The 72089-nt window shown below is 33.3% G+C and overlaps 4 protein-coding genes, 3 long non-coding RNA genes and 2 pseudogenes across 11 annotated transcripts; 6 read left to right on the top strand and 3 right to left on the bottom strand.

Moving 5' to 3' along the window:
* Positions 1 to 14177: 14177 nt before the first annotated feature.
* Positions 14178 to 14895, bottom strand: LOC121173434 (DEAD-box ATP-dependent RNA helicase 1-like). Its single transcript, XM_041009028.1, has 3 exons — positions 14780 to 14895; positions 14550 to 14709; positions 14178 to 14471 (listed from the first exon to the last, which is right to left on the bottom strand). The coding sequence occupies exons 1-3, from the start codon at positions 14893 to 14895 to the stop codon at positions 14178 to 14180; spliced, it is 570 nt and encodes a 189-aa protein (XP_040864962.1).
* A 439-nt stretch (positions 14896 to 15334) lies between these two features.
* Positions 15335 to 16693, bottom strand: LOC100775696 (DEAD-box ATP-dependent RNA helicase 1-like; annotated as a pseudogene).
* A 1210-nt stretch (positions 16694 to 17903) lies between these two features.
* LOC121172726 (homeobox protein knotted-1-like LET12) lies at positions 17904 to 24925 on the top strand. Of its 4 annotated transcripts, none has more exons than XM_041008820.1 (13): positions 17904 to 18285; positions 18359 to 18512; positions 18585 to 18677; positions 19320 to 19374; positions 19503 to 19696; positions 19809 to 19940; positions 20848 to 21119; positions 21459 to 21616; positions 21824 to 22102; positions 23168 to 23286; positions 24053 to 24099; positions 24230 to 24325; positions 24858 to 24925. In XM_041008820.1, exons 1-6 carry the CDS (start codon positions 18083 to 18085, stop codon positions 19860 to 19862), a joined length of 753 nt encoding a protein of 250 aa, XP_040864754.1. In that variant the 5' UTR covers positions 17904 to 18082; the 3' UTR covers positions 19863 to 19940; positions 20848 to 21119; positions 21459 to 21616; positions 21824 to 22102; positions 23168 to 23286; positions 24053 to 24099; positions 24230 to 24325; positions 24858 to 24925. The 4 variants fall into 4 exon arrangements, with proteins under 4 accessions (XP_040864754.1, XP_040864755.1, XP_040864756.1 ...); XM_041008821.1 differs by having other exon boundaries at positions 21468 to 21616; XM_041008822.1 differs by having other exon boundaries at positions 20848 to 21002; positions 21468 to 21616.
* LOC100776775 (uncharacterized) lies at positions 24924 to 31166 on the top strand. 2 transcript variants are annotated; one of them, XR_005888182.1, is made up of 6 exons: positions 24924 to 25064; positions 25269 to 28127; positions 28209 to 28398; positions 30378 to 30484; positions 30845 to 30892; positions 30983 to 31166. It is a non-coding gene; the product is annotated as an uncharacterized lncRNA (long non-coding RNA). The 2 variants fall into 2 exon arrangements; XR_005888183.1 differs by having other exon boundaries at positions 24980 to 25064; positions 25562 to 28127.
* Positions 31167 to 34917: 3751 nt separating this feature from the next.
* On the top strand, positions 34918 to 37625 carry LOC102664331 (uncharacterized). The gene is made up of 10 exons (XR_001384582.2): positions 34918 to 34976; positions 35087 to 35218; positions 35515 to 35604; positions 35754 to 35846; positions 35935 to 36090; positions 36688 to 36807; positions 36923 to 36982; positions 37072 to 37150; positions 37242 to 37320; positions 37459 to 37625. It is a non-coding gene; the product is annotated as an uncharacterized lncRNA (long non-coding RNA).
* A 1632-nt stretch (positions 37626 to 39257) lies between these two features.
* On the top strand, positions 39258 to 40427 carry LOC106795934 (zinc finger CCCH domain-containing protein 25-like; annotated as a pseudogene).
* Positions 40428 to 40466: 39 nt separating this feature from the next.
* On the top strand, positions 40467 to 42331 carry LOC100777841 (DEAD-box ATP-dependent RNA helicase 1). The gene is given in 4 exon segments (XM_026125355.2): positions 40467 to 40601; positions 40603 to 41142; positions 41350 to 41537; positions 41809 to 42331. Coding segments are annotated over 4 exon segments (1074 nt in total). The 3' UTR covers positions 42020 to 42331.
* A 1160-nt stretch (positions 42332 to 43491) lies between these two features.
* Positions 43492 to 46896, top strand: LOC121173435 (protein MAIN-LIKE 1-like). Its single transcript, XM_041009029.1, has 4 exons — positions 43492 to 43558; positions 44750 to 44784; positions 46004 to 46366; positions 46498 to 46896. Exons 1-4 carry the CDS (start codon positions 43492 to 43494, stop codon positions 46894 to 46896), a joined length of 864 nt encoding a protein of 287 aa, XP_040864963.1.
* A 10116-nt stretch (positions 46897 to 57012) lies between these two features.
* Positions 57013 to 60173, bottom strand: LOC102663940 (uncharacterized). The gene is made up of 4 exons (XR_417986.3): positions 60019 to 60173; positions 58514 to 58764; positions 57573 to 57664; positions 57013 to 57498 (listed from the first exon to the last, which is right to left on the bottom strand). It is a non-coding gene; the product is annotated as an uncharacterized lncRNA (long non-coding RNA).
* Between the last annotated feature and the right edge of the window lie 11916 nt (positions 60174 to 72089).

Here is a 72089-nt window from a genome sequence, read left to right on the forward strand (position 1 = left end):
AAATTATTATATTTAAATTAAAATAATTTTATTTAATATATTAATCTTTAATACTTGTACGACTAGTAATGAGTAGTAAATAAGGATATATTTAAAAAAGGTACATTAATTAAACTTTATAACTTAAAAAAAATAAAAAAAAGTTAAAACATTAAAAGAGTTTAAGTACAACAATAATTTAAATATACACATAAGTACATTAATTTTACATAACTTTTAATATAATAAGTTAAAACATTGATTTTATTATTATTATTATTATTATTATTATTATTATTATTATTATTATTATTATTATTATTATTATTATTACGCATTAAGGGGTGAGAGCCCAAAACTAGAAGTTGCGAAGGAATAATGAAAGTTATATCAGCTTGCAAGGAGAAATTAAAAGAAGGAGTTGTTTTAGCTCTCCAAAACATCAACTGCCACCGATATCATGTTCGTAAAGCTTAATTGATCACATATAAAAATAGCATGAGATGTGTGATTTTATATTCCATCCTCGAGCACTTATGTCCATGGTGCTTAAGTTTAATTTCTAAGAATTTGGAGGTATAAGAATAGGTGAGTTGTTGAGAAAAAGTAAAGGGAGGAAGGAGAAGGAAGAGATTAGTGGTTCATTTTTTTTTAACTGACATTCATAACAAAAATTAATATTTATCGATAAACGAAAATCTAAATTTAACAATGTACTTCAGATTAGGAGCAATAGAACTAACAAGATTTTCTAGTTAAACCCATAACTCAGATGAAAAATAATGGAGCAAGATAGAAATATTGTGGGAGACAATTAATTCTAAAAAACTTTAAATTATAGAGTGCATCGATTAAAAGTTGGTTTTCGGAAATCTAATTAATAAACATGGTAGTGCAAGCTTTAAAAAAATATTTTAAGATATTATTAATTTCTAAGAATGTTACAAACTTCCAATTTTATCATATTTTACTATACTTTTTCCCTAAAATACCATTAAATTCATTTTTTTATTTAAATTATTTTAAATTTTAAAAGATATTTTCAATAATATTAAAATATAACCGTAGAAGCACATGTAATTTGAAGTTTTGATAATGTCAAAGATGAAAGTTATTCAAGTTTGATTTAAGTCAAGAATCAAGAAATTCAAGAGGAACGATGAAATTAGTCCATATGATGTTAAAAGAATTCCTTAAATGAGATTGTATGGGTTTGGCCTGAGGATGAACTTCTCAAAACATCTTACAAAGCTTTAAAGTGAAACTCTGTTTTCAAAATAAATGTTTTTCTCTCTGGTAACAGAAGCCAAATGAGTTTTAAAACAATTTACAAATATTTGAATTTCAATTTTAAACTGTGTAATTGATTACAGAGAAGATGTAATCGATTACTAGAAGATAAAATTGTTTTAAACAGCTTTTAGAAATTTTGAATTTAAATTTTAAAACTTGTAATCGATTACAACAGTTGTGTAATCGATTACCAGACACGAAATTTTTGAATTTCAAGTCTGAAGAGTCATATCTCTTTAGAACTAACTGTATAATCGATTATCACATTTATGTAATCGATTATCAATGAGGAAATTTTAAAAATAACTCCCAAAAATCATAATTGTTCAAAAGATTTTGAATGGCCACCATAGGCTTATAAATAGGTGACTTGAGTTTGAATTTCCTAAGAGTTTTTCAGAACCAAAATTGTTTTATCCTCTCAAAAAGAAAGCCTTGACCAAACACTTGCAAAATTTATAAGGATTTTTGTGTGATCTTTATCTTGAAATATTCTTCTTTTCAAGAGAGAAATTATCTTCTTACTCAAAAGATTATTGTTCAAGAGACTGTGGGTCTCTTAAGTTGTAAAAATTTATGAACACAAGGGAAGGGTATCCCTGTGCGGTTTAGACTTTGTAAAAGGATTTTACAAGATAGTGGAAATCTCAAGCGGGTTGCTTGGGAACTGAACGTAGGCACAAGGTGTAGCCGAACTAGTATAAAAGCTGAGTTTGCATTTTCTCTTCCCTTAAACTTCTTTAATTTATTGCAGTTTATTTTTGCTTTGAAGAAGTTTAATTTGAATTGTTCTTTAATTAATTCGTATTAAGGGTGCATATTCTAATTCAAGAAAGAGTTAAAATTTTATTTGGGGAAAGTTTTTATCTTAATTCAACCCCTATTCTTAAGATACTGAGGCCACTTGTCTAACAAGTGGTATCAAAACTTCATTCTTGTACAACGTTTAGAAACTTCAAGAATATGGCCTCATCAAACTATTTATTTCCCGAAGGAAACTCTATGAATAGGTCTCCTATTTTCAATGGCGTGGCTTACCATTATTGGAAAACCCGGATGCAAATTTTTATAGAGGCTATAGATCTAAATATTTGGGAAGCCATAGAAATTGGACCTTACATTCCCACTATGGTGGCAGGAAATGTGGAAGCAATGACTTCCAAGATTATTTTGATGATACCAAAGAATCAAGAGTTAAGCAAGTTTCAAAGAATCAGGAGTCAAAAAGCTTCAAGAATCAAGTTTCAAAGAATCAAGATTCAAGAACAATCAAGTTTCAAGATTCAATCAAGTTTCAAGAATCAAGATTCAAGAACAATCAAGATCAAGATTTAAGACTCAAAATCCAAGAATCAAGAAAAGATTCAATCAAGATAAGTACTAAAAAAGTTTTTCAAAACATTGAGTAACACAAGAATTTTTCACAAAATCTTTTACCAAAGAGTTTTACTCTCTGATAATCGATTACCAGAAGGTAGTAATCGATTACCATTAGCCAGCATTGTTTTCAAAACTGATTTACAAAGCTATAATCAATTACCATGAGCATGTGATCAATTACCAATGTTTTAAAATGTTAGATTTCAAATTTCAAGAGTCACAACTAGTGATAAAAAAATTTCAAATCATTTTAAACTTGTGTAATCGATTACACAATACTTGTAATCGATTACCAGAATTTCTAAACATTTTGATTTTCAAATTTAAACATGAAGAGCCACATCTATTGATGTGTAATCGATTACACCTTGATGGTAATCAATAACCCGTGACTGATTTCGAAAAATAAATTACCAAAAGTCACAATTCTTAAAGTGACTAGTTTTCTGAAGATTTTCTCAAAAGAGTCACAACTTTTAAAGTGACTAGTTTTCAAAAGAGTCACAACTTTTTAAAGTGATTAGTTTTAAAGAAATTGCCAAGAGTTACAAACTTTAACTTGAGTCATCAAATGACTATAAATATGTGACCATGGCATGAATTTCAACAACTGCTTTTACAGAACTTTCTGATTCATTTCTCTTCATCTTTCTAAAAGTTTTTGTTCAATACTTTCTCTTTCAAGAAAAGTTCATTGACCAAAAACTTGTACTACTCTTCTTCTTCATTCACTTCTTTCTCTTGTCAAAATATTCAAAGGACTAACCGCCTGAGAATTCTTTTGTTTCTTCCCTTCTCCCTCTTAACAAAAGATTTCAAAGGACTAACCGCCTGAGATATCTTCTGTTTCTTACAAAAGATTTCAAATGACTAACTGCTTGAGATATCTTTTTCCCTTTCCCTTTATACAAATGATTTCAAAGGACTAACCGCCTGAGATATCTTTTGTATCCCCCTCACAGAGAATTCAAGGGACTAACCGCCTAAGAATTCTTTGTCCTAACACATTGGAGGGTACATTATTTGTGGTACAAGTAGAGGGTACATCTACTTGGGTTGTTATACTGAGAACAAGAGAGGGTACATCTCTTGTGGATCAGTTCAAGTGAAGGGTACATCCACTTGGTTGTTCAAAGAAAACAAGGGAGGGTACATCCCTTGTGGATCTTTGGCTTGTAAAGGATTTTACAAGGTTGAAAGAAATCTCAAGAATCGTTGGTTGCTTGGGGACTGGATGTAGGCACAGGTTGGTGCCGAACTAGTATAAATCTTGTGTTTGTCTTCTTCTTCCCTACACTCTTTAATTTCCGCTGTGTACTTTTAATTGCCGCTTTTACTTTTGGTTAAGTTATTGTTTCAGTTCTTTACTTTCTTAACTTAGTAGTAAAAGCCTAGTTGAATCTAGTAACATTAAGAAGGATAAATTTTTTAATTAGTCAAGACACATTAATAATTAATTCAACCCCCCCTTCTTAATTATTCCGAGGCCACTTGATCCAATAGGAAATACAATCATAGAAAAACCTAGGGAACAATGGAGTGAGGAGGAAAAGAAGTTAACTCAATATAATTTAAAAGCCAAAAATATAATTACATCTACATTAGGAATGGATGAATACTTTAGGGTGTCAAACTGCAAAAATGCAAATGATATGTGGGATACCTTACAATTAACCCATGAAGGAACAACAGATGTGAAAAGGTCTAGAATAAATATTTTAACTCATGAATATGAATTATTTAGAATGAATCCTAATGAAACCATATAGGACATGCAAAATAGATTCACTCACATAGTTAATCATCTTGCATCCTTAGGAAAAATATTTCCAAATGAAGAACTTATTAATAAAGTTTTGAGATGCTTAAGCAGGGAATGGCAACCAAGGGTAACGGCCATTACTGAATCAAGGGATCTTTCTAACATGTCTCTTGCTATTTTTTTTGGAAAGTTATAGGAACATGAAATGGAATTAATGAGATTGAATCAGCATGAGGAGAATGATAAGAAAAAGAAAGGACTTGCTCTTAAAGTTTCATCTTCAATCCAAGAAGGAAGTGATAAAGAGGATTCAAATGAAGTAGACGAAGATGATGATTTCAGTCTTTTTGTGAAAAGATTCAACAAATTTATAAGAGTCAGAGGAAAACAAAGAAGATTAAATTTCAAATCAAAGAAAAGGGCAGAAGATTCATCCTCTACTCCAAAATGTTTGAATGCAATCAACTAGGACATCTGAGGGTTGATAGTCCAATTTTCAAGAAAAGAATGGAGAAATTTGAAAAGAAAGCTTTTAATGATAAGAAAGCTAAGAAGGCCTACATTACATGGGATGACAATGATATGGACTCATCTGAAGATTCAGAAAACGAAGTTGTAAACCTGAGTCTAATGGCCAAGAATTATAAAAGCGATGAAGAGGTAACATCTTCTGACAACAACATATCTATTTCATTTGATGAATTACAAGATGCATTCACTGATTTACATAAAGAATTAGTTAACCTTGCAAAACTGGTTTCATCTTCTAAGAAAACTATTTCAAACTTAGAAAAATAAGTTTTTAATTAAATGAAGAATTAGAAAATCTTAAGACTGAAGTTATAACTTTAAGATCAAATGACACAAATCATTCTTCCACCATAAAAATAATGCATGATAATATAGAAGTATCTAATTCATGTAATTATTATAAAAAGTACATAGAAAAAATCAAGGATTTAAAAATTTCTCTTACCAAATTTTCTATTGGCAAAAATAATCTTGATATTATATTAGGAAAACAAAGACATGTTTTTGATAAAGTAGGGTTAGGATATAAAACTAATAAGCAACAAAAATTTTATAAAAATTTCTTTGCATCCACACAAAAATATAGTTTTCCTTTCTTAACTTATTTTTATTGTGGAAAGAAAGGACATGGTACATCTACATGTTATTTTAAGAAAAATAGCAATAATATTAAAATGATATGGATCCCAAAAGGATCTTTTATTAAAACTAACACACAAGGACCCAAGAAAGTTTGGGTACCTAAGTCATAAACATGCTCATATAGGATTCCTTGAAGAAGAGTTGGTACATAGATAGCAGATGCTCTAAACACATGACAGGAGATGCATCAAAATTTACTCATATTTCTCCCAAGAAAAATGGACATGTGACTTATGGCAACAACAATAAAGGTAGAATTCTTGGAATCGGAAAAGTAAGTACGAATTCATCTACTTCCATTGAAAATGTTCTACTTGTTGAAGGTCTTAAGCACAATTTGCTAAGTATCAGTCAATTATGTGATAAAGGCTATCTAGTATCATTTGACTCTCATAACTATGTCATTGAAAACAAACATGATAGAAATATAAAGCATATAGACTACAGAACAAATAATGTTTACATGATAAATTTAGATCAAAAACAAAATCATGATCAATGTTTTCTTAGTAAAGATGATGATCATTGGTTATGGCACAAAAGAATTGCCCATATAAACATGGAACATTTAAATAAACTGATTTCTAAAGATTTAGTTATTGGTTTGCCAAAACTTAAATTTGAAAAAGATAGATTATGTGATGCTTGTCAGAAAGGAAAACAAGTAAGGGTTTCTTTTAAATCAAAGAATATTTTGTCTACAACTCAACCCTTACAACTTTTGCATATGGATCTTTTTGGTCCCTCTAGAACTATGAGTTTTGGAGGAAACTATTATGCTCTTGTTATTGTTGATGATTACTCTAGATATACATGGACATTATTTCTTACTCATAAAAGATATGTTTTTCATGCTTTCAAGAAACTTGCTAAAATTATTCAAAATAAGAAGAATCTCAAAATTGCATCTATTAGGAGTGATCATGGAGGAGAATTTGAAAATAAAGATTTTGAATTATTTTGTGATGAACATGACATTGGGCATAATTTTTCTGCACCTAGAATCCCTTAACAAAAAGGAGTTGTTGAGAGGAAAAATAGATCCTTTGAAGAAATTGATAGAACTTTACTAAATGATACATTTCTTCCAAAATATTTCTAGGCTGAAGCTGTAAATACTGCATGTTACATCATGAATAGAGCTTTAATTAGACCTATCTTGAAGAAAACTCCATATGAATTATATAATGGAAGAAAACCTAACATCTCACATCTTCATGTGTTTGGATGTGAATGTTTTGTGCTAAACAATGACAAATATAATTTAGGAAAGTTTGATGCTAAATCTGATGAAGGTATTTTTCTTGACTATTCATTACACAGTAAAACATTTAGAATATATAACAAAAGAACTATGATTATTAAAGAATCTATTCATGTTGCTTTTGATGAAACTAATGCAATTTTGCCAAGAAAAGATATACTAGATGATATTACTGAATCTTTAGAAGAAATTCATATTCATGGAAATGATCATAAAGGCAAAAGAGAAGAAAATGATGAAAATTTTCACATTGATGAAATAAAAACAAATGTTGATCTTCCAAGAGAGTGGAGAGCTTTTAGATACCATCCTCTTGACAATATTATTGGTGATATATCAAAAGGGATAACCACTAGACACTCTCTCAAAGATATTTGCAATAATATGGCCTTTGTTTCTATGATTGAACCTAAAAATTTGAAAGAAGTCATAATAGATGAACATTGGATAATAGCTATGCAAGAAGAGTTGAATCAATTTGAAAGAAATAATGTTTGGGAATTAGTTGAGAAGCCTAATAATTACCCAGTTATAGGAACAAAATGGGTATTTAGGAACAAGTTAGATGAAAATGGAATAGTCATTAGAAATAAATATAGGTTAGTAGTCAAAGGATATAATCAGGAAGAAGGGATAGATTATGAGGAAACATATGCTCCAGTTGCTAGATTAGAAGCCATTAGAATATTATTAGCCTTTGCATCCATAATGGATTTTAAACTTTACCAAATGGATGTGAAAAGTGCCTTTTTGAATGGTTTTATCCAAGAGGAAGTATATGTAGATCAACCCCCTGGTTTTGAAAACTCAGATAAGCTTAATCATGTTTTTAAATTGAAAAAGGTTTTATATGGCTTAAAACAAGCCCTTAGGGCTTGGTATGAACATCTGAGTAAATTCCTTTTAGAAAAGGATTTTTCAAGAGGTAAAGTTGATACTACTCTTTTCATTAAAAGGAAGTTGAATGATATAGTATTAGTACAAATCTATGTTAATGATATTATTTTTGGATCCACTAATGATTCTCTATGCAAAGAATTCTCTCAAGACATGCAAAGTGAATTTGAAATGTCAATGATAGGTGAGTTGAATTTCTTTCTTGGGTTGCAAATCAAGCAAACCACAAATGGAATATTTATCTATCAATCAATCAAAGTATTGCAAAGAATTGATTCACAGATTTGGGATGGAAAATGCTAAACATATAGCTACTCCAATGAGCACTGCTTGCTACTTGGATAAAGATGAAACCGGTCAGTCAATAGATATTAAGAAATATCGAGGTATGATCGGATCTCTTCTTTATTTATCTGCTAGTAGACCTGATATCATGTTTAGTGTTTGCATGTGTGCTAGATTTCATGCAAATCCCAAAGAATCACATCTTAGTGCAGTTAAAAGAATTATGAGATATCTATTAGGCACTATTAATATAGGATTATGGTATCCTAAAAATTCCACTTGCAATCTAATAGGATACTCTAATTCTGATTTTGTCGGTTCTAAAACTGATAAAAATAGCACTAGTAGAACTTGTCATTTCATTGGATCTGCTCTAGTTTCTTGGCATAGTAAGAAACATAATAGTGTTGCTTTATCCACTGCTTAGGCGAAATACATTTATGCTGGCAGTTGTTGTGCCCAAATTCTTTGGATGAAACAACAACTTTCTGATTATGAAATATTTCTTGATAATATTCCCATAAGATGTGATAACACGAGTGCTATAAATCTATCTAAGAATCCTATTCAGCACTCAAGAACCAAGCATATAGAGATAAGACACCATTTCTTGAGAGATCATGTTCAAAAGAGAGATTGTGTACTAGAATTCGTTGATACAAATAATCAGTTAGCTTATATCTTTACGAAACCTCTCCCTAAAGAAACCTTCTTTGCAATTAGGAGAGAATTAGGAGAGAATTCGGAGACCCACCAACACCAATTCCTCCTTCTCTTTCATCTCCCCGGTCATCCACCATGTTTTCCTCCGATGATTAGCGTCAGAGGTACTACTCTCAATTTTGTAATGGCGTTATTCTTGACCCTAAGTACCTAGACCTTTAATTCTTTGATGGTGAAACATTTGATTGTTACCAAGTGTTTCAAAACTCTGAATTGGTTTAATTCATGTCTCTTAAATTACCCTATTTTCCTGAATTAGTTAGAGTCTTCTATAACAATTTAAAAATTCAGGATGGTGTTCTTTATTATAAGGTGCATAAAATTCCTATCATTCTTGATTAGTCCTTGTTTTATTCATTGACTAAACTGCCCAATCAAGGTGTTCTTTTCGAGGGCACTCTTGTTGATGACTGGAAACTTAATTATTCAAGTCTTGATGCTCGCAGAATGGTCTGTAGTGACCATGCTGACATGACCAACAGATTGCTTGTTGGGTCATTTACTTTTGATTGTTACATCATGTACTACATTATTTTTCGGATTTTAATTCCTAGGTCCACTAACCTTGCCCAAGCCTCTGAGGAGGATTTGATTCTATTGTGGGCCCTTCAAACTGGTCATCAGCTCGACTGGGCCCATCTTGTTCGGTACCAGATGCATAAGGCATTACGGGCCAATGCACCTTTGCCATATCCCCATCTTGTTACCATCTTTCTTCATCATTTCAATGTACCCTTGGATGATGAACCTTTTGTCAAGGTTAAATGGTCTTTTTCCATTGGTGTCGGTGCTATTACATCCTTTGGTTATTGGAAAGACGTGGATGGTCAGTGGGTCCGCAAGCAAGATCTACCATATTCTATTCCCAACGAGCATACACCATCTCCTCCACCACAATGGGACGCTTCCTCCTCTCTACTGACTGAAGTCCTCACTGAGCTTCACGCATTTTTTAGTGATCATTTTGATGCAATGGATACTCATATCACTCGGCTTGAAGACTATATGAGTTTCATCAGGTGTTGCTTCGATCCACCGGTAGATTCTTAGTTATGTTTCTCATATTTTAAGTCATTAGTTTTATGGTTATTTTTAGCCTTGTAATTGGGTTTTAGCTACTTGGTACTTTGGTTATTTTTGGATATTTTGTTTTGTTTACTTTGTGCCTTAGCTATTTCGTTTATGGTTTGCTTTGTTTGGATTTTTTAGCCTTTGCTTGGCTTTGGTTTTGGATTATTAGATTTGTTTGACTTATGCTATGGATTGATTTAGTTTGTGGTTGATTTATAATTTTCTTCGATCGTTTTTAACTTTTTGATGTTGCCAAAGGGGGAGAGAACCTAAGGGTAGAATTTATCATCAAGATAGGCATATAATTTATCATCAAGCTAGGCATAAATTCCAATCTTAAGGGGGAGTAAGGATGAGAGCACACATTACAAATTGTGTATCGTTTTTCTTGATTTCAGATTATTGTCATCATCAAAAAGGGGGAGATTGTAGAAGCATATGTAATATGAAGTTTTGATGATGCCAAAGATGAAAGTTATTCAAGTTTGATCCAAGTCAAGAATCAAGAAATTCAAGAGGAATGATGAAATTAGTCCATAGGATGTTAAAAGAATTCCTTAAATGAGGTTGCACAGGTTTGGCCTGAGGATGAACTTCTCAAAACATCTTAAAAAGCTTTAAAGTGAAACTATATTTTCAAAATAAATGTTTTTCTCTCTAGTAATCGATTACCAGAAGCCAAATGAGTTTTAAAACAGTTTACAAATATTTGAATTTCAATTTTAAACTGTGTAATCGATTGCACAGAAGATGTAATCGATTACCAGAAGATAGAACTATTTTAAATAGCTTTTAGAAATTATGAATTTAAATTTTAAAACTTGTAATTGATTACAACAGTTATATAATCGATTACCATACATGAAATTTTAGAATTTCAAGTCTGAAGAGTCATATCTCTTCAGAACTAACTATGTAATCGATTACCATATTTATATAATCGATTACTAGTGAGGAAATTTTAAAAATAACTCCCAAAAGTCACAACTGTTCAAAAGATTTTGAATAGCCACCAAAGGCCTATAAATAGGTGACTTGGGTTCGAATTTCCTAAGAGTTTTTTAGAACCAAAATTGTCTTATCCTCTTAAAAAGAAAGCCTTGACCAAACACTTTCAAAATCTATAAGGATTCTTGTGTGATCTTCATCTTGTAATATTCTTATCTTCAAGAGAGAAATTATCTTCTTACTCAAAAGATTATTGTTCAAGAGACCGTAGGTCTCTTAAGTTGTAAAGATTTCTAAACATAAGGGAAGGGTATCCCTGTGTGGTTTAGTCTTTGTAAAAGAATTTTACAAGATAGTGAAAATCTCAAGTGGGTTGCTTGGAGACTAGACGTAGGCACAGAGTGTGGCCAAACCAATATAAAATTGAGTATGCATTCTCTCTTTCCTTAAACTTCTTTAATTTATTGCAATTTATTTTTGCTTTGAAGAAGTTTAATTTGAATTGTTCTTTAATTAATTCATATTAAGGGTGCATATTCTAATTCAAGAGAGAGTTAAAATTTCATTTGGGAAAAGTTTTTATCTTAATTCAACCTCTCTTCTTAAGATACTGAGACCACTTGTCTAACAATAACCAAATACATTTACAAATACTCTTGGCATTCGTTTTTATTTTTCTTTTAAAGTAAAATGCAGAAAAAATACAATACACTTTTTTTTATCTTAATAACATAATTATGAGGTTTTCTATTTTATTTTTTCACTTTTATTTTATAATAAATACATTCTTTTGTCATGAGTAAGAGACTATATTATCTTTCAACTTACTAAATTAAACAAAGATTCTTCGAGTAAATAGATTGTTTCCTAATATAAATGCAAGTAAAAAATGAGTTCTTTTCCTTTTTTTCAATCTTGCTATTTTGCTATTGTTTTTCTTTACAATAAGATTCATTTTTTTTTTTGGATTTCCTCTTCTAAGAATATGGAAATTTTTAAAGTCATTATTTTTCCTTTTAAAAAATAAATGATTTTAAAATTATAAAAATCCATTCTTAAAAATAGGTTTATAATTATGTTGTGTTTCAAAAGTTCTTTTTCTACTTTAATTTTCTAAAATTTATTTAAAAATTAAAAACAAATCAAATTTTTTTAAAAAATAATTCTGCTTTTGTTTTTCTAAATTTCATTAAATATTTTTTTAAAAAATCAATAGTTTAAATTTAATTTTTCTTTTAAAAATATTTTTCATTTAACAAAAATTGTGGATTACTCACTTCCAGAATTATCAGTATGCAATTTTAAAATTTATTTAATTAAAAAAATGAAATTTAAAACTAGAAAATTGGATCAGATAAAGAATTGAATTATCAATATGTTGTTTTGGATGTTTTTGAAGAGAGATAAACTAGTGGCAAACCAGAAGAAATGTTACTTCGGTCAAACAACCGTAGACTACTTGGGTCATATCATTTTGAAAGATGCATCGACCATGGATCCCAACATAGTCAAAAGTGTGATTGAGTGGCCGGTTCCAAGAAATGTGAATGGGGTGCACGGTTTCTTAGTACTAACCGGCTACTACCTCTAATTCATTAAGGACTAAGGGAAAATAGCTTGCCCTCTCACTGACTTGACTAAGAAAGATGGGTTTAAATGGGGAGACTCGGAACAAACAAATTTTGAATTTTTGAAGTAAAAAATGACTATAGGGCCGATCTTAGTGCTACCTAACTTCAGTTAGGAATTCGTCATAGAGAGCAATGCTTTAGGCCACGATTTAGGGGCTATTTTAATTCAGCATGGACGACTAGTGGCATATTTTAGCAAGGCACTCAAGGACATAAATTTAACCAAGTCAGCCTATGAAAAAGAACTTATGGTAGTGGCGTTGGCAATTAAACATTGACGACATTATTTGTTGGGACGCAAATTCACTATGTGTACTGATCAGAAGAGTTTACATCAATTTCTTCAATAGTGGATAACTACTATGGATCAACAAAATTGGGTTGCTAAGTTGTTGGGTTATCGTTTTGACATCATCTATAAGTCAGGCCTAGAAAATAGAGGGGCTGACGCATTGTCTCAAATGTATGAAGAAGGGGAATTGAAAGCTATGGCACACCACCCCATATGACCAGAGGGCAAGGCAGTTATTGAAGAAGTCCACCATGATGACATCCTTCGCAACATCATTGAGGCCTTGCAACAGAACAAAGACACCAAACCTGGTTACTCTTATAGGGGTGGTGTGCTTCTCTACAAAGGAAGGTTGGTCATTTCAACCTACATTGCTCAAGGAATATCACTCCACTCCTTAGGGTGGCCATTTTGGGTTCTATCGCACGTATAGGAGACTCGGAGAAAATTTATTCTGGATGGGCATCAAGAAAGATGTCCAAGACTTTGTTAAGAAATGTGATGTTTGTCAACGTCAAAAGTATTTAGTGGTGGCTCTTGGGGCTTACTACAACCTCTAAACATTCCCAACCAGATTTGGGAAGAATTTTCTATGGATTTCATTACTAGGCTCCCCAAATCCAAAGGATACACTGCAATTCTTGTGGTTGTGGATTGTCTGTTAAAATACAGTAACTTCATCCCATTAAAGCATCACTACATAGCAAAGACGCTGGCTGAGATTTTCACTATGGAGGTGATCTGTTTACATGGAGTTATGGCATCCATTTTGAGTGACAAAGATCCCATCTTTGCTAGTGGTTTCTAGAAGGAACTGTTCAAGTTGTGATAAATGCTAATTATGAGTATTCGGGGCTAAATTATAGAGGAATTTATAATTTTTCTCTTCTAATTTTTCATTTTTGAGCAAATAATTGTTAAACTAATTTAGAAGTCCACTAATCTGCACCTATAAAAGAAGAAGAGAGAAGAAGGAAACTAAAATTCCAACATAATACAATTTCTTATAGAAGGTTAGAAGAAAGAGAAACAAGCAATGAAAGTCATTCCTTCCCTCTATTCCCTTTCTTATCTTTTCCCCCCTTTATTAAATATTTCCCTCTTGCAATTGTAAAGCCTTCATGACAATGAGAGGTTAAACCCTCTTTGTTGGGAACTTGGCAACCAACTACTCTTGATGTAATTTCTCTTCCTATCTATTTATAATATTACATTTGCATTATCCTTTTTGGTGCTTAATATTATTGCTTGTGGCTTGATCACCCATTTGCATGGTAAGTTTTAGGAATAGCGCTGAAAAATGTTATTTTCTAATAGAACTGGAAAATGGTATCTAAATAAAGTTATCACTAGAGATATGTTGATATTTGTTTAGCTAGTTATACATCTTTATTCTTAATGCAATTTACTATTTTAGCTCTATAAAGGGATTTGGGAGAGAAAATAAATAAATTAGGCTTTTTCATGTGGGGGCCAAAGTTATAGTATATTAGTAGATGCAGGTTTAAATCGATCTGCTTCGTCAACCACGACATAACAAAGATGCTTCAACGACAACTTGTTGACATGGTCCACTAGCCTTTCAGGGGTCGCTACCAATATGTCGACCTTGCTTTGGAACCACAACGGAGACAAAAATCCAGGATTTGGACCGTCGTCTTCTCCAGGTAGATAAATGAGGCTAGAAAGCTCGTGGCGAAGCAAAGATTGACCAGTAGCCAAGCAAATATGGAGACCCAACAGTGATGCAAAGGCGTCGAAGACGAGCTTAACCTGCAAAGCAAGGTCGCGGGTGGGAACTACAACCAAAGCACAGAGGTGGCCACCGGTGTCGGTGGACAAGTTTTAAACGATGGGAAGAGCATAGGCCAAAGTTTTGCCACTTCCGATGGGTGATTTTATGCAAAGGTCTTGCTCAAAGTCACCCGGTCCAATCGTTTCTTGCCAAAGTGTGACCTGAACCGGGAACAGCTTCGAGATTCCCATGTTCTCCTCCAGTACCGACTGTAACCTAGTTGTGAAGTGGAATTAATCAATTTGAGATGAGATAGCAAAATTGAAATTAATGGGTGGAGGAGTACCTGCGTTTCATCAAAGGAACACTACAAACAGGGAGTTCTTGACAGCGAGTGATGTCGACAGGGTGGCGCATCCATGGCACAACCGCCACACTTGGCTGCTGCTTTTCTTCCTCCATTCTTTCCAAAAACCCTAAACCTTTCGTTGCATGCACCTTATTTGATGTTGGGTCGGACATAAATCATCTCTTCTTTTTTTATTCATACAATCACATTATAGAAGCCAAAGCCAATCAGTTACTCCTATTGCAAAATTGGTATGACAATAACAAAATAAATACAAGTGTATCACCTAATGCTTAACTATAAAATATAAGAACTTTAATAACGAGAAATACTTGAAAATGTAGAAATATAAAATTTGGGATTTCAATAACTTTTTTTGTCAAAACCCCAGCATATATAGTTTTCAATAAATTTGGGATACCAGTCATTTTTATTTCAAAGTTTTTTAATACAAGTTTTTTTAAACATAAAATAAGCTAATCTAGTCTAAACTTTAAACACGCTACTCATCCAAAGATGAAAAAGTTCTTTCAGAACAAGTTTTCCATAATGTCAAGTCTAAAAGGAGAGAACATTTAGCACAAAGTTTGAAACATTTACTATTTGTTCAGAGTGAATCAAAATGTACCTTCTTACCCGTTGATGTTTTAGACTAGAAAACTCCTTGATACCAATTTTCAGATCACCAAAACAATTTAACAATTTGCAGAGATGATGTGTTGATTCTACAGATCTTGTAAAAACTATGCAATTTTCTTCTCCTAGGGATTTCAAAAGGGCAACCAAATACAAGGGTTTGACCTTTCTTTCACAAATCTACAAAACAATAAAATTATAAATAGAACAACATAAGGGGACTTTTTTGGTAGAAACTATAAAATTTCAAATTAATGAAGAATTAAATAAAACTAGCTAGCTATATAATAGCATGACATATTTATGGTGAAAAAGGCTAAAAATCATATCCCAATCACACCCTCTGTAAATTAAAAGAAACAAAAACCCTATGCAGTGTCATATACCAGTTTGTAACATTCCAAATATTCTGGGAGTCGATAACGCATTTTCCCAGTACTCAGGAATAAAGGGTGATGCAAATTAAGTTGAGCAAGCCTTCCTGGGTCTCGAGTTAATGTAGCAGATAAAACTATCTTTGTCAGCCTAGATTGAGTTAATTTAAGCACAGTAGGTAACCAGGACTGGTAGTCCTCGCGTAGCAATCGATCTGCTTCGTCAACCATGAGATAACGAAGATGCTTCAACGACAACTTGTTGACATGGTCCACTAGCCTTCCAGGGGTCACTACCAATATGTCGACCTTGCTTTGGAACCACAACGAAGACAAAAACCCAGGATCTTGACCATCGTCTTCTCCAGGTAGATAAATGAGGCTAGAAAGCTTGTGGCGAAGCGAAGATTGATCAGTAGCCAAGCAAATACGGAGACCCAACAATGATGCAAGGGCGTCGAAGACACGCTTAACCTGCAAAGAAAGGTCGCGGGTGGGAACTACAACCAAAGCACGGAGGCGGCCACCGGTGTCGGTGGACAAGTTTTGAACGATGGGAAAAGCATAGGCCAAAGTTTTGCCACTTTCGATGGGTAATTTTATGCAAAGGTCTCGCTCAAAGTCACCCGGTCCAACCGTTTCTTACCAGAGTGTGACCTGAACCGGGAACAACTTCGAGATTCCCATGTTCTTCTCTAGTACCGACTGTAACCTAGTTGTGAAGTGGAATTACTCAATTTGAGATGAGATAGCGAAATTGAAATTAATGGGTGGAGGAGTACCTGCGTTTCATCAAAGGAACACTACATATAGGGAGTTCTTGATAGCGAGTGATGTCGACAGGGTGGCGCATCCATGGTAGAACCACCACACTTGGCTGCTGCTTTTCTTCCTCCATTTTTTCCAAAAGCCCTAAACCCTTTCGTTGCAGGCACCTTATTTGATGTTGGATCGGGCATAAATCATCTCTTCTTTTTTTATTCATACAATCACATTATAGAAGCCGAAGCCAATCAGTTACTCCTATTGCAAAATTGGTATGACAATAACAAAATAAATACAAGTGTATCATCTAATGCTTAACTTTAAAATATAAGAACTTTAATAATGAGAAATACTTGAAAATGTAGAAATATAAAATTAAAATATATGATAAACACTACTTCACAATAGACAAAAGACTATTTATTAGAAGTATCATCTTTGAATGTTTGAGTCACTAAATTGATAATTTCACTTGTAATATTAGTCTTATCATTTGTTCTTATCCTAAGCTTAAAAAGATGGTATGGACATTTTTTTTTTACAAAGATATTAATATGAAATAACACATGCTATTAGAATGAAATAACACCTAAAAATATGATGAATCTTTATCGTAAATCGTGAATGTCCCTTGTAAGTAAATACTTGCAGGAATTAAGCTTACTCTTGTCTCTAACACATGCATGCATTCAAATTTCAAAATAATAACATTACTTGCCACTTAGCCATTATACTTGTCAATGTTAATTTCTAGGAATAATAATAATAATCTTTCTTATTATGCATGTCAGATGAGTATTACTAGTAAGGATGCAAAGGTCACCTTTCTATCGCCATTATTCAGGTGAAGATTTAATTACTAACGAGGGATGTTTCTACTTTCTAAGTAATGCAGAACCTTTAGATACAATCACAAATGGTTAGTTAGTTAGTTTTGCAAGTTATGGTGCTTTAAGTGACACGAAGAGGATATTTGTAATTTAACAAAATGGATTTGTTGGTAGTATGTTGTTTTGAACCTTATGCATGTTAAGTAATAATGCTTTCTTTTCTTAGTTTCTCTATTATGTTCTTCAATTCTAACTATTTTCCTACACTTAATTTCAATAATTAATTATTTTTATTAAAAAAAGTCAATAAAATATATAAGACACCATAAACATTATTACAAATTCATCATTCAACATCATCAAATTTATATCGATTATTGAAAAATCGATATAGTAAGACATACGGTGGTATTTTTGTAATTTAAATCAACTTTTAAACGTGTGAATGGTGATTTTTTATCAAACTGCCTTTTGATTTAAATATTATTAAGGCAGTTTTATAAGAATGTCTTTGTTTGTAAGCTAACTACTAACGTTTTAGCTAGCACTTTCTTTGAATTCATTATATTTTAATTCTTCATTTTCTAAGCTGATATACACTTCTCGCATTCACTTTCAGTTTCACTCCTTAGCCTGGTTATAGGAGCTAGGGTTTATCGAGGCTTTCGATTCGTTCCTTCCTCGCTGTTACAACAATGGCGAAACCTGGGCGAGGTCGTCGCTCTCCCTCCGGTTCCGTTTCCGGCTCCTCTTCCCCCTCCGACTCCGGTTCCTCCTCTCGCTCGCGCTCCCTTTCTCGGTCCCGTTCTCCCTCGCGCTCCATATCGTCTTCCCCCTCCTCCTCCTCTTCCTCCCGAAGCTCCCGCAGCCGCAGCCCTCCCCCGCAGAGGCGCCGAAGGTACCGCTAATTTAGAGATTGATGAAACATTTCATTGCTATTTTAAAGATTGCGCCTTATTGAAATATTTTAGTCCCGCAGAGTATAGAGATTGCGCCGAAGATATCGCTATTTTAGAGATTGCGCCGAAGCTCCCGCAGCTGCAGCCCTCCCCCGCAGAGATCTCATTTTATGGTATAGGATCATTTTTGCTGCTATTGTCACAATTTTATGAAGGAAACCAAGAGGTTCATAATGATTTTTTCTTTTGTTCAAATAAAGCCATTTGAAAATCGTATAATTATGTTATAATGGCACAGGTGGAAGAACTTCTAAAATTATATGCAAGTGAGAAATATATTCTCATGGTGAATCAGCAGCTGGAAGATTTGAGATTTTATGTTTCTTTCAAGGTATGACTTTATTTCCTTTTGAGATATAACTAGAAAACATAATCCTCATTCGACGTTGTTAGATATAAAAACTATTCATGATCTTTCAGTTCACCTGACAACTTAGGCTGCTTTTGGGATAGTTGGTCATTGATAGTGTATTCTATACTCTATGACCATGTGGTTAGGAGTTTGGTCCTTGTCACCACCATTCTTTTAGCTAAAAGTTTAATTTTTCTTCAAGGTAGGCAGTTAGTTTTGTTCATTGTTCGTACTTTTAGCTTAAATGGGCTAGTGTATGAGGGGGCGTTTATCTGCTGTGTTGTCTTTGATTCCTAGAGTTGATGCTTCACTTTCCAAAGAGGACAGAATTATTTCAAGAAAAAAATGAGCTGCTGCCACCTCAAGGACTAACTTGGCAACGTTAGTGAGGTTTTAAAGAAACAGGGAAAAAAACATTAATGACATGAAGAAAAAGTACAAGAAATTGAAGAAGCAACTTGAGGAATCAAACACAAACAGTGATCTGATTAAATGATGTTTCCTACCAACAATAGGTAAGATGTTTTGGAGATGGGGATTTAGGATTATTTATGGAATTTAGAAGTATGTGTGTTTTGAGCTGGATAGACTTACTGTACCTTATTGATAATCACACTGCAGGTTGGAGCTACAAGTGTTTCAGTATTGCGAAGTGTGTGGCATACTTTCTGGCTAAGTGAGAACTGGGTTAGCTAACTTTTTGTGCACAAATAAACAGCAAAAGCACACGACTCTTTTTGCAATTAGAGGAGTACTAAAGTGATACTAGTATTTTTTTTTATCACATGGTGCATGATTTAACAGGAGTTTCACCCGGGGAAGGCACGGGAGCAACAATGTCTGATGACGAAGATGAGCAAGTAGGTAGTGATGCCAATCTGTTTGATGGTGCTTTGGATGGTCCTGATAGCATGGGATTCGGTCCTCTTATTCCCACAGAGAATGAGAGGTCCCTCACGGAACGTGTAAGACCTGAAGTAAAGCACGAATTGAAACAGGTAAGGGATTAAATGTTAATAGCTTTTAAAAGTCTGCGTTCGAGTCCCATCATTTTGAATCTCTTCCCCCGTGATTGACCTCAATGTCTTTTTAAAAAAAATTATTATGTAGGGTTATAAAGAGAAAATTGTGGACATAAGAGAGGAAATTTTACGCAAGAGATGAGTTGGGAAACTTCCTGGTGACACGACCTCTGTCCTTAAAGCTTTGTGGCAATCACATTCCAAGTGGCCTTACCCTACAGTAAGAACCCAAGACTTTACTATATATTTTTTTCTTTCAGTAAACCCTGTTCAAACATATTTGAACGAATTTAAATTGTGATTTTGGATGTTGGTGTGTTTGGGTGGCCCTGGTCAGAAGATGTTTTATTAAGTGTTTATGTAATGCAAGGTTGGTCAGTTTGGTTTTGCACTAATGTATGATTACTTTGTGGAATATACTTAAAGTTGAAGATTTTTTAGAAATCTGTTTTTTTTCTTGTATATGTGTAATCAGGAGACTTGTTGTGCCTTGGTGACTTGTTGGTCATGGGTTCGAATCCGGAAACAGCCTCTTTGCATATGCAAGGGTAAGGCTGCGTACAACATCCCTCCCCCATACCTTCGCATAGCGAAGAGCCTCTGGGCAATGGGGTACGAAGTTTTTATATGTGTAATCAGGAGAGCCAGAGAGGGGTCTTGTATTGTAAGTAGCTGTTGAAATGGAAACCCATTGATAAGCAGAATTTTTTTTCTATCAAATGCAAAATTAGCTGTATATTTGTATCTAATTCTTTGAAGGATTATAAGGAAGGAGGGTTGAAAGAGAAAGGATGGACTTTTGGTGTCTATGTATAATTGTATGCTATAAAAAATGATTTTTATTTTTGGTTAGGCACTAGTATTTATGCTGTAATTTTACATGTATGATTTGATCGCTGTTAGATGCACCAATTAACTGGCCATGCTAAGTTTTTTAATAAATTGTGTTAACCACTTGTTGCAGTAATCAAGAGTTAGATCATTCATTTCAATATTCTTAGGTTTTGTTTGCTGTTTACCAAATCTGTTATGTGGGTAATGAATTTTAATCTACTATTGCTTATTGTTGGTGGCCATTTCTTCTGAAATTTAAGACTGATAATTTTTACACTTGCTGCCTGTTTTAGGTGGCTACGAAGACTGAGTCAAATAAAGTTGCAGGGAATGCCATTTTATATGAATGTGTTCAAACAATAATGAGCATTGAAGATAATGGTGGCTTACATGTACTTGCCATTAATATCCTGGGAAGATTCTTGTCAAACCATGACAACAATATCAGGTTTATTTCTGCTCATTGCTTCTCTTAAATAATGAGCATTGAAGATAATGGTGGGTTACATGTACTTGCCATTAATATCCTGGGAAGATTCTTGTCAAACCATGACAACAATATCAGGTTTATTTCTGCTCATTGCTTCTCTTTCATAAGTAACTGAAAGTTTTGATTAAGACCTACTAACACCAGCACATTGAGTGTTCACATTGCAAAGTTCCACTATAAAAGCCAAAAGAAACACAAAAAATTAAGCACTGTAAGAGGTCTAAGATGTCTCCTACAACTAGGGAATAATGTTTTGTTACAGTCCAATGACTTGATACAAGAATCTAGTAAGTGCTCTTGATTAGTAGGATTGATCTCTTGACCCCTTTATTAAATATTCTCCTGTTATGCTCCAACTTACAACTATAACACTCATGGCATGTGACCTGGATCTGTCTATTTTTTCAATGTCAGAATATCCAGATTTTGCCAGATGCCCGCAAATCAGTATTTTGACTGATATTAACTCAATATGAAGAGAGTAATCTCTTTTTGTAGTTGTGTTTCGTGCGTTTTTACTGGCTGCTGGAATCCCCAACAAGGATGTTCTCCTACGGAAGAAAAGGGCTAGGGTACGTTGTTGGCTTATAAGTTTTTCCTTTCATAATATTTTATATACAAACAAACTAAATTAGAGTCTGATTGACATGTAGTGTAATTCTAAAAGTTAATTTTTATATGGTTAAGTAATCAGATATCATCTTTGACATAATTTTTAAGGTATAAATTAAAAGTGTTTTATTTGTACCCAGTTTGACTGAAAAATAATTTTGTGACAGATTCTAAAGCCAGCTTTCACAGTTATACGGGATAAAGAATCAAAATGTTTGCTTGTGTTCATCCGTGGAACTCAAAGCTTAAAAGACACACTGACAGAAGCAATCGGTGCTCCCGTGTCCTTCAATCATTTCATTTGAACGATGATGGTGAGCTGAAGAGGAACAACAGGGTTGCAGGACATGGACACTGGTATGGTTGCCGCAGCTCGTTGGATTAAGAAGCACTGCACCACTATACTACTTGAAGATCTTTGTCGACACCCCGATTTCCAAATCAAGGTATTGTTATATATACTCGGTTAATTTGTCCAAAAAAAAGGTATTGTTATCCTTTTACTATAGTCTTTTGGAAGAACATAGATTATAATTAATGTTCACTATAGCAAAGAAAAATTGGAAAATTATTGTATTCCCCTTTTCATTACATTTATACGTGAGCAAGTGTTAATTTTTATATTTTTATTTTCTGAAAATATATATATTTTTTAATTTTTTGAGATTTAGAAAATATGTAGGTATCAACGATAAAGTATTTTAAGATATCATCACATTTTTATTTCTTTAAAAAAGAATGAAAATGTTGATGTATTATTTTGAGTTTTGGACTTATTTTTAAAAATGTTTTCAAATTATTTTTCTATATTTTAAATAAATATATTTTTTTATTTTAATTTTATTTAAAAATATAAATAAAAAACATCCAAATCAAACTTCACCTTAATTTTTTTGTTCCTTACTTTATATGTTTTCACTTTAAAGGCATGTTCTTGCTTCAACAATTTATAAACTCGACCTTTTTTTCTATTGTTATAATTATAATAATCTTTTCATAGATCGTTGGGCACTCGCTTGGTGGTGGTACGGCTGTGCTGTTGACATATATGCTTAGAGAAATAAAGCAGCTCTCTTCATGCACTTGTGTCACATTTGGCCTAGGCATGTGGTTATACTAATTAGTACTTCTTAAATTTACATCTAAACTTTTAATTTTTTCAAGATTATTGGGTAACTGATTTAATTGGTTTTTATTATAATTGAATTGATCATCAAATGATTTTTGGTATTAACCAGTTGTAGAATTAATAGCGCGTTATGCAGATGTAATTATAGTCTGATAAACTCAAATTTTGGGTAGCTAGGATGCATAAATGGTTCTGTATATATAGACGAATGAAAAATGCATGTACAAGAGTTCAGCTACGTACATGAAACACATTTGTTTTGAAATAATTGTGTACATAAGTTCTGCATATCTTATTTAAAATTTTTATTGGGAATGAATAAGTGATAGATATAAAAATTCATATTGCTAAGTCCTTGTTACACAATTGTAATTTTTTGCAGCTGCCTCCGTATCATTGGAGTTAGCAGAATTCGGGAAGCCCTTTATCACTTCCATTATAAATGATTCAGACATAGTGCCTACATTGTCAGCTTATTCTATTCATGATTTCATTTCTGAGGTGCTCAAACTAGCTAGCTAGTTCTCCCAATCTAACACGGCTTTAGCAAATATATTGATTTATGTTTATTTTCTTCATTATTTTCTCTCCATCATTCTAAACACAACATATATATTTGGATAAAAAGAAAAATAGAAAATATATATGAAAAACTATGCATTTCTATTATTTAATTAATTAAATAAAAAATTGAACTTAATTTTTTGTATTTTCCTTTCTCTGCAAATTTTAAAAGTCTCTCCTCCCATGGAAGATATTAATAGTAGTACTCAACACTCCACTGGGATATATAGTGTCCTATTAGGTATTGACTAAACATATAGTTGGGGCATGCCTGCAGTTTAATTTATATGCTGTCAGTGTAAAAAATTTACACTATCAATCTCAAGCATAGACTATTTATTTACTCTTTAATGAATCTAAGTTGGAACACTACTAAAATAGTTTTAAAAAGAAAATCAAGAGTTTAATAGGAAAACATTGTCAACCGATCAAAAATCATCTTTAATATGAGTTCTAAGGTAGCTGTTATAAAAGCAACAAATGGTAAAGATGAAATAGGGACTAAATTTCACATATTGAGTACTGTTACCAGTTCAATTTTGTTATCTGAGCTGGGTGCAAAGTTTTGGACATCATTTCAGTTGGCTCTGTACTTGTTGAAAATATTGCTATACTTGTATTATGTTTGTTTGAGCTTGTATAGTTGTTCCTTTCTTCAGTAGCCTTGTATTAGGTGAATCTTAACCTTGATTACTCTATGCAGGTGGAGTTCCAAATCTGGCCATGGTTGAGAGTGTGGACAATCAGAAGGTAGACATGTAGAATCAATGTTACTTGTGAATAACTTGTTAAAATTTCAAATTGTAATTTCGTTACGGCTAATTTTCTAACAAATACCATTAGCTATTTGACAAACCTTAAGGTGTTCTTGTACCTCTAGAACTGCAGGTAGCAAATCATCTTGACCGTATGGTGTCAACCCTTCGAAGAAATCCTCTGAAGGTTTTGGTGCAAGTAAATACGAGTGGAGAAGAATGTAAGTTCAGCTTAAAATTATAATGAGTTACTCTAACTCCTTGTTATACTTTTTGGATCTTATGAGGTTTCCTCACTCCCTTTGGGTGTGAGGAAAATTCTTGCTTGAGGCATTAGAAATCCTTCTTGTGTACATTGTAACCTGTAAATTTGTGTTACTGACTTGCCTTCATGTACTGAGACTTCTTAATTTGACATCAGGGAATTGTTATTCGTATTTAGTTCTTTAATGCTTTGCATGGAATTCCATCAATTAGAATATATATTTTCCCCTTATCCCAGGGTTATTGTACTACATTCAAACTTCTATTTATTCATTTTAGATAATGACACAGTAATGTTACTTAATTAGTCACTGATTGCAGCTATTCCGCTATTGTTTGTTAACATAGTGTATCATATTCTTCTATTATGTCTTGGCATTTCAAGTACATTGTTGGCATGCATTATTTGTCAGAATATATTATAATGCTCTTTTTTCATACATATTTTACATAACTGAATTTTGTTTATGGATTCTTATATTGTTGCAGCCAAATCTGGTATTGATCCTTCCAACTGTGTTGACTTAATCAATACAAAAAGATGCGAGACACAAAAAGAAAAGAAGAAAATAATTGAAAAGTACTTCAAGAAGTTCATGATTTACTCTTTAACCCAACCAATCCAGAAGCTAGTAGGAATTTCAACAAAGCACAACAACATCAGGACCCTACTGGTCTTGCATGCAGCCAAGGAAGGTACTTACAGGTGATCGTTATTGTGCCACATGAACTAAACAGATCTCGTAGTTATTTATCAGTAGCATCATCATCAAAGTTCTTTACATGAAAGTTTGATGATGATGTTACCGATAAAGAGCTACGAGAGTGTTTTTAGCCGACGCTGCAAATTTTCTCAACTCCAGAATTGCTTCCCTTTGATCTGAACCTTTCCAATTTCAGAATCATCATTTTCTGAACACCAATTGATACCAAGAAAGAAAAAAAGAAAGAAAGAAAGAAAGAAAGAAAGAAAGAAAGAAAGAAGGAAAGGCCAAAACAGAATGCTTATGGATTACACTGACTGTGTACATATATCTTAAATTTGCAACAACTGTTCTTATAACAATTTTTATTAAGTAAAAATTATAGGAGTTAAGTTAACTAAAAAGAAATTTCTAGTAGAATCAAATTCAGTTTTTTTTTTCTTCACCATAGCTGATCTGTTCTGATCTGTACATTTTTGAATTTGACAGTTAGTTTTACTGAACCTAACAAATTGCTGTATCGTATATATGCTAGGCACACAGGTTCTATTTTCTCCTTTATTTATTTTCTAAATCCTTCTCTTATTTTTTCTATTTAATTATTGAATTTATTGGAATTTAGACTCTTTCAGTTCAATAAACTTTAAAACTCTTGAGCCTAGGGATACAAATATATTGTATGCTTCCATGTGAATTTTCTTCTCTTAATGCTTATGAGTTATGACTAATCTTGCTCACTTAAGGGATTATTATATTGTTCACAGTAGGGGAAAAAGGATTTATCATCTAAGGAATTAGGGTTAAATTAATTAAATTAAAGAAATTGGTTAGCAATTGCATAAAACATGGATTTAATGTTACTTATAATTAGTTCCTTTCCATTGCTGGTTTAATATAATATGATTTGCTGGAAATGATCATAAATCAAGTAAAACCTCTGCAGATAACATGCTGTATGATAATCGGTAAAATTAAATATACATGATCAAACATACAAAGGAGAAAACAAAACAAATGTATTCCAGTCTTCTATTGAAACTTGGAAAATTCTTCGTTGACAACTTACAAGATCACACAAAATTCTCAATACAACATAGGATACGAACGAGTAAAGAAAAAGAAATTCCGTCAAAATTGAATACATATTTCACCACAGACTGACTTAATCAATACAAAAAGATGCGAGACACAAAACGAAAAGAAGAAAATAATTGAAAAGTGCTACAAGAAGTTCATGATTTACTCTTTAACCCAACCAATCCAGAAGCTAGTAGGAATTTCAACAAAGTACAACAACATCAGGACCCTTCTGGTCTTGCATGCAGCCAAGAAAGGTACTTACAGGTGATCGTTATTGTGCCACATGAACTAAACAGATCTCGTAGTTATTTATCAGTAACATCATCATCAATGTTCTTTACATAAAAGTTTGATGATGATGTTACCGATAAAGAGCTACGAGAGTGTTTTTAGCCGTCGCTGCAAATTTTCTCAACTCCAGAATTGCTTCTCTTTGATCTGAACCTTTCCAATTTCAGAATCATCGTTTTCTGAACTCCAATTGATACCAAGAAAGAAAAAAAGAAAGAAAGAAAGAAAGAAAGAAAGAAAGAAAGAAGGAAAGGCCAAAACAGAATGCGTATGGCTTACAATGAATGTGTACATATATCTTAAATTTGCAACAACTGTTCTTATAACAGTTTTTATTAAGTAAAAATTATAACAGTCAAGTTAACTAAAAAGAAATTTCTAGTAGAATCAAATTCAGTTTTTTTTTTCTTCACCATAGCTGATCTGGTCTGATCTGTACATTTTTGAATTTGACAGTTAGTTTTACAGAACCTAACAAATTGCTGTATCGTATATATGCTTTGCACACAGGTTCTATTTTCTCCTTTATTTATTTTCTAAATCCTTCTCTTATTTTCTTATTTAATTATTGAATTTATTGGAATTTAGACTCTTTCAGTTCAATAAACTTTAAAACTCTTGAGCCTAGGGATACAAATATATTGTATGCTTCCATGTGAATTTTCTTCTCTTAATGCTTATGAGTTATGACTAATCTTGCTCACTTAAGGGATTATTATATTGTTCACAGTAGGGGAAAAAGGATTTATCATCTAAGGAATTAGGGTTAAATTAATTAAATTAAAGAAATTGGTTAGCAATTGCATAAAACATGGATTTAATGTTACTTATAATTAGTTCCTTTCCATTGCTGGTTTAATATAATATGACTTGCTGGAAATGATCATAAATCAAGTAAAACCTCTGCAGATAACATGCTGTATGATAAAATGTCTTTTACTTGGACAGCAGATTCTTCATATGAGATCACAAGCATATAACTCTGCTATCAATTTTCTTTGCATAAGAGATTGATTATTACGGAAAAGTTTGGAGCTTGTTCTATGAATTATTTGAGAATTCCTTGGGCTAATTCTTTGTAGGGAGACCAGTGTTCTAAAATTTCATCTAGTTTTGTTATTTTTACTTTCATTGTGCATCATACATAAAATGGTATGTTGGTACTTTGATGTCACAAGTGTTTATTATTTTTATGATATTGGCGTAGCTTAGTTTTCTTTGGTGTGTCACAGCTGCAGTCATTTCTTTTGTAGAAATCAACTGTTTAGTAACTTGAAAAGTCTCAACCACACAAAAAAGTACAGCAGAAGAAAGTACTAGAATTTATTAAGTTACTGAATTATTAAGTTACTTGGTACTTGTGGATTACCTCTTAGTGCATAGCCCCTTTTTACGTTTATTAAGTTTCTGAATTATTAAGTTAATGTTAGTCCCCATTTTTGTTTTTTCATTATTAAGGAACTCTTGCCCTCATATTCCCTAGTAGTTTTCTTATCTTCATTTTAATGAATTTATATATTGAAGGACCTTCTCATTTAAAAACTCTTGTAATTAACTTCTTGTTGTACAGATTTTGAAACCAGGTTTTACAATAATAGCTGATCACGAGATGAAATGCCTTTTGTTATTCATTCGTGGCACACATAGTATCAAGGATACTCTAACAGCTGTTACAGGAAATGTGGTACCATTTCATCATACTATTCAGCATTAAAGTTATGCTTTCCCTTTATCTATATTCAGCATTTTGAAACAAATTTTGCAGATAGCAGACTGAAGCTGGTGGCAGGATCTGCTGAAGGATATTCTGGACATGTTGATGGAAGGTTTAGGGAGGCAAGGATGAATCACCCCAAAGGGATAACGGAAAAATAAATTCCAATGGTGGCTCTGATTTTTTGGGCATGCCGCAGTTTAAAGCTCAAGAGGCTGTAGCAAAAGCATTACAGAGGAAGGTATTGTTATTCTATTATTTGTTTCACATGAGAAATAAAAAATGTGCTTTATTGAGGACTAGTTTTGGTGATATGCTTACAAATAGTGGTGGAGCTTGAAAAAGAAAAATTGGAGGGACCAGAGTAATTAAGATTATAATATATAAATATAATATTTTTATAATATTATTTCCTATACGTGATTTTAGGTATTTGATAATAATTTCATATTTTTAGAATAAAAAAATTACAAATATTAAAATCAAAGCTTGTTCATTTTATGAAAACTAACAACATACCTAAATATAGAATCGAATATCAAATATTTAACAAAATATATATAGGGATTTATTTAACAAAATTTACTTATATATATTTATCAAAAATCATAATGATTTACAATATTAATAATTAATTTTATAATTAATTATTATTATTATTATTATTATTATTTTATGTCCATTATTATTTCAGTAAAAAAAATGTTATCCATTATTCTACGTTATCCTCGAGTCAAATTCCTATTCTAGCATAAGAATATTAATAAAAAAATATTACTAGATAAAACTTTACGATAGATTCGTTAAATAATTGAAAATCCTTTTTTCATTAATAAAAGTAACCAAAATTTGTTTAACAATAAAGAATATTGGAAAGTGTGTTCTAGCCTTCTTCTATTGCCTTTGATTTATTTTGATTAGTGGTCGTTCATTGTCAAGTGTAGAAATTAATTACTCACGCATAAACATCTTGGATTTACTTTGATTTTCTCCATTACCCATCCCCTTCAAAGATGGAAAAATGGAAATGATTATGGGAGTGGAAATAGGTTAAAGGATTAAGGGTTTAGACAAGAGGGATTCATGGTTTACATTATATCAGATTTGAAAAACTTATTTATTATTTATTAAATAAATCGTGCTAAAATATTTTTAAAATATTTAATTAAAACATTACTTTTCAAAATCATTTAAAATTTTGGCCAATATATTATTATTATTATTATACACTGTAAGACTATGTACTTATTTTTTTTTTTACAGAAAAACTATATACATGTTGATTTCATTGATATCTAATGATAAATTTAAGTTTATTAATTTGTTTGAAAATTAATAATGTTTATTTCGAAGATTTTAATATAAACTAGATTTTTAAGTTTTTAAATCATACTATGCTTTATCGAACTTAAACAAACTTATATATTTAATATATAACAAATATCTAGCTTTAAAATTAGAAAACAAATTAAGTTAACAATACACATTGGATTTGTAGGAGAGAAAACGGGTCCAATACTAGTATAACTCATTCTTAGAAAAATGCAAAAGGAGTTTTAAATAAGACTAATAATGTCATCATAAAAAAAAGTCATTTAATTACCGTAAATATGACTAATAATGTGCTTAATTTCATATTTCAAATGTGAATTTTCATATTTTAGATGTAATTTTTATAAGCCAATATTATGTTTTTTATATCCTAAACATTATTTGGTTTTCAATATGTTTCCAAATATGCTATAAATCCTAGACAGAGGATTACAGTCTACAATAATATCTCGAGATCTTACCAAAAAATTAAAAAAAGAAAACAAAAACTAAAATTATGACAGTTACAAATAAAAAGGAAAACAAATTATTGTTAGATTCAAGCTGAATAAAGCTTAGCTTGACTTCACCTAATTTTATTCTTGATAATTATACATATAATACTGCATGCCAACCAAGGATTCCCTGTTTTTTATTTGCTTTTTTTTTTTTTATTCCGGTCTTTGTCTCTTCTACAACCTAACTACGTGTTTGGTATCGAAGTAGAAGCTACTAGTAGCATGCATAGTCTGCTACTAACAGTAGCTTTCACGTTTTTTCTTCTTACAAGTTGAAGTGATTTAGCTTCAAACATCCAAATTACACACACTAATTAAGCCTGGGATGATTGAGGGTATTTGATGTGCTTAAATTCTCTAAACTTCGTAAGGTTTTCATGCTGTATTGTAGTGAACCAATTCTTCACAATTCTGATGTCTAGAGCTGTCTACTCCAATTCTGATGTGTACATCTTTGATGATCCCCTAAGTGCTCTGGATGCGCATGTGGCTAGACAGGTTACCTTCATGCCAACTAACTCATCTATAGCTTTTGTTATTTCTATTGCTTCAGTGTTCTAATTCATATTGCCATGCAACATGCCTTATATTTACATTTCTTTTGTTTCTATACTATTGTTCTCTTTTCCGTATTTAAATTAATAAATTATTTTCAGTATTTTTTTTCCATGTAATATGTATGTATGTACATGTCCCTGCTAATAGTTGACATTTGTCAGTGTTATGTAAAAACAACGAATATGATGTTGCAAAGTTTGGGCTTGCTGATTTGCGTAAAGTTCTTGGCATTATACCACAATCTCCTGTTCTCTTTTCAAGTATTTATTTATGATATAATTTTCTGAAATTATATTGTAGTGTTTGATGCCATTGCTGGATCTTTGAGTTCATGCTATGTGGCAACTGGTGATTTCTTTTGCCAATTAATTTGTGAATCTCCTCTTATGTTTTGAGGTGTATCAAAGTTGTTTATAGGTTTTTGGTAAACAATTTCAGGTTCTTTCTCAAGGACTGCAGTGAATTTCAGTGCTGGATGTCAAACATCAGTATCAAATATTGTGATGGTCGTTACAGTGTTTGTCTCCCTGGAATTGTAGCTATTAGATCATAACTATATGTATAGCTTCTTTGTGTCAATGATACAAATTGGAAATATTTAATTATATGTTTTTTTTTACTATACTGCTACCTATTAAAGCATAAGCTAACTTATTTTAATGACGTGCTTATTCAATTACTATTTTCATTGCTGAATTTTTGACCAGGGTTTATAAATATATATATATTTGCATATTGTGTTATTGCCTTTATTCATGAACAAAAAGCAAAAAAATTACAGTTCTACATCGATTATTAGGATAACCGATGTAGATTTGTCGAAAGTTTATGACAGTTACTGGTTGAACCGATGTAGAATTATCATGATTCTAAGACAGGTTTGGAGAAAAACCCGTCTTAGATTGCTCGAAAGATTACGACGGTTATGATGATAACTGATGTAGAATGATGATGATTCTACAACGGGCTTAGCTCTAGACCCGTCTTCGAACAAAGCTCTTCTACATCGGTCAAACAATTGTTGTAGTAGGGTCTTGGTCTTTCAACGACGCGGGCTACAACAATGCGTCATAACTGATGTAAAAGGGGGGATTTTAACTGATGTAAAAATGTCATTTTGTAGTAATGAAAAGGGAATGAACTTTTTGTCTAAAACAATACCTTCAATAATAACATTTTGCTCAAACATGTGTATATAAAAATATATTTAAATAAATTGAGATATTTACTAGAGAAAGAGTTATCTATTGTTAGTGTAAAAAAATCATTCATTACAAATCATAAATTTATGATTGAATGATAATGTAAAATTTTACACTGAATGTATGGACATTCAACTTGATTTAGTGATATACATTTATTAAAATTTAGAGTAAATAATTAATAATATATTAAAAATTCAAAATGATATAAAAAATTACTACTACAATTTATAAAATATGAATTTAATACTCTCAGGGCAAGATATGATACACAAAACTAGTAGTGTGAGCATGGCGCACCCTCCCTCCTTTCTTTTTTTTTTTTTTTTTGCTTTTTTCACTTTCTTTTTTTTCTATTTTTTACCATATCCTTTACCAAGTGTAATTCAATTAGAGCAAGACTATTATAAATAACATAATTCTTCCTTTAGTGAATATTTAAACTTAAGATCATTGATTAAATAAGCCTAATTAATGTCAATTGATTCACGCGGCCAATATATGCATTTACAATTTAGCAAGTAATCTATGTCATAAAATCGAATGGAAGTATGAAGAAAACGAGTGGAAGCATAAAAGAGTTGTGTAAGGAAGAAGAAAGGGAATTTAGAAAAACAATTAACTTCAGAGCATGTTTGGATGGGACAATTTAAAATTCTAAAGAATTTTAAACTCTGAGAATTTCAAATGCTTTAATTTAAATTCTTTTATTTTTAAAATTTCGTGTCTGGATTCCTTTATTAAAAGTCGAAGCTATCCATTTTCAACGTGTCCGCACGTGAGAACAAAAATGGCGCTATACTCGATAAGTCATAGCACAGAATCAAAATCGGTTTTAGAGTGTCCTTTAGAGTCGAACTCCCACCGCCACTCTCTGCTGTGAACGCTTCCTTCACCGCTTTCTCCAAACCCGCCGTCACCGACAACACCAAGCCGAAACCTCCACCAGAAAGTAACCTCTTCAAGAACTTGCGATTGCTTGCGCCGCCTTCCGCGTGGTAGAATTTGTTTCCTTTCTCTGCCAGAAACCACCACGTGTCGTCAGCGGAGAAAATCAGGCGGCAGTGGTTTTGGTGGAGAAGAGCATCGCCGTGAAGATGCCGCCAACTCCTGTACCAATGGCCACGTCGAAGTAGTCTGTGATGGTGGCGTTCTGGTCGTTAGATTTCTTCTTCAGCGTGGCTTCCGAGTAGGTAAGGGCTTTTCCGATGAGAATCTCGCGCATGCCACCGTCGTCGATGGCGAGAATGCATATCTTGTCATGTTGGTTCTTACCTGCGGAGACGCAATCCAAGGCGGCGGTAGCCGTCGGAGTTTGAGATTCCGACTTGGGAGGTATTTGCTCGGGGAACCAGAGCTTTGGATCGTCGTAGTCGAAGAGAAACTTGCTTTCAAGAATTTGAAATTCATTCTCTTGAAGATAGAATTTGAAATTCTATTCTTTCAACTAACTAAAATTCCTTTTAAAATTTTGAATTCCTTTTATTAAAATATCCAAACAATTACTTCTAATAAAAAAGAATTTATTTTCCTATAAAAAATACATTACCTAATTAAATTATGCTATCGAAACACTCTCTCAACGAAATTAATGTTTCAATATGGTTTGGCTAGTAATACAACTTTTATACAAAGAAAAAGTTAGTTACAAGCCTAACTAACTACTAACAATTATATGTAACTAGAAATCTACTAACAACCATACCCGCGCTAAACTACTTTCAAACCATAATTGACTCTCTAAGCTAATACCATAATTAATGAGTTATACATACAAATGCGTTATTCAAGTATTATCCTATCTCTCCATTCATCTATTATTTTTTGAATTTGTTGTAATATGTTAGTTTAAATATACCCAAAATAAATTTTTAATAACATATACTCAAAATATTTCTTTTTAACATGATTTATTTTATATTTTAGAATTAATTAAATGTTTTTTAAATATTAGTAAAATCAATGATATTAACAATTTAATATTTAACAAGAACATATATATTTTAATGCATCTAATAAGAATTGATTAACCGTAATGACTCTATAAAATGTTGGGTTTATATATTGTCATATTAAAAAAATTAATCACGTTTGTGAAGAAATTAATTATCACATTTACTCCTTATAATAATGTAAATAACATGCTGCTGGGTCGAAATTCTGGGAAGAAAATACCATTTATACCGCATGCTGGGTTTCGCAACCTCCGCCATCGTGAGGCTTGCAAGTGACGTGACCACCGGACGCGGCGTGGCCATCAAAATTTTCGACAAGGACATCATTGACGCTAAGAAAAAAATCTATCAGTCTTTGAAGCATACCATATACTAATATTTTTGTTCTTGTTGACCGTTATGCAGATTGAACGAGAAATATCAATAATGAAAATGCTTAGATCACACCCGAATATCGTGCGTATAATTGAGGTTAAAAGGAATATTGATTATATTGCTTCCACGCATAAGTTACCTTTGACCTTTGCATGATTTATTCCTAAATCTTTAAATTTCCCTTATATATATATATACATGCAAGCAATATTCCTGCTGTGTAGGTGATGGCTACCACGGCAAGGGTATATATTGTAATGGAACTTGTAATTGGTGGTGGACCACTGCTTGATAAAATTGTAAGACACTTTTACTTTTACCTTTGTAATATTGGGATCAGAATTAATATTAGTATTGCCTCTTTACAACCCAACATTTTCAGAACTTCTCACGCCTACCGGGACGAACATCGGGAATGTCAGAAACCAAAGCAAGACACTATTTTCATCAGCTTATATGTGCTGTGGATTGCTGTCACAGAAGAGGCGTTATCCATAGAGACCTGAAGGTGAGTGATATATATGAGGTGTATCATTAATTAATATGTTGTTCCTTTCCTTTGTTTCCCATTGGGCAAAAAGAGAGACCAAGTTAATTAACATTATTAATTTTACTGCCTTTTATTGATTACTGTATATATTACAGCAGTCAAATTTGTTGCTGGATGCTGATGGAGTGCTTAGAGTGTCAGATTTTGGAATGAGTGCACTGCCTCAACAAGCTAGAGTGAGTTATACTATATTGGTGACTAATCTTTCAAAAAATTAAAAGGGCATTTATATATATATATATATATATGTTCAGCTGGTAATTAATTATCTCTTATTGTTAACAAATTAATATTAGCAAGATGGGCTGCTTCACTCAGCATGTGGTGCGCTTGATTATATAGCCCCAGAGGTATATATATTACTAGCTTTTATTTATTTCTTAAACTTCAATACAAATTCAGTTTCTCTGTAATAAGATTACTGTTTAATTAATTTCTCTTGTGATATATATATATATAGGTGATAAGGAACCGGGGCTATGAGGGTAAAAAGGCTGATATATGGTCATGTGGTGCTATTCTGTTTCATTTAGTTGCTGGTTATGTGCCCTTCAGAAATGAATATGACGACCGCAATACTAAAATTAGACAGGTGATTCTTAATAAATGTTTTTTATGCTACTTTGATTGCCATATATAACACATATATATGTTCTGGAACATATGATATCTAAGTAATATATTCTATCACGAGCATGTTTAGTGCTTTATATATGTACAAGTAAGTACAATCAATAAAAAAACTCAAGATAAAATTGAAACAATTTCAGTAAGAACTCTTCCTATTAAGTTGTAATGGTTCATTTATCTTTCTTTTGTTGCTGACTTGTCATTTTTAACTAATTGAATCCTTCCTCATAATGTTTCTAAATTTACCATGACTTGTAGATTCTCCAGGCTGACTTCATCTGTCCCTCATTTTTCTCTTCAAGTTTAATAACACTGATTAGGAGAATCCTTGATCCCAATCCTACTACAGTAAGTAGTTGACATGTTATATTATTGTTTGCTAATTTGGTTGAGCCATGTTAGTAATATGGTCTTTAGCAAATATTCTTTGTTTCCCTAATTCATCTCACGAAATTAACATATCTTATTATATCGCCTCTTCTTATCGCATGAAACAGCGGATTACAATGAATGAGATCTTTGAGAATGAATGGTTCATGCAGAATTATCAGCCTCCTAGATTTTTCAGGCAAAATTTTAGTTTTGGTCATGTAAGAACTTTTGCTCTAACTTTTATCCTGCTTAAATATTGCTTATCAGAGCTTTGGATATGATTAATCATTCTAACCTTGATGTCAGTGTGCCTAATTTGGTGCACGGGATTCACAAAAGCGTGTTGATAAGGGGGATGAAGCAGGGTCTTCAGCACCACCAGTGCCAGTCATGAATGCGTTTGAGATTTTGAATACATTTCTGGGCTACAACCTTATTATTGGAAAGCTTTTAAACCAGCTGGTATATAGAGAGTCCTTCAATTTAGTTAGAAGTCTTTCAAAAGTTTTGACATAGTTAAATACAGTTTTTAACATATAAATTTTAAAAAATTTAAGCGTTGACTAAAGATACTAGAGAAAGTAAAACCAATAAAGAGTGGAAAAAATATGAATTTAACACGTGTTGCATTAAGAGAATCACATGGAGAGAGTAAGACCAAGTATTTAAATCTGTAATAGCATGATAAATTGAAGTTGAATGGATTAAGGATAATGGAAAAAAGTAAATTTAAATATCTTTTAAAGACTTCTTAAATTAAATTGATTAAACCTTATGTAAATAGAACAGGAAAACAGATTATAGACTTTACTGTATTTAGTTTAATCAATCCCTGAAATGGATATAACTGTGTATACTATAATAAAGTTCAAGTCATTCACATGAAAAAGAAAAAACTCCCATTCAAGTTTTCCTTTTGAGTTTTGAGTTTTGACACTATTGTAATAGGCTCTGTTTATTAGTGACACTATTGAACATAAATAAATCTTCTCTCAAATTTTATTTGACGGAATTTGTTCAAGACCATTTGCTAAAGACTGGTTGATTTTTGACACCTAGGTACAACTTAAAAGGGAAACAAGATTCATATCCCAAAATCCCGTGGATGAGATAATTGATGGAATCGAGCGTGTTGCTGGGATTATGGGATTCGATGTTAAGAAGATAAACAATTTTCGGGTAAAAGAATTATGCTTATTCTTGTCTCTAGCACACGCATGCATCCAAATTTCAAAAATAATAAAATTACTTGCAACTTAGCCAGTATTAATTTCTTATATTATGTACATCTTAGATGAGTATTGAAGGAGGGGCAAATGCTAGACGCAAAGGTCATCTTTCTATATTCACTAAGGTACATATGTTTTTCAGTTAAAGATTTAAGTTACCAGTGAGGGATGTTACTACTTTCTAATTAATGATTTTTTAAATTATGCTTTTCAGATTTGTGAGATATATAGCACAACCCTTTCACATGGTTGAGCTTCGGAAGGCTGAAGGAGATGTTCTGGAATTTCATAACGTGAGCTCTATATAAACCTTAATGGACAAGGATACATTTTTCTTATAACAAACTATTTTCTATTTAATGCTTTTTTAAATTGTGTTTGCAGTTCTGCAGGCATATATATGCTGCGTTGTCAGATTTTATTTGGAAAGGGAGAGCAGAACCTATGGATACAGAAACAGATGGTTAGTTTTGAACCTTATTTTTTTCAGTTAAATAATGAATGTAGATAGTGTTTGTTTGAGAAATAATAATTGACATCGAATTGGGATTCGCAAAAGGAAAAATTAGTGAGTGATCACCATTTTTGGTTTCCAATGAAGGATCGAAGGAAGAAGGAAGACGATGTTGGGACTCGCGAGGTAGGGACAGGATTTGGTTTGCCTCCTTTTCCCTTTTCCTTTGTACTTCTCCCCTTCATTATTTTTGTTTATAGAAAAAAGGCTTAATTAATTTATCTTGTGCCACTGTTTCTTTTTTCAATTTTGTCTCCCTGTTAATAAATACTTAAGTTTGGTTCCTTAATTATTTTTAAAATGATGAAAAACTGGTTTTTTTCCATCTTAAAATTTAATGGTGTCAAGTTAATTTGGACGTAAAAGATTAAATTGCACCATTTTTTAAGAATTAAAGAGATTAACTTGAACTACAGTGAAACAATTTGAACAAAATATATATAATAATGAGATCAAATAAGTAATTGAGTCAATGAAAAAATATTTATAAAAAAAAGTATATATTATTAATCAATATGGTAAGTATGATTTTTGTTATTAGTATTACAAAAACGTAAATATTGACTAATGTTCTACTTTCTAAAATAATTGCTATACATATCTATTTCTAATATTTTAAATTATAACCTTTGCGTCCATATTTAAATTATGATTATCTCATTGTATCTTAAATTATATCTTACTCTTCATATTTGAAAAATTCTATGTCAATTTCATATTCATTATCCTAAATTTCTAATCCAAACCTTTTTTTTTTTTTTTTTATACACCTTATGGCAAGCAACAAAGTTCCCTACCCTTCACCCTAATTGATTCCTAATTTCCTTTAATACAACTTTTTCTTCTTAAGCCTTATATCTCCCCCAACATAAACAACATGCCACAACTACCACCTTTCACTTCCATCTCTTTCATATTTACGAAGACCTAGTGGTGATGCAAGGGCGTCAAAGACGCGCTTAACCTGCAAAGCAAGGTCGCGGGTGGAAATTACAACCAAAGCACGGAGGCGGCCATCGGTGTCGGTGGACAAGTTTTGAACGATGGGAAGAGCATAGGCCAAAGTTTTACCACTTCCGGTGGGCGAGTTTGTGCAAAGGTCTCTCTCAAAGTCACCCGGTCCAACTGTTTCTTGCCAAAGTGCGACCTGAACTGGGAATAGCTTTGAGATTCCCATGTTCTCCTCTAGTATCGACTGTAACCTAGTTGTGAAGTGGAATTAATCAATTTGAGATGAGATAGCGAAATTGAAATTAATGGGTGGAGGAGTACCTGCGTTTCATCAAAGGAACACTACAGACGGGGAGTTCTTGACAACGAGTGATGTTGATAGGAAGAAGGACGTGCATGAGGAAGAAGCAGGAGTGTCGAGCTCCGTGTCCTTGCCTTTGACGATGAACGTTACGAAAGGGAATAAGCTGAGGTCGGAGAGGAGGATGCGGTGGCTGGGGAAGGATGCCTGGGGCTTGCTGTTATCCAGGAGGTGGATGGTAGCCATGGTAAGTGACAGAGTCGGCTTGAGCGGCGGAGGCACCGACGGAGTCCGCGACAAAGGCGGTATTGGAGTGTGGGTGAGGAATGTCTGCACAGAGGAAGAAGATGGAGATGGAATTGGCATAGGCGGCGGAGGTGGCAGTGGTGACTGCACAGAGGAAGAAGGATAGTGGTGGCTGGTTCTCGGAGGTGGCGGTGGTTAGGAAGAAGGACGTGCATGAGGAAGAAGAAGGAGTGTCAAGCTGACATGAGGGTAGTGGTTGTAGCAGACATGTTGTCTGCCACCACTCCAATTAGCACTAATATTTTGAGTCAAAAACCTTGTTTGCCCTAACCATTTCACATTCCCCAATTTCCCTGACCGGGTTGGTGTTGAGCAGATAAAGAGAGAGATGAACCCGCTAACACTAGTGAAGTGCACTAAAAACATCAATGCCAGAGAAGTTGCACTTGGCATCAACAACCAAGCCTCCTGGCACACTAAGTTGCATCACTCCTCGTCGTTTTTGCTCAGTATAACAACTCTTTCCTCTTCTATTTAAATTCAATTCATCAACTCTTTTTGCTTTTATTTTATTTTTAACATTTTTTTAAATCTGAAGTATATGTTTTTTCCTATTACTCAGATACGGAAGGTTGTTGATGTTAACCTAGTTAGAGACAAAGGTATATATCAGAAAATCCAAGGGTTTTGCGTTCCTTGAATATGAGGATCAAAGAAGCACGAATCTTGTTGTGGGTGGGTTCCTGTTCTATGATTTTATTATGTGTTCTTTTTTTAATGGTTTTTTTTCTGTGTGTTTGTGGATGCATTTGTTGAATTGTGTTTTGATGTTTGTTTTTTATGGCTCAGATAATTTGAACGGGGCATAGGTTTTGGGGAGAATTATTAGGGTGGACCATGTTGATAAGTATAAGAAGAAGGAGGAGGAGGATGAAGAGACAGAGCGTCAGAAGAGGGAGGCGCATGGCGTTTGCCGTGCTTTCCAAATAGGTGAATGCACTCGGGGAGCTAGCTGCAAGTTTTCTCATGATGAGCAAGTAAGATAAGCATATCATGATCATGCCACAAAGTAATTTGATTTTTTTTGGTATATATATTATATTTTTAGATGTGTATTCTTCGTGTGACTTGAAAACTTGAGTATTAGGGTTCGAGTTTTTGTAAGGTTTAATTGAAGTGTTCAAATGCGATACTTTTTGGCTTATTGGAATGATTTATTGCTCTTTGACTCTTTGATATCGTGGGAGTGGGATTTTGGTATTGACCGTAGATTGTAGACCATAAACTACAAATAGAGTTGTATTTTATTTTAGTTAATATTTTTGTTATTTGTTAAGGTTGTAGTCTTAGATATGTCGTTGGTCACATAGAAGTTTGGTATGATACTAACAACATGCATGCCTTATTCACATACTTGCAGTTCTACCATGGATGCGCCACCCTGTCGACATCACTCGCTGTCAAGAACTCCCCGTTTGTAGTGTTCCTTTGATGAAATGGAGGTGCTCCTCCACCTATTAATTTCAATTTTGCTATCTCATCTCAAATTGATTAGTTCCACTTCACAACTAGGTTACAGTTGGTACTGGAGGTGAACATGGGAATCTCGAAGCTGTTCCCGGTTTAGGTCACACTTTGGCAAGAAACGGTTGGACCAAGTGACTTTGAGCGAGACCTTTGCATAAACTCGCCCACCGGAAGGGGCAAAACTTTGGCCTATGCTCTTCCCCTTCATTCAAAACTTGTTCACCGACCCCGGTGGCTGCCTCCGTGCTTTGGTTGTAGTTCCCACCCACGACTTTGCTTTGCAGGTTAAGCGTGTCTTCGACGCCCTTGCATCACTGTTGGGTCTCCGTATTGGCTTGGCTGCTGGTCAATCTTCGCTTCGCCACGAGTTTTCTAGCCTCATTTTTCTACCCAGAGAAGATGACGGTCCAAATCCTGGGTTTTTGTCTTCGTTGTGGTTCCAAAGCAAGGTCAACATATTGGTAGCGACCCTTGGAAGGCTAGTGGACCATGTCAACAAGTTGTCGTTGAAGCATCTTCGTTATCTCGTGGTTGACGAAGCAGATCGATTTCTACATGAGGACTACCAGTCCTGGTTGCCTACTGTGATTAAATTAACTCAGTTTGGGCTGGCAAAGATAGTTTTATTTGCTATGTTAACTCGGGGCCCAGGAAGGCTTGCTCAACTTATTTTGCATTACCTTTTATTCCTGAGTGCTGGGAAAATGTGTTATCGGCTCCCAGAATATTTGGAATGTTACAAACTGGTATATGACACTGCACAGGGTTTTTTTTTTCTTTTAATTTACTGAGGGTGTGATTGGGATATGATTTTGAACCTTTTTTACCGTAAATCTATCATGCTATTATATAGCTAGCTAGTTTTATTTAATTCTTCATTAATTTGAAATTTTATAGTTTCTACCAAAAAAGTTCCCTTATGCTGTTCTATTTATAATTTTATTGTTTTGTAGATATGTGAAAGAAAGGTCAAACCCTTGTATTTGGTTGCCCTTTTGAAATCCCTAGGAGAAGAAAAATGCATAGTTTTTACAAGATTTGTGGAATCAACACATCATCTCTGCAAATTGCTAAATTTTTTTGGTGATCTTAAAATTGGTATCAAGGAGTTTTCTGGTCTAAAACATCAACAGGTAAGAAGGTACATTTTGATTCACTCTAAACAAATAGTAAATGTTTTAAACTTTGTGTTGAATGCTCTATTCTTGCAGACTTGACATTATGTAAAACTTGTTCTGAAAGAAATTTTTCATCTTTGGATGAGTAGCGTGTTTAAAGTTTAGACTAGATTAGCTTATTTTATGTTTCAAAAAACTTGTATTAAAAAACTTTGAAATAAAAATTATTGGTATCCCAAATTTATTGAAAACTATATATGCTGGGGTTTTGACAAAAAATGTTACTTTCTCCAGCAAGACAGTAGGTGAATTTCAGAGAAGGGAGTTTCAAGTTCTTGTATCTTCTGATGCAATGACTCGGGTAATGGATGTTGAAGGGTTAAGAAATGTCATTAATTATGACGTGCCCAAATACACAAAGACGTATGTTCATCGACCTGGTAGAACTGCAAGAGCTGGCCAGACTGGGTGTTGCTTTACATTGATGTCAAAAGATGAGGTATGAAGTCCTTGTCTCACTCATGTTCATTGTTTGTACAGATCCAGCCTTATGCATTTGAGCCAAAGAAAGAAGCTACAATGAGTTTGTAATGACTACTAACTAGTAGGGATGAGAATAGCACAATATAGGGCTGTGGCGGAATGGAGCGGCCCCTCACCGCAACGGGGGCCCTCCATAGCGATGTAGTTCAGTGTCACAGATGCTTTCCCAGTTGGAATACCAGGAGTCAGGGTGCTATTGTATAGCTCCCATGAGTGTTGTGATTGTGACTTAAGACATCCCCTGAAACTTTTTTGTTGCCACAGTTACTTAACTCCCTAGCTCCATCTCCCATCTTTGAACAACAGAAAAGTTAGGCTTAGGGTTGTGGCATTTGGGCCATGGGGCAAACACTTTTTGTTTTAGTTTTGGACCTCTATTTGAGTCTAGTTTATCTTTCTTTTTTTTTAAATCATTGTTGGACCAAATTGGATCATGGAGGTGGTTGGAAAATCAATGATGTTTGAATCTTGGAATGTCAACTTGTTGGGTGAGCCTTTACCATTAAACTTTGTTGCATCTATGGTTGACAACTCAGCAATGGAGGTAAAGCAGAAGGAATGTATCGAGGCAGTCATGATGATTAAAGTTATATGGAGTCCACCTTTGTCCCTCCCACCACCGAAGCCATCGGACCTCAATTTCCATGCAGGGACAGTGGGTCGTTCCCAGTTAAAGCTACAAGGGGTGAAATTGTCTTCCAGCAATCAGAGAAAACTTGAGGAAGTTTCAGTAAAATTCCAGTTTTCAAATTCCAACCTTGAGGACAAGAGTGATTGAGGGGTGTATTGTTAGGATATAGGGATAAGGGAAAGTTGATTAACATAGTTAGACTATTAATAAGTTAGTTACTACAGTCAGGATATTGATTTGTTAAGGGGTTAGTTAGTTAGTTAGTTGGGGTTTATTAGATATAAATAGGGGAAGAAGAATTGGAGGGGGATCTTTTTCTCATTTCAATTCTTGGTTCTTAACAAATACATTAAACAATAAAAGTAATAATAAAAGGTCAAAATAGCAAGAGTGCTGCTAGGTGCACCCAGCATTTTTGTTGGTGCACCCAACACTTAAGGGGAAAATACATTTGTACCCCTGACTTAATTATTTAAAAAAAATGATTCATTCTCGTCTCTCTCCCTCCCTCCCACGTTCCGCTTCTTCTTGCTCACCATTTTTTTCTTCTTCTTCCTTACTGAAGCTTTTGGTCTCCTTCCTCACCCCTCACCTCACGTCACCTTCGTTCTTCTTCCTTTTAGTCTAGGTTGGTCTCAAAAAAGCTTGACCCACCGTCGTCATCATTCGCAACACATTTGTTCCCCCCGTGTGTGTCGTCGTCATTGTCTTCTTCGTCGGCGTTTCGTTCTGCGACCGCGCCACCATGGGTGTTGACTATCCCAGCCAAGTTGACAGTGGTATTGCTGCCTCCGCGCGCCACCATGGGTGTTGACTATCCCAGCCAAGTTGACAGTGGTATTGCTGCCTCCGCGCATCGGCATTGGCGAGGTAAGATCCGTAACATTTGTTTATACATTTTACGAATCAAGTTGATCTGTAAGCTTCTTTTGGATCATGTTGATCCGAAAGAAGCTTACGGATCAACCTGATCTGTAAACTTTGTTTACACACTTTACGGATCAAGTTGATCCGTAACAGTCAATCTTAATTTTTTAAAAATGCTAAATGTTAGATAAATTGTGAGAAAATTGAAATTTATATATTAAATCTTAAATGAGGAAAATTTTAAAAAACCTTGGCTCATTTTAAAATTGAAATTTAATTAGTTGTTAGAAAAAACCATTAAGAAAAGTCTCGGCTCATTCCAGGACACTGGTGAGTAGTTAGAATGGTTTAGAATGGTTAAGAAAAGCCTTGGCTCATTTCGGTAATGCATCCACCTCCTGATTATAGACATTTTGACAAAATAGTTATTTGATAAATTTTAATTAATTATTTTAAAAATAATTGCATATCATAAACAATAATATGTTAGTCCTTTTAATTATGAAGTTATACCAAGCAATTTCGTGTATTTCACTCCCCTCCCTTCGTACCATATAGCATGGCTCTTAAGATTTTATAGAATTTTAAAAGAAAATTTTTTTTAAGGATAAAGTTAAGGGTGTATTTGGTTTACAAGAGAAAAATAAATAAGACAGGAATAGAAGAAATTGATTTGAATTAAAGTAGAGAGATGCGCATCCCACAAAAGAAAGTACAAACTTTCCCTTGTACATTAATTCTTTCCTTTCAAACAAATGCACCCTAAAGTATCCTATCTTGAAACAAAATATTATTGGTTAGAGTAGTAGTGGACTGATCTCTTAAGTAAGGTTTATGTTATGGTTTTTTGCTCCATGCCTTGGAAAGACAATTTAATATTTTTATATAGTTTTGAGCTTTCGTAAACTCATGCCTAAGAGCTTGAAGTTGGTCTTCTTAGAGTATACTTAACTTTTTTATTTATGTAATATTTAGCATTTTAAAAAAATAAGATTGAACGTGAACGTTACGGCTCAAGTTGATCCGTAAGGTTCTTTCGGATCAACATGATCCAAAAGAACCTTACAAATCAACTTGATCCGTAAACGTTGTTTAGACAGTTTACGGATCAAGTTGATCCGTAAACTGTCTGAATATGCATTTTAAAAATTGCTAAATCTGAATTTGGTGTGTTTTTGTTTCTGAAATTTGTAGCTTACTTCATCAAGGCTATTTCTTTGTCACAAGGTGTTCATTTGAACTCTAAACAACGTGAGTACTTTATATGTTCGACGAATTTTTTTTCAACGTTTAGTATTACTTTGGTAGAAGAGTAAATATTACCTGTAATTTGGATCATGCTTATTAGATTGTTGTCACAATTTGTTTTGACCTTAGTCATAATTTGGTTGTAAATAATGAGATGTTGACATATAGATAAATAGTATATATTGATTAGCATTAATTATGATTATATATGAATATATCCTCTTTCAGGGAAATGAATGAATGAGAAATTAATAAAATATTGTTTTCCTTTTATTTTTTTATAGTCTTTAATAGTGTTTTTCTTAGGAGTAGATTAGCATAGTTTTTTGCTCTCTATCAAGTCATTAATACTAAATGTTGCATTTTGCTTTGTTCTTCACGCATGTACATTATTTATGGTATTATAAAGGGGTTAATCATTCAAGCACTACGGAAACCTTATAATTTCTCAAAGTAAATCGATGTTAATTTACAGCGAGAGGTGATAATCTGACCAAATTAAGGTGTTAATTGTGAGCATTCCACTAGCCGCAATAATCGAATCTTCGGATTCCTTGATAATTATTGATTTCTTGCACCCTTGGGAACAAAGTTATAACTATTGGTTCACGTAATTGATGATTAGAGATATTTTCCAAACATATGATAATGACAATTTTCTTGATTTAAAAAATTCCAAAAGATACCTAGTGCTTGTATGAAATTATCCAAATATTGGCATAACTATTGGCTCACATTTGTTGTAATTGCTCATCACTATTGGTTCCTTTTGTGTTCCCATTTGCTCATCCTTTGTTTTTCACCCTGTCATTCCTTATGCCACCCCCATGACACCTCTGCCTTGCTGCACTTAAAAAAATCCTCCCCATGACACCCTCTCATTTCATCTTTCTCATCTTCACTCACTCAACCTTGTGTTCAATGATTTTAATCATTCTTATTTGTCATCTGTCTTTGGTGGGTTTGTGAGACTCACGCATCTCAACTTGTCTAATTCTAACTTTGAAGGGGATATTCCTTCCCAAATCTCCCACCTTTCCAAATCAGTCTCACTTCTAAGCAATGCATATATCTTAATTTCAAAGTGAATATCCTTTTTCTACCAAGTAGTACCTGAAAAAAGATAATGCCTATATGCGTTAGACCAATGGAATTTGAGAGAATGAAATCAGTGATGGAATTTGCGGTACTGATTTGCAGATCATGGTTAGTACTAGAGGATTAGGTCGTGTCTTAGGTCACGTTACTGGCAGAGGAGATCGTGATGATTCTGATGATACTCCGCAGCGTCGACGGCCTACCGCTTCCGCACGGAGGCAGCGAGTACATGTGACTGCGACGCACGATGAGCCTGTGCTCCCTGCGCCAGATGTAGAGGCTGACGTATTTCCGGATGACCCGATGGCACCAGCTGATGTAGAAGACACTGGGGGAGACATTCCTGCAGACACAGGCGCCCAAGCTACTGAGGATGAGCATGGGAGATTTCCGGGTGGTCTGAGCGACCCATCCGTGCTGACCCAGTATGCAGATCACGTTGCTTGCAGCGTATGGACGGGAGAGGTATTTATAATATTTATTTTTAGTTAATTGTTAATTATACTTTATGATTGAAATTAGTTTTCCTTTAAATGATGATTTTAACGAATTTTGTGTTCCTTTATACTTCAATTCAAGAGTGTCCTGAGTTGAAGTTATCATCTCACGGGAGGAAGGTCCATAGTTTAGGCAGGCCTGTCCCTGCCATTGAGGGACTAGTTGCTTGGACAGGACTAAGTCCTCTGATCGTGTGTTTGGTAGACACTGGCGATCAGGGACTTTTGTCCTCGTTTGTCGAGCGATGGCACTGGGAGAGGTCTAGTTTCCATCTCCTTGTGGGAGAGGTGACAATCACGCTGGACGACGTCTCGTCACTTCTGCATCTGCCCGTGATTGGCGACTTGCACGCCTTTCAACCCTTGCACGTGGATAATGCGGTTCAGATGCTGGTGGACTTATTGATGGTCTCTGTAGAGGCTGTCAGGGCTAAGATAAGGCAGTGTCATGGACCGTATGTACGCCTGCAATGGGTACGTGATATCTACGAGCGTTGATGCCAGGAAGGTCATTGGACAGCTGCGGCTCGCGCGTATCTTCTTCATCTTCTGGGTTGCACTCTGTTTGCTAACAAGAGTGCAACCAATGTTCTTGTTGTGTATTTGGAGGCCCTTCGTGACCTCAGTAAGACCGGGAGGTACGCCTGGGGAGTAGCTACGCTGGTGTATATGTACGACCAGCTGAACGATGCCTCTATCAGCAGCAGCCGAGAGCTTGACGGTTACATCACACTGCTACAGATAACAAACATGTTTTTCATTCGTTGAGGTTCAACAATGTTTAACTTTAAATTTTGTTAGACTTTCATTATTAATGTTTATCATTTTGATGTTACCTCTGTAGTGTTGGATATATGAGCACTTTCCCTCAGTCGCAGAGTCCACTGCTGATCAGGACTACGACGAGGATTCACCGCGTGCCTGTAGGTGGATTGCTACAAAGAAGACCGTACGTACACCTGCATACAGGGAGCGCCTAAACCGACTCCGGATTCTGGATGTCTGTTGGATCCCATATGGGGAGCACCGACCGGTCCGGGACTTCCATATGATTTCATGCTATTCTGGTCTCCTGTGTTGGGGGCCCGTTGTTGTGTATTATCGACCAGAGAGGGTCATGTGGCAGTTTGGATACACCCAGACCATTCGTGCTCCACCTGTCGATTCATGGGTGTCGTATGATGATATATACGACAGTGAATGCACTATTCGGATCATATGGTTCCAGCAGGTGAGGTGTGCGCTGTGCCAAGTCAGTGTGTCAGCGACTACATGAACTGGTTCTTCCGCATCTCGCATCCTTTCATGACACCAGGCCAGGCATTAGATCCTCTGCCAGATGGTCATGCTCCGTAGCCCCGAGTCGTCCCTCGGGCTCCAGAGACAGATATCCCTCACGTGTCGGAGCCAGGAGCACCGTCGACATCTGCGAGGACCGCTATGGAAAAGCCTAGACATGCAGTGGTAAGTAATACTAATAATTTACGTCATTTACGTTAATATTTTCATAATAATTTGTGTAATCTTTTTGTTTTGTATTTAACAGGAAGTTTGCCATGGGATTGCTGAGAGGTTGGAGCGCCATCATAGCCTAGGGGTGGTCACGCCAGGCTCATCGACACATGAGGTGATCGAAGAATGCTTCAGGATGGCCAGGAGTGTCACACAGGACCAGCTAGTATATGTTAGGTCTCGACGTAGGCGGTGCACGGATCAGGTGTAGTTTATTTACATATTTTATATTGATATTCGATGTATATACCGATATTGTAGTTGAACCCATTTCATTAGTAATGTTGATTTTATTTATTTCCATTAGTAATGTTAGTTTTATTTATTTCCATTGATTGTGTATTCCCTTTGCCTAATCTAGCTTATAAAATTTTATAATTTTATTCTATCAAATTAAAAAAATGTTTATCTTTAATTTCTCTCCTCAGATAAAAATCTGTATTTATATTTTGTAATTTTATAATTAGGCGTAACATTTATATTTTATTTTAAGAGACTAAAAAATAAAACCTTATAATTAGACATATATAATACTAAAACACTACAAACTTTTATAGGTAATAATATATATATTTTCAGCAAAAAAAAATTAAAGGTAATAATATATAATTAAGTCATACACTAGTAAGTCTTACAAGAAGAAAAAAAAATGTATTTTACTAGTTGTACTTGTATACTACATCGTATTATGGAGGAGGCTATTAAAGAACACTAGATTCTTGAAACCAAAAGCTAAAGTCATAAACGAAATAAGAAAAATCAAAGAACAAAATTGGTCAAAACTGTGAAAGATTGATGGGGTTCCCGTTCCATCATAAATTAGAGCAAACAAATTTAGTGTATTTTGATCACAATCATATATAAACATTGGATTCAATCCTTGATTCTGTGGGCAAAGTCAAAAAATAAAATTTAACCGAATCAGTAAGCACCTTCTACCAAATCCGTTTTAAAGTCTGCCATAAATCTTGTTAATTTGTTAGATAAAATAGAGAGAGAAAAACAAAAAATGACTTTAACGAATTGCCTCCTTTTCTCTTTTTTTTCTTATTAGGTGTCAAATATATTTATGATTTACACAAATTACGTTTGTATGGTAAAAATTAGTGATCACAAATACTGAATCGATGAATCTTATATTTTGTCGAACAAAAAAAAAACAAATACCGAATCAAATGTGTAGATTAATTAGTGTAAACCGTAAAATTGCTTCAGTTAAATTAATAGTTTTGAGTTTAAATATGGAATTTAAATATATAATTATATTAAATACTTGAATCAAAATTTTTACTATTTATAAAAGTTCTATCTAACTTAAATATATTTATAAAATTTATATCTAACTTAAATAAAATTGTTAGCTCCAACAAAAGATAGATGTGTCGTTAAAAAAAAAAATTCAATGGATGAAAACTCATGGTCTAAATGCAATATTTACCTTTGAAGGGAGCTGGTGTCATAGGGTTAGTGAAACACAATTAAAACTTTCATAATGATATTCATCACGTGTTAAGGGAGAGAGCATGACTAGAAAATCCACATCCAACTACTCAAACAGTACATTAACTTCAACATAGTCGAATAAAATTAAATTTGCATCAAATACTACAATTAACTCATGTTAATTTTGCGACAAGGACAACTCGTCTCTTCCATTTTCGGTACAGGTTTACTGAAAACAACTAAAATTTCTATTGGCTCAATCTTTTTCCAGTAGCTAGACTCAATCAACACCTTTATCATGTCATCATTGGTTTTGAGTTCAATTATTTCAAATTTTATAACTTTTTCTGAATACTCACGGTGACTTGGTTTCCGAAAAAACAATCGCCTTACCATTTGTGTTTCATCAATACCATAAGGGGGAATCCCAGTAGGCGCAACTTGCTTGATCAAATCCTTCAGTTCATCCATGGTAAATCCGGAGGGAATGTCAAACTTTTTGAGATTTTTTCCTGTGAACGAGTAACCAACAAACTCATTTTGGCGTGACATGTTCCACCTCCCATTGTAATATAGCAGGGCATCATGAGTAGGGGTTATAGTAGCTTGAAGTAAGTTTAAAATACCATCTGGGGTTCTAGCAATGCTACATAATAACTCAATCGGACCAACAAATGAAAATTCATGATTACACATTAACATTGTGTTAACATCAGCATCATCTTTCAATTGCATACATTGAAACTAAAATTGATTACCTGCATATGTGAAAGGCTGCGGGTAGTAAATTTCATCCAAAAATTTCTTGTCGGTTAGCTTAAGGGTATTGTGTATTTTGGTTTTTAACGTTTGAAAATCACACCCGTTAGGTACTCAAATGGGAATTGGAGTGGAAGCTTGAAAGGAAACACCACTGTCATTGTGAACAATGGATCCATTTGGAAAAATAAAACCTAATGTGGAGTTCACAACTGTCTGACTACTTGTCTCTCCCAAGAATGCCATAGTTTTTTGTAAGAGTTGGGTTACGACTGAAACTTATGGTTTTTTACAGTGTTAGGCTGTGTCATATATATAGATGAGTTTTAATATCAGTGCTGTATTTTTTTAAGATTAAAAATACGCATGCACATGCTTTCTGTATGTGTTGTCAACTACACCAATGACGTGACATGCTTTAGCTTGCATCAGATCTACATGTGTAGTCATGCTGTGCAAGGTCCTTTCGCGCGCTTTATGTTAATGCAGACAACAATTTATCATACACGTTTTTTCACAATGTGTTGTCAACTCAGACAATGATATATCATACATGCTTTTTTAGAATTAAGTAATAACTTTGTTGTGGACGTAACAAATAAATGTGAATATCCAATTCAAAACGATCAGTCATTATAAATTACATGTTCAATCATCATTTATGTCAACATAGTCTCTCTTGAACATCATGAAGCTCTTGTAATGCTGCATTCTGCTAATATATGGATTTGGCCACGACTTCGCCTGAGGATGACAATGGCTAGACCATAACAATGCTACAGGCGGTAAGGGACAACGTTCTTTTAAATAAACTTGTTGTACATGCAAAAAAAGTTCAATCCTACAAAACTCATTGCATAAATATAAAAAAAAAAAACACTTCATATCTAGAATGTACCTCAACAAAATGATTGTCATACACATGACCGATACAAATTATATGACCCAATGAAGAATTTGCCAGCGGTTGACTTCTAAGAGGAAATAATGTTGTGCTTTGTTGTTTAGACAAGGATACAACGATTACGTTATACCTTGATGCAATGACATGTCCCATGTCCGTTATATCCATCCACTTATCCGTAGTCACCTGAATGAAACAAATATACACGTCAAACTTAATTTCAAAGTTAAGTCTTAAAAATCAAATACATAAATTACATACCTTGGTTAATCCATCAACAAGTAGTGACATCCTTAATTCCTCAAATCTCTCCGTGCCACCAAAGAGCTTGATATAGTCTTCTGAAAATTTGGCAAGTTCTTTAAGCAGATGGTTGCGGACCACCGACCAAGAGTCTTGACCCATACCTAATAAACCGGCAACCGACCGATATCCACAGTTACCATCAGCTTTGACATCAACAATCTTATCAATGAAGTCGTGCATAAATGGTTGAAACTGGTCCAACATGAGCATCATCGTGCTTCGATTCGGTTGCTCAGAGGATGATGCAGTACGCCTCACCGATGAATTGCTATTTTGCATAGATTCAAAGGCATCTACATACTCTCAGTAAGATGGATTGCGCTTTGTTGACCTTGGGTTCCTGCTCATAGCTTTCTTCGGTGCCCCCTTTGTGTTAACCTTTGCTGGAGGAGGGCACATCGAATTCTGATCAGGGTATGCAATTTCCCAAAGTTTAGTCTTCAGAGTAAACTTGCCACAAACATCAAGTTCTTCGAATCATTTGGATATTGTTTCCATTACTTCCTTGATGCTAACCTCGGGCTCAGATAACCCTTGGTCTGAAAAATTGAGTCTCCTCCAGAACATATGGATTGAATCCAGTGGGATGCAACCACCAACATATTTGGATAGCTCACAAGTACAAGGAAGACCAAGCGTGGTTCTCACCACGCAACCACAACTTGAGGGATTCTTGCCAGCATAATCAACACGCTCTAATTCAGCAGCAATCTGATTTAAAGCATACCTTGAAACCATTCCAAGAAGTCTCCTGTATAAGGTTTTTTTGAACACATGTCCAACGACATGTGTACTTGTTTCAAATGATGCTTTAATCTCTGTGTGCTGCAACGTAATCATGTTCTTCATGGCATCCCACACACTGCATAAGTCTCCAAGACTATTTTGTAACAATCTTTTTAAAGACGAGTGAGCAGATTCAGCCCTACATTTCAAATACACAAATAAAAATAAACATATACAACAATACAATTCCATCAATTCATCAACGTTAATAGAAATAGCTAAACAGTTTCATACCTGTTTGTTATTGTGTTTCCTAAGTACATTACCTTATTAGTCCATGCGGAAACAAATTTTTCCTTGTGTGGTATTATCCATGTTTCCTTGACATAGTCAACAAACATTGGCCAAGGTGCGCAAGCCATTTCAAACTTCTTCAAGCATTCATCAAACTGCTGTTCTGAAGGACAATCAATCAGACATCCCCAGCAATCCATGACATAATCCCAAGCATTTTTTTGCGCAATTAGTGATTTACATTTGGCCTTCACATTCTTGTTTATGTGAAAGCTGCACAACAAATTTGTACATTCAGGGAATACATCCTTCACTGCATTCATCAATGCTTGGTCTCTGTCAGTGACAATAACTCCAGGGAGGGCATCACACTTTAAAAAAGGTCTCGGAAGCGTTGTAAAGCCCAGACCAAATTATTAACGCGTTCACCCTCCACATATGCAAAACTGGCAAATAATATCATCCCAGTCGGTGTCACCCCAACAAAATTGAGTAATAGGAGTTTGTACCGGTTTGTTTTGTGAGTGTTATCTATCAAAAATACCAAATTACATGCGTTGACTAACTTCACTGCATCAGGGTGACACCAAAAGATATCACGAACCATGTTTTCGTCCTTTATTTTGTGCCAATGAATATACTGATCACGTTCAAGAAACTTCATCAGATGTTGCATTTCAAGATCGCTTCCTCTTATGGAAGAACGGAATGCACTTCTTGCATTGTATATTTGTTTAATGGTCATACAGCTATTGGCATTGTGTTCCTTCAGAATTAGCAGAATGTTTCTTGGCTATACCCTGGACTTCGTCATATCAGCAATAAGTGTTTTTTCAGCTTTAGTCAATCGCCCCGCATATGGATGTCCAACTAATGACTTGGCCAATTCATGATTACGCACTCCACAAATCAACTTCACCATCCAGCCTTCTCCTCCAACCATTGGCTTGCAACGAAGCTTGAAGGGACACCCACATGTCCTAGTCTCAGTGTCTCTTCTGATAAATTCTTTTTTCCTACACCTATACTCGCCACTCCTTTCACAACCAATTAACACAAATGTAGTCCTTCCTCTACTACCTGTGTTTGTATCCGACCTTAAAATCACCGCCACAAATCCGTTTTCATGAGCAACAGATCGAGCCCACCGCAAAACATCATCTCGGCACTCAAACACCTACAAAGCAATCCACATAATTTAAGTTTTCTACCAGTATTCATTTTATTAAATCTATGACAAACATTAACATTATAACCTGAGAAGTATTGAACGCATCGGAACAATCAACATGTGGTTCATTCGCACCACATGCTTCTTCATTTTCATAATCCATATCCGCTTGTTTAGACATTATTTCATAATCCACTCATCTTCGTCCATCTAACCAAATCAAACAAAAAATGGTCATACAAACAAATTAATAATTTAAAAAAAATGGAAACTAAATTCAAAAAACATCACATTTTAAAAATAGTTACGTTTGCGACACAACCACCACCTTCTGCGTACCTCGTTTGCCGCCGCCGACCACCGCAACGCACCTTCACCTTCACCGCACCTAACCATTCACAAAGAACCCGAGACAATGTCGCACGAAAACCACAAAAACAGAGAAAAACAACGAACAAAAATGGCAGCTGTGTGAAGTGTAGGAAAAAAAAGTTTTTCTGATGAAAAAAAAAGACCAGGGACATTTTTATCATTTATAAATTTTGCTGGGTGCACCTAGCAACACTCAAATAACAGCCATCCCGCTATATCAGTACTTTCTATTTTGGCTTGAATAATTATCATTCTATTGTTTCTATAGTTGAGTGTAGTCAATGACCATTAGGATTTTGTTGATGCTCTCTCATCCCTCTGACTGACTAATTTAATTTATCAATACTAGAGTATGAATATTCTTGTTTTCCTATGTTTTATTTTAACCTTTGAACCTAAATCATGCATCTTAAATTCTTGTCCCATTCCAGGTCGGAGGATTTGAGAAGTTGATGAAAAAGGCGGAGGCCAGTGATTGTCTTCAGCATACTGTTCCATCCAGTTTGATTGAAGCACTTCATAGTACCTACAGTTCAGGTAAATATCTTCTAACGTCTCTGGAGATCTTCTAAAATCATTTTTGATTCCTGCATGAGGAATGAATATAAAATATTACTTTTGTTCGTTCAGAAAATCTGTATATTTTTTTTATTCATTAGAAAATCTCTATATTGTGCATGTATCTGGGACGATCTTAATGCTTGATTTTCTTTTCCTTTTTGCTGTTTTGAAGTTACATTGAATGCTTCATAGACTTGGTGTCATGGTTCCATTATACTTGTGGATGAGCTCAACGCTTCTTGATGTTGGTTTACGTTATGTTGTTTTGGATTTACATTAGATGTTTCATTAAGTCTCTGTCATGTTCCATTGTTGGCAACACTAACAAAATTGAAGGAGAAAATTCTGGAGGCCCGGAGGAAACCAAGGATAAGTCTTGCCAATCGATCAGAGTGAGAACAAATATTCACGAGAATAGTTTTGCCTATGAACGGATATACAAGAGATTATTTCACTGTACATTTTATGATTTAATTAGAATGATAATATTATGTATTTTTGGGTTACATATTATTTGTTATCACCACTATTTTTTGTTTAAAATAAAAAGAAATTAATATTATGGTACTCGTCTATTTGTTTACTTTAAAAAGGAGGATGTCTTCATTTTATTGTTTATGATGCACTGTTTATTTGGATGATTTATGTGATTGATTTAAGTATCCACACATTTAGCCAGTTAAGCAATTTTCACCAGCCCCGTCATCTTCAATGACTGAGTCACTAAGTTGACAATTTCATCAATATATAGGGTAATGTGGGCCTTGTCATTTCACTGAGACTAAAAATGAAAAAAAAAAGTACAGGGACTAAAAATAAAAAATAAGAGAATAATTTAGAGGGACTAAAAGTGAATAAAAAGGATTTATTGGGACGAAAATGAAAAAAAAAATGTTCTTATCAAAAGAAAAAGGGACAAATTTGCACGCATGGAAAATAATAAGCCATAAAAAAATCTTGAATAATAAAAAAAATTGTTAATAATGATGCATTTTTTCTTCTTTTTTTTTCTTGTTGCTCATGACTAAGATCACTCACTTTATTCCTTCCCTCTTGGAGACACAAAAAAAAAAACACTTTGTGCATAGATTGTATATTATTTATTTTTTAAAAAGCCTAAATTGGTGCCTAGAGTTTATTATTTTGTTGCAATGAGTGTGTTAGGGAGAAAGAGTAACAGATTGTGAGTGAGTGTTTATGTAATTTGTAAGTGGTAGAGGGACGAACAAGAAAAAATAAAGAAGGTTGAGAAAATGTATGATTCCTAACAAATACAATTTTTTTTGCTATTTAAGAATTTTATTTTATATGAATTTTTGATTAAAAATTATATATTTAAGGCTTAATTTTGTTTGCCTTCAAATTTGTCACTTTTCTTTTACTTTATAATTTTTTTATTCCTGTAAATTATTTTTAGTCACTATAAACTTTTTCTTCTCTCTTTTTTTTCTGTAATTTTTTATTTATTTTTATTCCCTCTACTAATGACATGACATTATAGTGACATTATTACTCATGTGACTGACCGTGTTGAACTTAACAAAAATTTAGTGAATTTTAATCATAAAGACTAAAAAGGAAATGCTTGTAACTAATAAGAACTTTTTTGAGAAAAAAAATGTTAAATTCCATGAATCAAAATCTTATTTAAACTTATAAATCAGGTATGCATGTAATATTAAATAGATGAGACAACTAACATTCCTCAATCACAAGTATCAATAATCTAGGAATTAGTTTATAAATTTAATTTATCGAGACATTGTCCGGTATCATTATTTCAATCCATCATTAACCGAAAAAAGATAAATGTTCTAGTAAAAAAAAAATAGCGAATAAAATCAACACAAGACAAATTAATGTCACGCTCAACTCAAATCCTAGTGATTGATCTTCAAGAACTAAACCTTTGAATCTCAAATCTCAAATCTTAGGACTACCGTATTCCAATCTCTGAATCCCAGATCTCAAATCCCAACTCTCACAGGGTCTTTGCTGTCACAACCTCATGTGTCTTTGCTGTGGAGTCTGATTCCACAAGCTCTAGATTCAAATCTATTGTCGAGGATCCCGTGAAATTGGTGAAGAGGACCAAAGTGTGAGGTGTGTTGGCCTGGGAGGGAGGTTCAATAATGTAGTGTGGGTCAATAAAGGCTAGCTTCCTGGTGGTGGCACTACTTGGTGGAAGGGTTTCTCAAATTTAGTTCTATGGATATGGAGTGAAAGACATAAAGAGAGAGATAGAGAATTGTGAAAGAATTATATTTTATTATTATCTAAATTATTTTAAAATATTTTCCGACAGTTTTTAGTCACTAACAAACAGTCAGAGAATTTAATAAATTAATAATAAAACTAATAACACATCATCATTTAATGATATAAATATACAGTAAAGACTAAAACCGTAATAAAAAAAAATATTTAAGAACCTTGAGTAGTCAAAGTTTGATTTAAGGACTAAAATCTAATATTTAAAACAGTTCAAGGACTAAAAATTTAGTTAACCCAAAAGGATAATGTTACTCCAAATTGAAATAAAAACTTAAACAGTTACTCAACGAAAGAACAAACACTAGAGCCTTTGCATTTATCTCTGCTCATTGAAGAAGTAGGTATATGATAGTTTTTGCTTTCATCTGAATATTGCTAATGTTGTACTGTACTACAAACTGAATGCAAATGGTATTTACCAGTTCCTAAAAAATGAATACATCTCACTACCATTAAGGTACCCATCACAAAGATACAAGTTCTTAAATATGAAGTAGACATCTAAAAACGAAGTTCCACTAAGAATGGAAGCTGCTGAAGATCTGATTTCATAACGTATAGAATTTGCATAAACAAAGTTTTCCATGGGAGTAGTAATTGCTTTCTATGAATATTAGTCGACACCTCATTATCAATCTCTGTTGAAAGTTCTGCGGGGAAATAAAATGATTGCACAAAAAATTACCACCAACAGAATTTCAAGATCAAACTTTTCCTTTAAATTCGGTAAGTTTGCGATCACCCACAAGAGTTAACAGGATATTTCTGCAAGGTCCTTCTACAAAAAGGAAACTTAAGTTAGATTCTTCCTTTAACTCCTTTCGTAAAATCTATCGAGTCAAGATTACTTACCCCCAAATACAGTATGAAGATATTGAATATCATCACGTGAGCAAGCATCTATTAAAGCAACGACACCCGGTCTTAGAGATTCATCCAGTTCTCTGCAAATAATGATGCAATAATTAATATAATTATTTGTTTATTGTTATGATCACTGGCAACACTTTTCTGAAGAAGTCTGCTCATCCTACCAAATTTTATCTCTATTGATATTTTCTAATTATTATTTGGTTCAAAATATGAGCAAGAGAGGCTTTATATAGATGAATTGGCCAAAGCTTAATGAAAGTCAGAAGCAGAAAAGGGGACTCTGCAGTGTGATGGAAATGTAATCTACTTAGAAGACTTGGAGTGGCAAGTGTAACATATTAACTATGCATACTCAATAGCTAAGCTTATGCCCTAAAAGATCAACATATCCTAGGACAACTACTTCATGCAAATGTGACAGATCCCAGATTTAAATTAATTTCAGTAGAGTAATAAGTAGAAAATTCACATCACTGAACACATTCAGTTGGATCCACGCTTAGTGTCAAAGCTTTGAGTGCTACTAACCACCCAAATGTACCAAAAATATATATAACTGCACAATGCCTCCAAAGTTCAGCTGCCATTATTAGATTACAGGCTGTAAGTAGAACCAAGGTTTAAATTTATGGTCAAAAAGTGATACATGATACTGATTTTGTTTACATTGTATAACAATTTAAGTTCCTATCATAATCTATAAGGGTAATCATTACAAGTTTAAAACAAGCATATGCATTCTTGACTTTAGACATACAAGATGCGACTCTTTGTCATCTAGGCCTACATGATATCATTATTAAGATATTGAAGCATAAGTGAATCAGTACCATACTACCCACAAGGAAAAGATGGACGAAAATGTAAATATACACATTGTGGCTGTAATATAATTAGGGAAAACCATGGTCAGTTCAAACCTGAGGCTTCCCAAGCCAATTTGAAGGAATAAATGTAGCCAAACGTCTTAATAAATCTCCTCTTTCCCAAGGTCTACATGAAGATCTTGAAGAATCAAAAAGCAGAACCGCCAGCACTTGTGCTCAATGAAGTCCATGGTGGTTGTGAACCAACACACGAGAGAGAAGCCGCTTTAGAGACTTGTCCATGACTTGACCCATCTATGCTGCCAACATTCATTGGAACAGCTGGGGATGATGCCCCAGCAGAACTGATAAAATTATGAATAATTTGTCAATTGAAAGGGTCAAATAAACAACATAATAAATAGACAAAACAATTGAGTGTCTTATAAAAATATCACAATTTACAATCACCAGTCACCACCCATACATCACATATGCATTAAGTTCAAATCCGTAGAAAATTAAGAAACCATCTGTTTTACATGAATTAAGGAAGGAGGTTAATTCTAAATTTGAGCTTTACAAACGCACAATGGAACCAAAGGGTTTTCACTTCAGTAGGATTAAGACATTGGATGTGTATTGCAATTTTAGCAAGAAAGAAACAAAAAGAAAATGATTTGGAAATAGAAATTGGAGATATCATATCATAAGTTTCTAAGTTTAAGTATCTGGATCAATATTACAACATGATAGAGAAATTAATGAATATGTCAAACACAGGTTAAGTGGTTAAAATGGAGAAAGGAATGGGGTTATTTGTGACCACAAAGTACTTAGCAACCTTAAAGGGAAGTTTTATCATACTGCTATACAACCAGGCAACCAGCTACATACTGTGGTAGTGAATGTTAGGCTTTAGATGGACAAGAGAAAAACGTAGGAACAGCATAAATGAGTATATTAAGATGGAAGAGTGACCACAAAAAAAAGAAGACAGGATGTGAAATAATTGTATAGCGAGAGATATTATTAGTGTGACATCTATCAAGGAAAAAAATGACAAAATGGGGCAAGGTAGCTTAGACACATGCGAAGGTCACTAGAGGCTCCGAAGCGGAGAGTGGATCGCAGTTTTTGTCCCTGTGAAAAGGGGTAGAGGAGGATTAAGGACATTGCAAAAAAAAATATTAAAAAGAATCACGTAGTGACCTCACCGGCTGAGATAAGACTATTGTTGTATCTGCTTTACACAAAGGAGATATATAATGGTGACGATTTAGCCATCAGTGTGGGTACTTAGTAGAGAAATCACGCAAGTTAGCCTTGATTAGGAGGTAAGGGCATAAGCACAACATTTCAAAAGCACACAATTCGCAACAAAAACAGCTCGACACCGCATTTTTTTTTTGGTTAATTAGATCCAATTCTCGAGGTGCAGGAGCAACAACAGCAAATAGTATTGCGTTTTACTGATCAATTGAAGTTGAAACCGAGCAAATTGAAAACAGCGGTTACAGAAATGCACGCAAAACGAAACGAAACCCTAATTAGGGAAGAATTGAATTCAACGCTTGCGAGGAAGAGAGAGAGAGAGAGAAGAAAGCAGTAGTTAGTACCTTGCAGCAGGTGTTGGATCAACGGTGCCTCCGTAGCTGATAACCTCTTCTCTCATTCTCGAATTCCGAAGCAAATGAAAGTGAAAATGATGAGTGAGGGAAGAAAGAGTGGGAAATGGGAATAGCAGCTTCGCGCATATAAGCAAGTGTCAGAGCGCGTGGACTCCACTGCGAATACGAATATTATTTTACGATGCCAATGCCTGCGCCTGCATTATTTTTATCAAACCAATATAATAATATTAAATCTTTCTCTAACATTTTTTTTATTAACTTTTTTACTCCTTATTAAATACAATTGTATTTTAAAATTTAAAAATATAAATAAATAAAAAATATTATCATTGTTAAATAGTGTTCAAAATTACATATTTTTAAGTATAATATAAAATGAATTATTTATTAATAATAAAAAATTAATTTCTGTTTTGGTCCCTAGCTATAAAAAAGTTATTTAACATTCATCCTCTAAATTTTGGAATGCTATTTTTCCCCTAAAATTCATTTTAAGATATACTTCCCATCACACATACAGCATATTAGAGATTTGATTTTTTCTTTCAATGATCACACATTCACACTGAAGTTAAAACTTAGTTGACCCTAGTCCAAGGAGCTAGAGCACATTAGAAGTTTAAATTAAGAGCACATAATACTTATCAAAACAAGACAAAATATTATTTTTGTGTCACTATCAAAACTAAGTAACTAACCATCTTTTTCTGTGTTGACAGACTCTTCTTTCCAAACCAAATGATATCTTGCAGTCTAGCAGAGAGATTCTTATAGAACTCCGAACATTAACAGTTCATTCCAAACTCAAGTTAATAAACAAGGAAAATCATTTATTACAAGAAAAACACATGGGGAGAAAAGAATTCAGCATCAAAACATATCATTGTTCATTAAGGTTTTAGAACTTACCTTGTCAAATTTCTCAGTATCCCCACGGATCTTTCCAATCTCAACCGCGTGAAAGAAAGGGTCTGCCTCAGAGATCATTAGAAAGTAGGAACATCTCTCACTAGTAACTTGAAACAATGTTCATTTCAACTAAGTTTCATGAATTTATTGCTCATTTAAATCTGGAAATTTTAGGGATTGATAAACTAAATACAGTAAATATATAATATTTTTTATTCTATTGACAGAAGCTATCATCTATTAACAAGAATATCAGGATGAAAAATGAATATTTAATTGAAGAGGCCTCCATAGTAGGAGATTAAATATACTTTTTTTGTTCTTAATCCATTCTATATCAAATTGTCCTGTTATAAATTTAAGTCATTTGTCTTCACAGAGGTATGATCTCTATGTATTCATCTTATATAGTTACATATGATGCTCATCTTGTGACATATGTTAAATGGACATTTTTCTTGAATTGTTCGTTTAAAATCTCTGGAAACCAGATTAAAACTTTTGAAAGACTTATAATATAATATTGAAGGTTTCTTTGTATACCTTCTTGAATCAAGGACATTGACATCAAGGATAGAACTCAAAGCTCTGCCGAGAAATATTTAACCAATATTTATAAAAGTGAAACCAAAAGGGTTTTCAGTTGCTTCACTGAAACCAGCACTTACTTTATCAGAGCTAATATTTTCCTGGGAAGATCTAGCAGGTTGATGCTCATTCTTGAACCATTCATCCTTCCACGACCTCATCAATTGTAATCCGCTATTTCATGACATCAGAAAAGTGATAACATTGTAATCTTTATTTTCTTGTTTCTCAAATTTAAAAGTCAACAAGAATGGAGATTAAATTAGAAATCACACGGCTTACAATTGTAACTTGTAAAGAAAGAGAAGAAAAATCTTAACTTTTCATATCTAATTTTTGGACTCACCAATACTCTTCACTATCCCTTCCATATCAACATATTACTCCACACATTTATACACCCAAGATAGAGAGATTAGAAGTATTAAATCCTTATCCCAAGAAAGTACGTCCAACCCGTGATAATTAATATATCGTACCCTCTATATCGTAAAATATACTATGACATTTTGAAAAGATGAAAATAATGTAATTTAAATCTGAATTAAGTGACATAAAGTTTTGTATTAATAATATAAACCAAAAAAGTATATAATATAGATGAATGAAATGAGAATAGAAAAGTGATCCAGCACGCACACCACGTCTTCTTCAACCTTCTTTCTTCTTGATTGCAACCCTAACTAGCCTCGTTCTTTGAAAACTTTCTTGCAATAGGAGGTTTGTGTAAGAATTAATGTCTCATGTGAGAGACATGTGACTTATGTAGGGACTAATAAGTAAATAATTAACGATTAAGAGCTAAATTGTAATTGGGCTTAATAGGAGAAGTTTCTAGGGTTAACTGCTACTTGATGGGAGTAGTGGTTATAAAATGGGCTTAATACCCACTAACGTGAAATAAGGTCCCCTTCCTGACCAGAAAAATGTTCTCTCTCATTCATAGCCATCACGAACGGAGAGAGGCAGAAAAGAAAGGTCAAAGGAAGTGAAATCTTATTTCTCTCATCTTTCAAGGAAATCAAAGTGCACCGGAGAGAAGTTCCTATAAAGAAAGGTACAAGTCTTTCTACGGAGAAAGGTACACAAAACATTATCTATTGTTTATTGATTGTTTGTGAGAATCATAGGTTTCAAGATCTTGTTGTTTCCTATAATTGATAGTCTAGGAAACCCCTTAAGAATTTTTTATATGTGGTATCAGAGCATGTGCTATGAAATTTATGATTCTCCAAGAATGATTTAATTTCTCTTAATTATACATGAACCCTAATTATGAAATTTAGGGATAATTTAATTTCTTTCAATTATGTATGAACCCTAATTATGAAATTTAGGGATAATTCAATTTCTCTCAATTATGCATAAATCCTAATTATGAAATTTAGGAATTTTATTTTCCGCTGCATGTATTGTTTTATTGGCAATATTTTTATTATTGTTGAATACCAATTTTTGGAGAAAGATTATTTGAAAACTTATGATTATGGGAGAGAAAGCTGCACGACATGTATATATTAAATTTGGAGAAAATTTTTACTTCTAATGGTGAAATAAAGGAAGCGTGCCTAAACGTAAAGATTCAATTTCAATTTTGAAAAGCTGCGCAGGTACGTTTGGAAATTGCTATTTGCAACCTTATGTTTGCTATTTCCAATCCCACTTGATCTTTTTTTTTCCGAAAAATTATTGTTGAACGTGATTAAAGGATTGAAAGTTTATATCCTATAATTAAATTAACATGAATGCTTTGAAATTATTGGTAGCAGTAAATATATGTATATGTTACATATTTGCTTGAACGTATTTGAATGCAAAAACATAAATAAATACAAATATTATTTTATGGCCTGGAACGAAATTAATAGAATGGCTATGAATTGTTAATAGCAATAAGTATGTACAGGCCATATATATTTGATTGGAATTAAATGTATGTTGAATTTGTTAGTCACCAAAGTGACCAAATTTGTAAGGTTATTTAATTCCAAATTAATGATTATTTCAATAATATTTGGTTGGAATTAAATGTATGTTGAATTTGTTAGTCACCAAAGTGGCCAAATTTGTAAGGTTATTTAATTCCAACTTAATGATTATTCCAATTACTCATAGAATAATGGATGCTAAATTATATGATTATTGGTTTATGGGTAATTGAAATTCATTGTTATAAGGCATTTATGGATCGCCCAAAGGTTGATTAGTTGTTCTTATAATTAATGAATATAATTGTAGGCAATTTGTGTGTATCATTAGTTTTATTTATATGCCCAAAGGAAATAGATACTACAAATTGGTGCATATTTAATTGCCAAATAATGTTAAAATTTTATTAGCATCATTATGTTTGTATGTTGTATGTTGGTGTATCACCCAAAGGAGAACATCAATATACATTGTCCGTTATCTGAATGAATCATATGTATGACATGTATTTTATGTCTCAAAACACTTATGTGAATTTTATTATGTAATACATGTTTTGAATTCATTGGATTCTTATGTATCATCTGTGCCAATTTTAATGGGCTTAACTTCTCTTACTGAAATGAGCAAGTCCAATTTCACCTCGGTGTTTTGGATCATGATCTTGTTATGTTGGAAGAGAAGTTTGTTACTATTATTGATGCTAGTAACAATGAAGAGAAAGTCCATTATAAAACTTGGGAAAGATCTAACAGACTCAGTCTAATGTTGATGAGAATGACTGTTACAAACAGTATTAAGACAGCTCTCCCTAAAACTGAAAGTGCTAAAAAGTTTATGTGATTAGTGGGAGAGTGCTCTCAAACAGCTGATAAGTCTATTGTTGGGACATTAATGAGTACATTGATCATCATGAAGTTTGATGGTTCACGTACTATGTATGAACATATCATTGAGATGACAAACATTGCAGCAAGACTTAAGACCTTGGGAATATAATGGTTGTGAATGAGAACTTTCTTGTTCAGTTTATTCTAAACTCATTACCGTCTGAGTTTGGCCTGTTCTAAATGAACTATAATACCATGAAAGATAAATGGAATGTGCATGAATTGCACAGTATGTTAGTTCAGGAAGAAATGAGGCTTAAGGATCAAGGAAGTCACTTAGTCCATTATGTTAGTCACCAAGGGAATCAAGGAGCTTGAAAAGAAATTTATGAAGAAGCATGATAAAGGCAAAGGGTCATTAAAGAACAATGACGACTCTTTGCAAATCCAGAAGAAAGGTATCAAAGGACAATAATTGTCAATTTTGTGAAATTAAGACATTTCCAAAAGGATTGCCTAAAGTGTAAGTTTTGGTTCGAAAAAAATGGTGAGCTTAATGCTCATGTATGTTTTGAATCAAACTTAACTGTAGTTTCCCATGATACATGATGGATTAATTCTAGATGTATGACTCATGTTTCTAACATTATGCAGAGATTCCTTACAATCCAAACCATAAGCCCAAATGAGAAGTTCATTTTCATGGGGAATGAAGTGAAAGCTCCAGTGGAAATAGTAGAGACTTATTGTTTAAAACGCAACACTGGACATCGTTTAGATTTACTGGAAACTCCTTATGTACCTAGTTTATCTAGGAATTTAGTTTCATTATCTAAACTTGATGTTACTGCATACTCTTTTAATTTTGGTAATGAATGTTTCAATTTATTTAAGCATAATCATCTCATTGGTACTGGTATTCTTGTGATGGTTTATATAAATTGGAAATAGACAGTTTGTATGCTGAAACTGTTTTAACTCTGCATCATAATGTTGGCACTAAACATAGTTTAGTGAATGAACGATCTGCTTTCTTGTGGCATAAACGTTTAGGTCACATTTCTAGAGAAAGGTTGGAAAGATTAATAAAGAATGAAATTCTTCCTTATCTAGATTTTATGGATCTAAATATTTGTGTGGGTTGTATTAAGGGAAAACAAGCAAAACATACAAAGAAAGGAGCTACAAGAAGCACTCAGCTTCTTGAAATTGTGCATACTGATATTTGTGAACCTTTTGATTTTAGTTCTTTCGGAAAGGAATGATATTTTATCACCATTATTGATGATTATTCACATTACGGTTATGTCTACTTACTGCCTGAGATTTCTTAGGCAATGGATGCCTTAGAAATTTACTACAATGAAGTAAAATGACAATTAGACATAAATGTGAAAATTATTAGATATGATAGAGGTGATAAGTATTACGGAAGATATGATGAAACTGGGCAACACCTAGGTCCATTTGCTAAGCTTGTTCAGAAACGTGCATTTGTGTGCAATACACAATTCTCGGTACACCACAACAAAATGGTGTATCAGAAAGGCGTAATAGAACTTTAATGGATATGGTTAGGAGTATGTTAATCAATTAGACTTTACCCGTATCTTTGTGGATGTATGCCTTGAAAACTGCCATGTATTTGTTGAACAGGGTTCCTAGTAAGGCAGTTCCAAAGACACCTTTTGAATTGTGGACAAATAGGATACCTAGTATAAGGCACCTGCATGTTTAGGGTTGCCAGGCATAAATAAGGATTTATAATCCGCAAGAAAGAAAATTGGATGCAAGAACAATCAGTGGATATTTCATTGGTTATCCAAAAAAAGTCAAAGGGGTATATGTTTTATTGTCCTAATCATAGTATGAGAATTGTCGAAACTGGAAATGCAAGGTTCATTGAAAACGGTGAAATCAGTGGGAGTACAGTTCCACGAGAAGTGAAAATTAAAGAAGTTAGAGTGCAAGTCATTTTAGCTTGGGCCTCTAGCAGTAAGGTGATTGCTCTTTTTAATTGTTGTTACAAAATTAATGAAGAGGAGCAACACAATAATGAACCCATGATGCATAATGAACCTATTATGGAAGAACCACAAGAAGTAGCATTAAGGAGGTCTAAAAGAGAAAGAAGACCAGCTATTTCGAATGACTATGTGGTATACTTACATGAAACAGAAACAAACTTAAGCATTAATGATAATGATCCAATTTCGATTTCACAAGCTATAAGTTGTGATAATTCTGAGAAGTGGTTAAATGCCATGAAAGAAGAGATAAATTCCATGGAACATAATGGTGTTTAGGATCTTGTAGAATTACCAAAGGGTTGTAAGAGAGTTGGTTGTAAGTGGGTCTTCAAGACTTAACGTGACTCTCATGGCAATCTTGAACGTTACAAGGGTAGACTTGTTGCTAAGGAATTTACTCAGAAAGATAACATTGATTATAAAGAGACATTTTACTGGTCTCACGAAAGGATTCTTTCAGGATTATCATGGCATTAGTAGCCCATTATGACTTGGAGCTACATCAAATAGATGTGAAAACCGCCTTTCTGAATGGAGATTTAGAGGAGAATGTTTGTATGGACCAACCAATGGGGTTCTTAGTTGAAGAAAATGAACACATGGGGTGCATACTAAAGAAATCAATATACAGTCTTAAAGCAAGCTTCCCGCCAATGGTATTTGAGGTTTAATGATACCATTATTTCCTTTAGATTTAAGAAAAATATTGTTTATCGATGTATGTATCTGAAGGTCAGTGGGAGTAAGGTTATTTTCTAATTCTGTATATTGATGATATCTTACTTGCAGCTAACGATCTTGGTCTTCTTCATGAGACTAAGAAATTTCTCTCTAGAAACTTTGAAGTGAAAGATATGGGTGAGGTAAGCTATGTAATAGGGATAGAAATATTCCATAATAGATCACAAGGATTGTTAGACTTATCTCAGAAAGTATATATATCGATAAAGTGCTAGAGAGATTCAAGATAGAAAGGTGTTTAACATCGCCTATTCTAATTTAGAAATGAGACAGAGTTAGTCTCGCACAATGTCCTAGAAATGATATGGAACGAAAACAAATGAAAGTAATTTTGTATGCATAAGTTGTTGTTGCATCTTAGAGCTGAATTTGTAGTATGTTTTGAGGCTACAATTCAGGCTAATTGGCTGCGGAACTTTATTTCAGGGCTTGGAATTGTCGACAGTATTGCTAGGATGCTAAAAATGTATTGTGATAATTCCGCAGCAATATTTTTTGTAAGAACGACAAGTACTCTAAGGGTGCTAAGCATATGAAATTGAGGTACTTTGTCGTGAAGGAAGAAGTTCAGAAACAAAGAGTGTCAATAGAACATATTAGCACAAACCTTATGATAGTTGATCCTTTGAATAAGGGATTATTGCCCAAGACATTATAGAACATGTTGAAAGTATGGACATTATTGTTATTGATGATCATTAAGTGTAATTTATCTTATGCATTTTAGTGACACTCTGAGCTCAATTATGATATGTTTCTGATTACCTGTTCTCTATGTTTGCATGCATGTTTGTGTTAGAGTAATGTTAACAGGTTTTGTCTTGAAAGAAGACATTATGTTGGACCAATTATGTACTCCTAACTTATGGTCATATTAAGGAGAAGGCTAATTTGTAGTACATGGGACGGACTATGTCGATTAGATGATGTACAACCGTCATGACTCGAATTAGTTCCTATTCTTAATCATGAAATTGTGATGTACCCTGTGTATAGAATAATTTAGTCAATTTTTAATGCGCATTATGTTAGTTAATCTATTTATTTATTTAGTCCATAATGTTTATTAATGTCACATGAGCCAAGTGGGAGAATGTAAGAATTAATGTCTCATGTGAGAGACATGTGACTTATGTAGGGACTAATAAGTAAATAATTAACGATTAAGAGCTAAATTGTAATTGGGCTTAATAGGAGAAGTTTCTAGGGTTAACTGCTACTTGATGGAAGTAGTGGTTATAAAAGGGACTTAATACCCACTAACGTGAAATAAGGTCCCCTTCCTGACCAGAAAAGTGTTCTCTCTCATTCATAGCCATCACGAACGGAGAGAGGCAGAAAAGAAAGGTCAAATGAAGTGAAATCTTATTTCTCTCATCTTTCAAGGAAATCTAAGTGCATCGGAGAGAAGTTCCTATAAAGAAAGGTACAAGTCTTTTTACGGAGAAAGGTACACAAAACATTATCTATTATTTATTGATTGTTTGTGAGAATCATAGGTTTCAAGATCCTGTTGTTTCCTATAATTGATAGTCTAGGAAACCCCTTAAGAATTTTTTACAGTTTGCACTGCACGCAGCAATGCGAGAGCAGCAGAATATATATGGACTTAAAATATCTATGATTGTATAGACTAATTATCAAAACTATTAATTAATTACGACACTTTTTTTAAATAAAAAAGAGCTAGCTAGAGGTTTTTTTTAGATTCTTGTGAAGATTAGAATAAAGAGAGGTAAAATGAAGAAAAAGAGAAATATAAAATTTTAGTATTTGTATGATAATTTTTTTAATGGAAGTTGAGATAATGAGTATAAAAGATTAATTTCTATGTATATAATATATAATGTCCCCTAAAAAAGGTTTATATATATATGATGTGATGAATTACAATTCAAATTAGGATAAGTATTACATTTAATGTTCACCTATTATGTCTCGAAGACTTGAACTGAATTTTATTTCAAGGAGAAAAAACGTGCAATAAAACAAAGAATAAATTGTAATTTTGCTTTTCTATCATTTTAATTAATTATATTAATATTATTTTATTTGTATTAAGAATTATTAATTTTTTTAAGTATCAAAATTCTTAAATTAAAAATATACAATATTGTATTTATGAATAATTTTGCATAAATAATTAGAGTAAAAATAATTTGTACATTAAAATTAATTTTAAAAAAATTATGTAAATAATTTACATATTAATTCATGAAATTTAATTAAAAATTGATAAAATAAAAATACAAATATGTAAACTATTCAAAATAAAAACATATAAAATAAAATTTAAAATATTTATATAATAAATATATTTTAATTATAAATTTTTGTAATTTAAAAAATAATCATAATTTTTAATTAATGATACATAAAAAATAATTTTAATATAATTAAATAAAAAAAGTAAATATGTTAATGATTTATTGTCTTATTTTTAAAAAAATAATTTTTTTTTATTTTTAAAAATATAAGAATTAAATATTTTGATTTAAAAAAATATTAAAAGTATAATTTAACCAATAAAAATGTAGTATCATTTTATAATAACTTTTATCTAAGAGAAAAAGTGTGTATAATAAAAATAAATATAATATTTATTGGTGGATATACCAATGCAGAGAAGTGATATTTTTTGTAAGAGTTATATAATAAAAAAATTAAAATGGACTCAGAATTTTGCTAAAGAAACTAATTTTGTTATAAATATTAAAATATAAGTTGAAAAGTGTCTTGAAATGTGATAACATTTACTATGTATAAGAGTGCACTATTAAAATATTTAATTTTTATATAATAATATTTACACATAAGTTAGTGGTTCATGTTTAATAGCTAACGAGTGGAGCAATCAGTAATAATTAAATAATAAGATTAATTATATATTTTTTGTCTCCCTATAACTTGCAATATGTAATCTTAATTTGGTTTCTTTTGTTTTACTGTGCATATTTAGTTCCTTAAATTTTAAAATTAAGTCATTTGTATTGTGGTTATATTAGTTGACCATTCATTCACCATTTGAGACATTTGAGAATTCCTAGTTGAAGAATAGAAAGACAGTTTTCTCCTTTATCCTTGAGACACACAAGTATAAGAAATGCATTTAAAGGGAGGGTTTTCTTTTATGATTAAAAACAAAAATTGACTATTAAATCTGAAAAGAATTGTTAATATTAAAATATGTAATTAATGTGAATTTTTTCATAAGTCACATAACTTTTTTTTAAGTAGTCTTATTTTATGTCATTAAATTTTAATTATTTATATATGATTGTATCTCCTCATCTCACCCTTAAATAAAAAGTTATCTCCACTCTTACATAAAAAAAATTATCTTACTAGATATGTCTCATGTGGGTGTGTTACATTGAAATAATTATTTTAGAATTTAAAATATTGATACTATAAGTAAAATTTATTTAGAATATAAATTGAGTGTTATCTATAAATAATTAATATATGGTTGGTAAAATTATAATTTCTGCCAATTTGTTTACACCTCTAAAATATAGAATGGTGGACAACTCTTTTTAGAAAAATAAAAATTACTCTCCCTTCCAATCATCAAATCATTTGTTTATAATTACGATTCAAATACACTTTTAATATGTCAACCAAAAAATGAAAGGGGGAGCTAAACAAATATAAGATCGATACAAAGCTGGCGTCTAAAAACTAAATTTTAATAAGGGTATCAAATATATGACATAACAGACTCAATGATCCCAAATGAGTTCTGATAGTGTCAAGAGAATGCAATCATAACAAAAATCTCTCAGCAAAAAGTAACCATAACAAAATCTCTCAGCAAACCTGCCTTAGGCGCAAATACATGTGACAAACAATTAGTTGTGTTGCTGAAGTTGATGTTGTTGTATTCGCACCTGCACCTAAAATTGAAAAAAAATTAAACAACACATTAGAATTCCAAATAAAGAAAAAATAATAATTTTGAAATAAAGTATAGGAAATTAAGTCCTTAAAAATAACTTAAAAGAAGGGACACTAGCTAAGAAAAGAAAGAAACAAAAAAAAGCCATCTTCATCTTTTAACCAACCAAAAACAATTCCATAGCTCTTCTGCCATTTTCTACACTCCATGCATATATATAAAGGCAGATTCGGTACATTTTGAGCACCTAAAAACTATCTTTAATGGCAAGTCGTTATTATATTGACTTACCCTTTATAACCCTGCAAAGTAATTATTGTATTTTGTTCATTTGTATGATTAAACTTTGAGTATATACATTACTTGAATTACGGCATTCTACATCGTAAGATCTATAATGGGGTGCTGGAGAAGGCACATTTTCCTGTTTGGGATTCTTTTAGAAAGAATTTCTCAAACTAGGACTCTTCTGAAAGTATTTCCCAGGGGGTGTCCTTTTTCACGTAACTAGCCATGCATGGTGCCAGTTCTGATGGCGCCTTCAAGCTGGACGAGGCACGTGGCCACGAAAACGCCATTGTCAGCAGCGTTTTCGCTTTTGTTGAGCTGGCTTTGGAAGCGCCAGCAGCAGTGGCGACTGCAGTGCAGGCCCTAGGTCCTTTGGAAGCGCCAGCAGCAGTGGCGACTGCAGTGCAGGCCCTAGGTCCTTGTTGCAGTGCAGAGGCTTGCAGGGAAGCGCCAGTCATTACAGCGTTTTCACTTTTGATGCTTTGGAAGCGCCATTGGTACCTGCCATTTGCATGGAAACGCCAATGGTGATGGCGTTTGAAGGTGTTTAAATACCTTCGTATCTCAGAGTCTTCTACATTTGTTCTGAGCTTTCCTTTTGAATATCCTACTTTCGTTTTCGTAGCTTAAGCATTTTGAATATCTTGTGGTATGAAGCACTTTCGTTTAAACATTCTGCTTTCGTTTTGGCAGCTGTAGCATTTTAGTTGGTTTGAAAATTTCTATGGGATGAAGCAATTTTTTTTTTTAAAAAATTATATTAGCTTTTATGTTTTTTCTTCAGCGCTTTCCCTTTGAAGATTTTGTTTTCGTTTTGGTAGCTTTGGCATTTTGGTGGCTTTA

The sequence above is a fragment of the Glycine max genome, chromosome 14 (assembly GCF_000004515.6).
Source record: "Glycine max cultivar Williams 82 chromosome 14, Glycine_max_v4.0, whole genome shotgun sequence".
Classification (NCBI taxonomy): Eukaryota; Viridiplantae; Streptophyta; class Magnoliopsida; order Fabales; family Fabaceae; genus Glycine; species Glycine max.

Coding starts and splice junctions, on each gene's coding strand:
- LOC121173434 (XM_041009028.1), bottom strand. CDS start 14,895: ATGGAGGAAGAAAAGCAGCAGCCAAGTGTGGCGGTTGTGCCATGGATG. Junction 14,710..14,779: donor GTTCCTTTGATGAAACGCAG/GTACTCCTCCAC, acceptor CTTCACAACTAG/GTTACAGTCGGTACTGGAGG. Junction 14,472..14,549: donor TGGCCTATGCTCTTCCCATC/GTTTAAAACTTG, acceptor CTTGCTTTGCAG/GTTAAGCTCGTCTTCGACGC.
- LOC121172726 (XM_041008820.1), top strand. CDS start 18,083: ATGGCGAAACCTGGGCGAGGTCGTCGCTCTCCCTCCGGTTCCGTTTCC. Junction 18,678..19,319: donor GATTTTATGTTTCTTTCAAG/GTATGACTTTAT, acceptor ATCACACTGCAG/GTTGGAGCTACAAGTGTTTC. Junction 19,697..19,808: donor TAAAGCACGAATTGAAACAG/GTAAGGGATTAA, acceptor ATTATTATGTAG/GGTTATAAAGAGAAAATTGT.
- LOC121173435 (XM_041009029.1), top strand. CDS start 43,492: ATGGGTGTTGACTATCCCAGCCAAGTTGACAGTGGTATTGCTGCCTCC. Junction 44,785..46,003: donor CTATTTCTTTGTCACAAGGT/GTTCATTTGAAC, acceptor ACTGATTTGCAG/ATCATGGTTAGTACTAGAGG. Junction 46,367..46,497: donor GCAGCGTATGGACGGGAGAG/GTATTTATAATA, acceptor CCTGAGTTGAAG/TTATCATCTCACGGGAGGAA.